This window comes from Psittacula echo, assembly GCF_963264785.1.
Source record: "Psittacula echo genome assembly, chromosome: 4".
Classification (NCBI taxonomy): Eukaryota; Metazoa; Chordata; class Aves; order Psittaciformes; family Psittacidae; genus Psittacula; species Psittacula echo.
Genome location: NC_137738.1, coordinates 107,611,688 through 107,683,604, shown reverse-complemented (window position 1 = coordinate 107,683,604; position 71,917 = coordinate 107,611,688). Strand labels below are relative to the sequence as shown.

Genomic DNA, 71,917 nt, shown 5'->3' with positions numbered 1-71,917 from the left:
TTCCCCATGGAACCTCTGTGTGCTAATGTCATATAATTAATTATGAAGCAGGTCTTCCCCATCATAACTGTTATTGAATAAGCCTTTGATTTTTGCTGCATGAGTGATCACAACAGGCTATTTGCAGCTAGAAAGTACATGAAATTTCTCTTTCCAGTTGTTGGCACTAAAAATTAAAGGTAACTTGTGCATCTACTTAAATGACACTAGCTACATTTTTCCTGATTTTGATGGTATATAATGCCAACTCTCGAAGAGCCAATTTGTTTCTGTTACACTTAACAGAAAGAATGAAATCCAGAATGGTTGAGAATGCACTAAAATCTCTCAGGGTCCTGTGTTAAGCAGATTGGTTTTGAAGCATTGAACTGACTGCTGCTCTTTTAAACAAAAATGTCTATGTGGAGTAAATCAGACATTTAACTGAATTTTCCTTTCCCTTTCGTGACACCAAGTAAGTGGACTTTGTTCAGACACAGTAATTTCTTCATAAATTCTTGTCCAAACACAGGAAAAGCTTTTTTTCCTTCATCTTCTATCCTGCAGCAATTCATTATACAATTCAGCAGATTATGTCATTGCTCACCTCAGGTATCCCATTTCTGGACTGGAGGCTTAAAATGCAGGAGCCTGATAACCAAGTCATTTCTTTACCACATTAAAAACTATCTCAGTTCCCTGCATGTAATTATTAGGCATTCTTTATGTAAACACTTCATATCACTTTAAAGCTTCATGGTGGCAAGGCGAATAATGGGACTTTTGGAAAAAAAAAGAAAAGGCAAATCCACTAAGTAACTCCAATATTGTGTTGCCCCAAGTACCTCAAAACCCACCGAGCAAAACTACCTTTCTAGCTCTGAGGCTCACAAGACACATCTTCATGAAAGCCCAGTCTCCCATTCTTTACTCAGAAAAAATTCCTGTCTCTATCAATGGAAGATTAATTTTCAAACCCCACTGCAGGATCTGTCTGGGGACATCACCTTTTTTATTAGGTTTTTTTGTCTTTCTTTCCTAAATTATTATGGACTCAAAGAAATATAAAGAAAAAAAATTGAAAAATCTGTTCAATCTTTCTCTCTGCCCGTGGTGCTGGAGTGTAGTCCACGGTTAGGAAATCAGTTCATTACAAGAGTCTGAGTTCTTTCTCTCTTCTTTTTTTTTATTTTTTAATAGAGATCTTTAAATAATTTATTGTCTGCACTCTACAATTTTAACTTCCCACAGAAGCCACTGAAAGCTAAAAAACTTACTAAGATTTTAAGGCCTTACATTGTGTAGTTGGCCCGTGTTAGAGGCTTCTTATGCAACTGAGTAGGTGGTTTTGGGATATGCATTACGATGGGATCACTTATTTGGTGTTGGTTTGTTTTTCAGAAGGGCCCCTGCCCTTTCAGTGCACAGAATTACAATATTACAAGCTAGAGAAACAGCTCCACTGCCAAAAAAACAGGTTCAGGCAACCATGTCCTGTTTTTCAGGGACAACCTTCTACATTAGTCACAAAACCATCAGTTGTCACTGCAGCACACTCCCAATGCTAGATTCATGTTCCAGTTTCGCTATGCAGATGTGCTTTCTTGGTGTTGGAGCAGCTGCGTTCCCAAAGCACTTCAGTGAATTCCAAAGAGACAGTCATGTCCCTGGACCTTCTTATGTGCCTTCTGTGCCAAAAATGTGGCTCAGAACACACCTGGCAGAAGTCATATTCGCAACTGTACATGCCATAGAACTGCTCAAATTGCACTTGATGTTTGAGCATGATGTGTAAACAGCATTTCAAAGGCAGGTACCATCAGGCAAAAAGGTGAGCATAGCCAAACATTTTAAGTTCATACATGATGAGCCAGCCGCGCATCCCTCCCTCGCTACCCCTTTGCCAGCACAGTAACACAAGCAGTGTCCTCTCTGCTCCTCATCTCCCCAGCTACACTCAAAATCGTGACAAGGGGAGGGAGGCAACCCCAAGTCCAACCTCAGAGGAATGTGTTTACAGGATGAATTCTTTGGTGAAATTAGGACCAGGTTGGACGGGGCGTGGAGCAACCTGGTCTATTGAGAGGTGTCCCTGCGCATGGCAGAGGAGCTGGGACTAGATGAGCCTTAAGATTCCTTCCAACCCCAACCATTCTGTGATTCTAAGCTGAAAACACTCAACCAGCAACAGATGTGAAATGAGGTTTACAAGAAATAGAACTTTAAATATATATAAGGAAAACATTGGTTCATTAACCAAAGGTGAAAAGCTATTGGCACATGATGCTAAGAAAAATATCTATTATCCTTTTTCTAGGAAAAATAAAAAGGCAGTGTAGGAACAGATGATAGGCATAGTAAATACCAGTGCAAGAGAGATTTTGGTGAAAATACCTAGTTTTGTGAGTATATACAACGTTTTCAAGCTGGTTGTGTTTGAGTAGGTCAAAGACCACTGGTCGCTTCAAAGGAGTTATCTTAAACAGTTTGCGGAGAGCAGGTGAGCCTGGCAGAGCTTAACTGTTAAAAAAGAGCAAAACTGCCTGGGTTACTACAGCCAGAGAGTACCTAGGATTGTTCACAGTTTGAAGGAAAGGGTATACTGATTGAGGATCCAAGAGATTTGTGCTTTTTGAGATGTATGATGAAGACATACAGAACTTCACAGGGCAGGAAACATGAATGGCATTGTCTAACAGTGAGATGATTTCAAGATTGAAATCCTGCTAAAGCCAATGGAAATACTTTCATTGATTTTCGTACAAGTTAGGTCAAGCCCTTGCTTTAAAAAAATGTGACTGCATTTAAGAAATATTAACAATACACAATGATCATATCATATTAACTAAAGGCATTGGAATAATTTCCTTCAGCTGGGTTAATCTCTGCTTAGCCCTCTGGAATGGCATTCCAAAGACTGGTGCAAACCATACTCAAACCAAGTCCTTCAGAAGCAAACCTGCTTTATTAATGTTTTTGACCACATCTCTATGGCAGTAAGCCTTTGTGGTTCAAAAGAGCCTGGTGCACTCAGAGGTTTAAGGATATATTTCGCAGAGAAAGAGCCTAATCACATTAATCCATGTGACAACCATGGCACAGTCAAGGAGTTCAGTTGTGAATAAACAGAATTTAACTTAATCTCAAGATCAGACAGGAATGTAGTTTTCGTTGTAAATTATTATATCAGCAATAAATGGTGTGATGATTGACGATATGGAAGAAATGCTTTAAACAGCAGTAACAGAAAAGCAAACTGAAGTGGAGGCCAAACTATAGGGCATTCAAAATGGAAAAACTCAAGTGGATAGCTCTGTGTGGAAAAGATAATGTGAAAGAAATCCTCATCTGTAGCAGAACATCTTATGAAAATGGCAATGGGAGAAGGGCATGAGGGAAAGTGCATATTTGCAGTGATTTACAACAAAGAGGCCAATACTGTGCTTCTCCTTTCCCTCTACCTAGCCTGTAACTGACAAGCTGCAAAGCACTAGTATCGCCCAGCCTTCCACATTTGTCACTGCACTTTGCATAGTAACACGCTGTCCTCCATTAATATGTCCTCTCCGGCTGCATGACATTGCCAGTATTCCACACTACCCCATCAATATTCTCATGGTTGTCCCCAGTCCCATGGAAGGCTCTGTGACCTTGACACAGATGTTTGTCCAGCTGGCTTGGAGGATCTCAGTGTCGCACACTGCAGTGTTTATACCTTCTTCAGTGAGTGCATCAGAGCCCTCCTTCCTCACAACATGGGCCATGCTTGATGCATGCTGGGGACTTCCATTTTCATAGAATCACAGAATTACAGGATGGTTTGTGTTGACCCAAAGACAATTTAAGACAATCTAGTTCCAACACCTTCCCATGGGCAGGAACACCTTCCACTAGACCAGGTTGCTCCAAGCCCCGTCCAACCTGGCCTTGAACACTGCCAGGGATGGGACAGCCACAGCTTCGCTGGGCAAACTGTGCCAGGGCCTCACAGGGAAGAACTTCTGCCTGAGATGTCCTCTAAATCTCCCCTCTGTCAGTTTAAAGCCATTCTCCCTTGTCCTGTCCCTACAGGCCTTTGTCAAAAGCCCCTCTCCAGATTTCTTGTTCCCCCTTTAGGCACTGGAAGCTGCTCTAAGGTCTCCCTGGAGCCTTCTCTTCTCCAGGCTGAACAAGCCCAGCTATCTCAGCCTGTCTCCATAGCAGAGGTGCTCCTGCACTCAGAGCATCTTTGTGGCCTCCACTCAACTCGCTCCAACAGTTCCATGTCCTTCCCTTATGTTGGGGCCCCAGAGCTGGACACAGGACTGCAGGGGAGGTCTCACCAGAGCAGAGCAGAGGGGGAGAATCCCCTCCCTCGACCTGCTGCTCACACTGCTGGTGATGCAGCCCAGGACACGGTTGGTTTCTGGGTTTCTGCTGGGTCATGGTGAGTTTCTTAGCAACCAACACCCTCAAGTCCTTCTGCTCAGGGCTGCTCTCAATCCAGTCTCACCCAGCCAGTATTTGTGCTTGGGATTGCTCCAGCCCAGGTGCAGGACCTTGCACTTGGTCTTGTTGAACTTCATGTACCTTATATTGCTGTAGAAGTATAAGGGACTGTCATGTTGAGTTTCTCATTGACCAACACCCCCAGGTCCTTCTCCTCAGGACTGCTCTCAATCCAGTCTCTCAATCATCCGATCAGACTCCCTTCCTGCATCCTATGGAATCTGATATCCCCTCCACGTACGCTATGGAGTTTGTCCTGTCTCTGTTTCTCTGTATCTCACTGTATTTGTGGGCTCCCCATGCCACTCAGCTTTTGTCCCTCCTATTGGCCCTCAGCACCTGTCTCCTCGGGCCCCACCTCAGCTGCAGCCCCTCCCCACACACCCCGTGTGCTCCGCTCTCTCCCAGGGGATCCGTCCACTGCCGTGACCCTCAGACCCTGGTCCCCATCGCGGCCGGGCCGGACCGCCCCTCACCTGCGTCCTCCCGCCCGCGGGCGGGCGGTACGGCCTACTCGTCCCGCCAGGCCGCTTCCCGTCGCTATAGAAACCGCTCCCCCACACACCCCGGGAGCACGCTAGCCAATCAGATCCCACCAGAGAGAAAGCGGGCGAAGCGGAGGTTCTGTTTTACCTAGCAACCAGCTCCGGCCGTTCGGATTGGCTCGTTTGTGCAGACAGGGAGAGGGGCGGGGCGGGGCGGTGCTGGGGGGCGTGGCGGAGGCGAGGGGCGGGGCGGTCGCTGCGGCGGGGTCGGGTGCGAGGAGGCGCGGTCGCTGCCGTCGCCACCTGAGGCGGAGGAGCGGGGTCGGAGCGGCGGGATCCTGCGCTGAGGTAACGGCGGGGATCTGGGCCCCGGGCGGCGCGGAGAGGAGCGGGGTGTGATGTGAAGGTGGTCAGGGGGTTTCCGTCGGGGGTGTCGGTCTTTCACCCCTACAGCGGCCGCCTCGCTCGCCACAGGCAGAGACACCCGCTCCCGGAGACGGCGCTGTGGGGGGCGGCCATGAAGCGCCCTCCGGGCAGGGTAGTGAGCGGAGGGTTTAGTCCCCGACTCGGCTGCGGCGGGCCAAGTCGGAAGGTGGTCGTCCTGTGCTCAGCCGCGCGACATGGAGATGCTGGATCCATTCCCTCTCCCTCGGCAGATGCTCGTCCCGGGCATTCGAGCTCCCCCGTCCCTACCAGGCGCTGGGAGCCAGCAGAAGGGAATGCTCGTCCCGTGCATTTTCCTTCCCTTTTCCTTAGGGACCCAAGGAGGGGGGGATGCGGATCCTCATTCCCCCCGCAGTGCGCTGGGGCCCCGAGGAGCAGAAGTGCCGTTCCTCCTCTTCGCTCCCGCAGCATTTTTTCTGCGGAGCGGTGGGGACCCATGGGGTTGCTAGATCCACGCTTCCCTCCTTTCATGTTGCAGTGCGGTAGCCGCAGGAAAGGGATGCTAGTCCTATGCACACCTCCCTCGTCCTTTCCGCTTTGCAGTGCAAGGAGAGTCCGGAGGGATGCTGTCTCTATCCACATGCTCTATCCTTTTGCAATGCAACGGGGGACCCAAGGAAAGGGTGCTTATGTAGCCTTATGTACATATATACCCTTCCTTTTCCTTTGCAGTGTGGCAGGAATCTGGAAGGATGATAGTCCCATGTGTGCACTTGTTCCTTTTGCCTCTAAAACAGTGAGGATTCAAGGGGGAAGGGGATGCTAGTTGAGTCTGTACCCTACCTCCTCTCCCAAACTAAGCTAGCTCCTCTCCAGTTCCTTTAGCTTGCCATGCAATAGGAACTCAAGTGGAGAGAGATGCTAGACCTGTACCTCCATATACATGAAGAATCTGACCATGAAAGGGCTCTGCCTTTCTGTCCTCCTTGCGGTAGAGCTGGGACAGTCATGGTGTCACTGTGAGGAGGGAGAGGGGAAGAGGAGATGTTGTGTGCCTCATCATTCTGCCCTATTACTACAGTGAGGAGTGGGAGAGTGTAGCATGTGCCCTCTTTCCTCACGATCTCTTAACTGAAATTGAGGATGTGGCGGATTACCATGAGGTTCTCCCTCAATACATCACAGAAATGCAACAGGGGAGTTCAGCATTGGAGTTTCTTTCCCACTGACTAATTAAAATGGAGTTGGGATAATAATGTATTCTCCTTTTGTGCCTTCATGTGGGTGGGAATGGGCTGGGGAAGCACTGCCGGTGCTTGTATGCAATGAATTAGTTCCTTTCCTTTCTCCACGATCAGAACTGGGTGTGGGGAATGACTAAGGTGACATTCTCCTCTTGTCTCCTCGCTTGTACAGGAGGAGTCAGATTCATTGTTTTCCCCCCATTTCTCTGGGACAGATAACTGTGAATTAATCCACCTACATACTTTCTTTCTGAAATCTGATGACTTTTTCTTATTCTCCCTTAGTAATTTGAAATTTATTTGGAAAAAAAAATCACTTGTGGGAGTCAACCCTTTCATGTCATGATTTTCACTCTTGATAATAGTTGTCTATGCATGTCTTAATTTATCGTTTACGTCAGGAATTGTATAGGCTTCCTATGATTATAAGTAATGTATAAATCCATAACCACACTAACAAACTAGTTGTTTCCTACCCCTTTTGCCTGCAGTATTTTTGCAGTGCCTTGGGGTAGATAAGTGGGAATCCACTCTTCCTCTTTTATCCCCAGTGTCATCGAAGGTGTTATGTTTTGTTTCTATGTACATATAAAAATAACCACAGAATTTCATATGTCGAGGCTTAACAAAGAGTATACAGAACTGGATCTGTGGTAAGAAACTATCTTGACACTAAAGATTGCTTATTACAGCATTCATCTGTCTACACCAATTAATAGGTCATCATTTGCAAAACCTTTGTCTTCTTTTGCAATGACACAGTTGTCTTTTCACTTAATTTTACCTAGAATTTATGTGGGTTTTTTTCTTCTGTGAAAGGGCACTAGGTGACTAGGCTATATAATTTGATGTTCTTTTCTGTCTCTAGTAAATACATTCTTCATTTACTTTCTGATACTATGTTGCAGTGAGATCTGGAGCATAAAATGAAAAAGACTTGAAAAGACATGACTTTTTTATTTTCTGCTTTTTGCACAGTTAAAACTTTTTGTGGGTTACTGAGTCTGGGGTTTTGCATGTTTTTTCTCAGTGTGAGGTTGAGGGAAGTTGGAGGATGGGTGATTGTTCGGAGTCTCTGCTTTGCGTGTCATGAATATGATGATTTGTGCAAAGTGTTCTTGGAGTTTTTCCCAAGACTCTAGATCCTGACTTGTATTTGCCCAATGTTTGGGCTTCAGAATTTAACATAGTAATTGGTGTGAGTGCAGTTCATCTGCCACTGCTTCTGAACCTCTCTGGTGCCATTCCTGAAGTGGTCAGTAGAATTACAGGGAGCATGTGAGGAAGTCAACTGCTAATCCGCACTGCAAGTTGACTTCACTGAAGTTGTCGAATGAATTCTTTTGGAGCTGGCAGCTAAAGTTTTGTGCAAAAAGGAAAAAAAAAACCAACTTGAAACCAGTGTTCTGGAAATGACAACAAACTGAAAAGGCTTCTTTTCTTGAGTTTGGGGAACTATTATTAAAATGTTGAAGTCAAAAGGACTACAGTGGTGGTCAATGGCTCAATGTCTAGCTGGAGACCAGTAACGACTAGTGTCCCTCAGGGATCAGTGTTGAGACCAATCTTGTTCAACATGTCTGTCAGTGACATGGACAGTGGGATTGAGTGCGCTCTCAGCAAGTTTGCTGATGAAACCAAGCTGTGTGGCTCAGTTGATACGCTGGAGGGAAGGAATGCCATACAGAGGGACCTTGACACACTTGTGAGGTGGGCTGATGCCAACCTTATGAAGTTTAACCATGCCAAGTGCAAGGTTCTACACCTGGGTCAGAGCAATCCCAGGCACAGCTACAGGTTGGGCAGAGAAGAGATTCAGAGCAGCCCTGCGGAGAAGGATTTGGGGGTGTTGATCGATGAGAAAATGAACGTGAGCCGGCTTCAGTGTGCGCTCGCAGCCCAGAAAGCCAACTGTATCCTGGGCTGTATCAAGAGGAGCATGACCAGCAGGTCGAAGGAGGTGATCCTGCCTCTCTACTCTGCTCTTGTGAGACCTCGCTTGGAGTACTGTGTGCAGTTCTGGTGTCCTCAACATAAAAAAGACATGGAACTGTTGGAACAAGCCCAGAGGAGGGCCACGAGGATGATCAGGGGACTGGAGCACCTCCCGGATGAAGATAGGCTGAGAAATTTGGGGCTGTTCAGCCTGGAGAAGAGAAGGCTGCGTGGAGACCTCATAGCAGCCTTCCAGTATCTGAAGGGGGGCTATAGAGATGGACTCTTCATTAGGGACTGTAGTGACAGGACAAGGGGTAACGGGTTCAAACTTAAACAGGGGAAGTTTAGATTGGATATAAGGAAGAAATTCTTTACTGTTAAGGTGGTGAGGCACTGGAATGGGTTGCCCAGGGAAGTTGTGATTGCTCCATCCCTGGCAGTGTTCAAGGCCAGGTTGGACAAAGCCTTGGGTGACATGGTTTAGTGTTAGGTGTCCCTGCCCATGGCAGGGGGGGCTGGAACTAGATGATCTTAAGGTCCTTTCCAACCGTAACTATTCTATGATTCTATGACAAGGGGGAATGGCTTTAAACTCATATGGGGGAGATTTAGATGAGCTGTTAGGAAGTTGTTCCCTATGAGGGTGGTGAGGCCCTAACATAGGTTGCCCAGAGAAGCTGTGGCTGCCCTATCCCTGGCAGTGTTCAAGGCTAGGTTGAACAGGGCTTGGAACAACCTGGTCTAGTGGAAGGTGTTCCTGCCCGTGGCAGGGGGTTGGGACTGGATGATTAAGGTCTCCTCAAACTCAAACTGTTCTGTGAGTCTATAATCTTATTCTATAAAATTGGACTAAAATCAGGTGTGGTTATATGTAGCATGTCTTAAACATTGTGGCTAATTTTGATCTTTTAAATTCAGAGTGTTGACTGGCCAGAATATAAGCGAGACGCTGTGATTTGAGCTGTGTTGGTTCTGCCAGCTGACTTCAGGTGTGGATGGTTCTGGTCACGATCTTTTTTGGTCATGTTCTATTTTTCTTAGGTTTGGAACAATTTTACTGTTAATATTCTTTATGTACTTCAGGGCTGCCTCAAAGATGGATTCCCCATCAATAGATGTGAGAGAGTAAGGAGCCTATGAAAGCAAGTTGTCAGTTACCCTAATTTATTACGGTTATGTTTAGCATCTTGGTCTTTTTCCTATTTGCATGTTTGTTTTTCCCAGCCTGTCTTGCACAGCTACAGCAAAACCATTGCCTCACACTATTTTAAAGAGAAGCACAGAAGTGTTTAGGTTAGAAGAAACCTATCAAGATTATCTAGTCCAAATCTCAAAGGGTATGAGAGTTTCAAGAGCTATATGCTATTTTAATTTTTCTGACCATAAGATGGGCCTGTGTAAACAACAGTGTGCATACATAACTTTTCTGCTGTGCTGATACTAGCATGAGTCTGGTTATTAACTCTTTTGTACCTCTCACAAAGTTTGCAGTAGGGAGAAAGGAAAAACTTTCTCCTCCACTAATGTGTAGGATTTATTTCCTTTCCTGAATATCTAAGGAAAAAATTTACTCTCTCAAGATGGGAATTCTGCTCAAGTTTGTGATTGCCTACTCTTGGGAATATTGATAGAGTGCTTGGGGTTCTCCCATTCAAACAGAATTTCTAAATTACTGTTACCTTTTTTTACCATATTTTTTTAAAAAGCAGTTGGTTGGATACTGGAGTTTGCAAATTTCATTGCTGTAAGACAAAATTATTCTAAGGAAAGAACCTGTTTATATTTTTACGGGTCTGTCTCAGCATTATATGCTGAAGTCCCCATTCTGCTTGTTCCACTCCGGCCCTTTAGCGTTGAGAAAATGCAGCTCCAGCCTTGGGGAACAATTGTTGTTTTAATTGGCTCTATAGGTAGAGTGGAACTGGCAGAGCAACCCTCCAAAATACCTTTGCAATTTCCATCTTCAAGAGTCTGTGGAGAAAGGGGTGCTCAAAGAATGCTGTCTTCTGGCTTACCCCTGGCTGTTATGATGGCTTCTGGAAAGGAAGAGCTGAGATGTGTGCCATTAAAATGGGTTAGAGACAACAAATAATTTGTTTACAACCAAACTAAAGTTATCTATTTGAACACAGGGAGCCAAACCACGACTGTAGCTTGCTGGGCAGAGCTGTAGTCTCCAGTCCTGCAAGCTGGGACTTGTGTATTGGTGGTAGTGACTGTTTTGTTTTTGTTTTATAATTATTCAGCAGAAGCTACGAGGCCATGCAACTAGAGAGATGCTATCTATGTGAATGTACCAGTGGAGATGCTGAGTCATAAATAGCCAGGTTTCAGTGTGGTCAATGATTGTAATGCTCACACAGTTAAATTTAGTCCTTCATAGTAAATACATTTCCCATTTTCTCCATCCTTTTTGGGTAGAGTTTTATAGCATACCAGCTTCTTTTTTGTCAGAAATAGCCTGAAAACAGGATTAAAACTTGTCAAGGGACCCTCTGGTCTTGCACATGAGAACTTGAAGCAATTTGTCTGCCAGGCTATTTAGAGCTGAAGTATTTTACACAATTACAAGGCTTTTTACTATGTTCTCTTTGTTGTGTTCTTTATTCTAGGTTATCTAGCAAAAGAAGAAAGTAACTTGACTGTTCTTCTGTCACAATGGGGTCGATTGTTTGGGAATGTGGTTAAGCATTTTAATACTTTAACCTACCACTTGCTATATAATACTGCAAAAAGAAAAGGCAAGATTTCCATCATGTCTGCCTCTAATACGTCGTCTCCTGGACTGAGCTAAGAATGTTGTGTGCAAAGAGGCTTCCGATTTTGAAGAACCTTAAACAAGGACTGAAAACATTGCTGTTGAAGTGAAATCTGGGAGTACATGAGGAGTTGGAGCTTTCTGACTGGGCTCAACAAACAGCCCCATTCCCAGTGTGGAAGGATGGCTATTAGCTGGATGTTCTGTTACCTTTGGCTTTGGGATGTTTTGATGGGGCACACAAGAGGGCACAGTTTATTTTCTTGTGAGCCCATCATCTTGCGGATGTGCCAGGACCTGCCTTATAATACCACCTTTATGCCTAATCTTCTGAACCATTATGACCAACAAACAGCAGCATTAGCAATGGAGGTAAGCCTTTTCTTTTCAGCAATATGTTTTTGGCTGCTAGTTGACAAATAGTTGGTAGCAGAATCCAGGAAGATGTTTATATTAGAAATAATGGAAAAATAAAAAAAATCAAGATAATTAGTTTTTTAAATGTAAAACCAAATAGCATTTGCATAAGATGTATTATATTTACTAAAATATTCTATGACTACAGCGTTTGCCTAATTTAATATAACTGAGTGTGAAATACTCTGTATTTGTTTGTGTGTTAGTCTGTTACTTTAAATAGCTAGATCAAGAATGCATATTTTGAATGGTCTGTCACTTAACTAAATGCCAGGAAAGCAGCGTACTGAACAATGACTAGATCTTCAGTTCTGAAGACTACATCCTTTGGTGGTTTTGCAATATTTGGTCTTTTCTTACTTGCCTGAAACTCAGTGTGAAGAAAATGAGAATAATAAGACATACTAAAAAAATAACAGAAATTGCTCATGTATTAGCACTGCTTTTCTCGGCTGCAAGAATGTCTGGTTTATGGAAAATTTAGTTAACTTCTTCCTATTCCATGTGCAGGAAGACAAGCTTTGAGACTTGCACTTAATTTGGAATAATAGTACCTTATTACTGTTACTTTTATCCCTCAAACTCTTCTTTGGATTGATGCGTAATAATTTTCTCCTTTTCAAAAAACCCAACACATTTACACTTCTATCTGTCTAATCTTTCTTTGGAGAACTTTCCTGATGGGTCTTTAGTCACACACTTAGTCTCTTTTTATCTCTACACTAGTTTATGCAAGACTTTTAAGTTCACTTCAGTCTAGTCTCTATCCTGCCACCCTACCTAAGGAGTTTGCTTACTTGGTATAGTGTGATATGACTGAAATTGATGGAAATTCAGAATATTAGGCAGGTCTCACTGTCAGCCTTTTCAAATTTTCATGAGAGATTTGTGCAGATTAGGTTTGTTTGTATTTCTGAAGTGCTTGGGAATCCTCATGGGTACTGTGCTGTATGCTGAGGACAGAAGAAATAATCATATTTTCATCTTTGAATGCTCTTCCTGATAATATAGAAACTTAATTGTTCTTATTAAATAATAAAAAAACAAGGCTTTATGGAAGTCTTCCTATGGAAGAAATCTGGTTGTGAACCAGATTTGTCAGCCTTTTTAATGTAAGAAGAAAATAGAGGTTCTGTCATGGTTTAAGCCCAGCCAGTAACTCAGAATTTGCTTTGTTTTAAAGAACTATGGGCTTGCATTGCAATGGCTCATTTGGATGTGACTAGGGATTTCAGTTACATTAAATACATAGCAACAGCAATGAATTTTGTTTTAGAATTGGTTCTGGTAAGTTCTGAGGACCTTCGAAGATCTAACTGTAAGGATAAATGAAGCCTAAGCAAGTAAGCAAGTTTAATATGATAACAGCATGAATAGCTGGGTGTGTACAGGCTGTTTAATATGCTTTGAAAGGTGGAATTTAGGATATTAAAAGAATCGATGAAACCAACTGGACTGAACAAATCTGGGACTTGGCTTGAAAAGGGGTGGAGATAGTGGGGTTTAGTTTTGTTGCATGGTGGGAGAATCCTAGAATTCCATTTTGGACCAGATGATCCTTGAGGTTCCTTCCAACCTTTCTTGGCAAAGCATGACCTAGACCAGATGGCCCAGCACCCTGTCCAGCCGGATCTTAAGTGTCCAATGTTAGCGAGTCACCACTTCCCTGGAGAGGTTATTCCAATGTCTGATTGTTCTCAGGGTGAAAAATTTTCCTCTTGTGTCCAGTTGGAATCTCCTCAGGAGAAACTTGTGCCCATCACCCCTCATCTTTTCCGTGTGACTGCTTGTAAAAAGGGAGTCTCTGTCTTCTTTGTAGTCATCCTTTAAGAACTGGAACATGGGGATAAGGTCTCCCCTGAGCCTTCTTTTTTCCAGGCTGAACAACTGTGAAGATCTTGAGATTACATTTGAGATGCATTAAGCTGTAAGACTGTTGAGAAAACTGAAAGTGATAAATATGTATGTGTTAGGGGAAATAATATTCCTCATATCAGTTGTAGTGGTCAGCTTATTTCATTGGACTTAAGAATGGTTTGTTCTGTTGAAATGTCAGCTGAAAGCTTGACAGAGCAGTAGGAAAGCCAAAAGGAAAATCAGACGTGTGGAATAATTAGGAAAGGAATAAAGACCAGACATTACAGTGATGTTATAGAACCCTGTGGTTCACAAATAGCTGGAGTGTTGTGTGAAGTTCTAACCTATCTCAGAAAATGAGTTTGAACTGAAATAGATCCAGAGAAGAACAGGAAGAATGACCACAGGCTTTTGGAACATGTGGAACATGTCCCATATGAGGGGTGTTAGGCTGTGGCAGGGCACTTTAGCCTACTTTTAAAATAGAACAAAACCCCCACAACAACAGCAACAATTTCCATCATAAGTGGCATGCAGAGGGTTACAGGAATTGACTGTATACTGTCTCTTCCAGCACAGGAACTAGGCTGCTAGAAGAGAAGTCAGAATGAAGAGGAAGAGGTGGTTCTTCAAATAAATGGCAGTACAGAGCTGTGGAACTCTTAGATAATACTGTGGATGCAAAATGTTTGAGGAGACTGGAACACAACTTGGAAGATAGTGCCAATGAGGGTGACTAGGTAGAAAAAAACACTTCAGGCTCAGCAGAATGAGTGAGTTGGAGCAAGTCCAGAGAAAGACACGAAGATGCTCTGAGGACTGGAGCACCTCTCCTATAGAGACAGGCTGGAGAAGAGAAGGCTCCACAGAGACCTTAGAGCAGCTTCCATTGCCTAAAGGGGCTGTCAAGAACGCTGGAGAGGGGCTTTTGACGAGATCCTGTAGAGACAGGACAAGGGAGAATGGCTTTAACCTGACAAGAGGGGAGAATTAGATGAGTTATAAGGAAGAAGTTTTTTCCTCTGAGGGTCATGCGGCCCTGGCACAGGTTGCCTGGAGAAGCTGTGGCTGCCTCATCCCTGGCAGTGTTCAAGGCCAGATTGGATGGGGCTTTGAGCAACCTGGTCTAGTGGAAGGTGTCCCTGCCCGTGGCAGGGAGTTGGAAGTAGATGAGCTTTAAAGTCTTCTCCAATCCGAACCAATCTGTGTTTCTATGAAGTGTCACGGGTTGGGAGAGCATTTAGGGAATGTAAGAAATGTCCTTCTAATGGTCCATTTTGCCATGCATTTGAAATCTGCTCCTGCAAGAGGAAGTGCTATTTAGGGAAGGGTTGCAACTCTCTTGCTTGTGGACTGTTGCTCTGATGCATCCCCAGTACCCACAGCCCCTGAATCCTGGATATTAGAAGGTCTCTACCTGTTCCCTTTGGTATCATTTGATGGATCTTTTATCAATGAATTTCTCAAAATTATTATATGACCCAAATACTGTCAAGCAGTTCACTACCCACCAGGTAGAAGAAGCACTTATTCTCTAACCTGTTTTAAATCACTTTCCTGCTAGTTCCATTAATACCCTTTTGTTCCAATATTGTGCAATTTTGTGCTGCAGTTAAATCTTCTGTTACACTTTTGTGATTTTTGGAAACCTCATTTTACCTCCAGGCTTCTCTTCTCAAACTGAAGTGTTCCAGCTGTTCAGGCTTTCTTCTTGCAATTCAGCTGTTTAATTCCTGTAATAATTCTAGTTACCTTTCTTTGTCCCTTTGTGTAGCCTTGTCCTTGCTGGGGTGCAGAGATGGAAATGTCACACAACTCCAGCTGTGAGCACACAGGGAATTTATTCACAAATAAAATCACCCTTTTTACTGCTAATAGCTTCCTAGAAATGACCAGCATTATGTTCATTTTTTCTGGCTTTTGTTGCATGTTATACCAATGGTTTCAGAGAGCTGTCAAAAATATCACTTTCACTAACAGTCTGTTTGTGGCCACTGTTGGAAGCAGAGCAGTAATCATACAGACCCACAGCCTGAGCCAGAGTAACCACTGTAATTGGTCTTATCTCCATAAAACAGCTTTCTGCTACAGAGAGAGAAACAGTTGAGGAACCAATGTTACTCCTCTGCATTCTGTGGTATAAAGCTCAGCTTAATAGCATGAATTAGCTGGAGTGGAACACTGTGGTGCTGGAATTCATATGCTAGCTTGATGCCAAAGCCACTCTTAAATTTAGCAAGGGTGTGTTGGTGTTTTGGGTATATATATGGGTCCCTTCTGCCAATATATTTAGTATATACGCCAGTGATTTCAGTCTGAGGATAGACTATGGGCTACTTCTGAATGCTTTTTGAAAAGTGGTGAAGGATGTGCAAGGAAACAAGGCTGTTCTCAAGCTTAAATTCACTGTGCAGGGGCCTGTGCTTCCGTTGCAGCTTCTTAGGGGGTTGAGCAAGAAGAAAGGAATGAAAAGCCACAGGTTTTCCTGAGTATATTTCCACTCCTTGTATTAGCCTAGATTGCACCTTAAACCTGTGCTTACCACAGAGGAAGTGTTTATTATCTGGCTTTTTGGGCATTCTTTAATGCAGTTAAATGGAAGGAGCACTTCAATTTTGAACTGAATGAAGTCTAATAAAGCTTGCAGTGGGATATTTTTCTGGTAAACATCCCTCATCTTCAAGCCTTCCATTATTGCTTCAAGAGGAAAATAATGTAGCAGCAGAATCAGTGTGATTCGTTTGGCGTACTGGGGGAGAAGGCCTTGTACTTCTCACAGTTTTGTAGTACCACCTTTTCATCACAGTTCCTAATAAAACCCTTTAGAAAAATTAAGTCTGAAGAAGAGAAATACTACAGCTATTGTCTTACCAGCAACAAATTCAGGGTCCTTCTCATACCATTGATTGCTTCATTGAAGGAACTGTTTATAAAGTTTTTTTTTGTTACTTTTTGAAAACTAAGGAAAAAAATTTAGTCAGTTGTGGTTTTGAGGCTCAATACGATTCCTTCATCATAATAATAAGGGCTAAGGAGTCATGTTACCAGTTTGTGTTATGTTGCAGCGCTATTAGTATTAACCATAATTAAACAAGGAAAATAGAATTTTACATGAGGAGTCCATCTTAGTGTATACTGCTTCATACTGTAATCGGTTCCTATCCCTTTATTTCCCCCTAGGAAAGATAATGCCTTCAGCTTTCTGCTGTACTGCATCAGCAAGGAGTGCTTTAATCCAGGAGGACTGAAGTGAGGGCTTTGTGTGTTCAAGGACCTGGAGCGTTATTTTGCCCCCTAATGTTTCTGAAAGGACTTTACACACTGTAAAAGATGACAAACACCAGTTGCACTAGTCCAGCCTCTGGTAACATCTGCTTGGCTATAGCAGAGACTAACACAGGAGTTGTTTTACGTCTGTTTCTTTCTAAAAAGAATGATGCCAGCTAATATAGGCTAGTCAGGACGGAGTATGTTGATCTGACCTGGGAAGGAAGCATTGAGAACCTCCTGCCCAGGCCCGGTGGCCTGGCTGAGCTGTCCAGGAACAGTTGGGAGCAGGGCTGGGAGCTGTCCTGGGCTGCAGTACTGCACAGCACAGACCCTGTGCACGCACGTGGCTTCCCAACTCTGCAGGGTCATTCCTTTCATCTGCTTTGTGCCATAGCGTGAAACACATTATAAGGTAGTTTTCTACATTTTCTACAATTAGTTAATGGGTTATTTCATTACAAAAACCATCTAGCATGGATTGTGTGCCCAATGAAGCAGTGATAACAGGGAAGTTGAATTACCCTTATTTCCCTGAGGGATCTGACCTTGTTTACCTACTTTTGGTTTATTATTACTACAAAAGAGTTATCTTCTATCTCTTTTTCGCTTAATATTCCTTTAGCTTGAAGGATTTGTTTACATGACAGCCTAGCAAGCAGGGGTTTTTTTATCTGCCTTAGTGGAATTTTTGTAGACAAGTATTTTTATTAGATAACACGTAACTTGGTAGCCTGTTGGAGCCTGGGAGTATTCTATTACAGCATACAACATTTTGTCACTGATGAAGAGAAGTGGTTTCATATAATGATTGCCACCCTTTTTGCAGAGAAATATACTGCCAGCACTTCCTCCTTCATACCCTGATTTTCATTGGACCTCACAAACAACTCAAAGGATCAAAGAGGCTTTAAAGGATAGGAACCAGACATAGTCTGATTCAGTTTTTTGCAGTGTGAGGGAGGTAGCTGGAAGGGGAGAGGAGTATTGTTGACTGCTAGTCTGTTCTTACTCCATCAGTGTGGCAAGATTCACCAGCTGGGAATCATTGTATTAATATAAATAAACCATCCAGTCATGGAGGTTTGAGTGTTTAGAAGCAGAGCTAGTGAATATTTAATGGACTTTGTCACATAATGTGCAATTACAGATGTGAAGACACCTGGTTTTTCACACCTTATTTCAAATGTAGTGGCTTCTTGCTTGTACTGATTGCAGAGGATAATGGTGTTGACCAGCCAGAGAGCACAGTGCATGCTGCAAGATTTGCATATCCTCCTAAGTATATTTCTGTGTGTATGGCACAGTTGTGTTTTTTTTGGTGGCAATGTATTTTTTTCCCCTCCTCCCAGTAGTGATCTTTGAAGTCTTAGTTCTCTTTTTTTTTGTGTGTGTGTCTTTTTTTAAGTGGAAAAGAACCAAAGTGTGCTTAAAAATGGCATCAACAGATAACATAGCTATATTTATTCCCAGCCTGGTCTTAGCATCTGGGTAAGAGTTAGGCTTTTTTCCTATATAGGTAAGTCAGGTATTCAGTGGCTCATTTTAGTGCTGTTCCTCATACAGCTTGTCTATCAGGCATATGTTACTACTGATTTCTGATAATTGGGACCCAAGGTGGAATATTTTCTCTCAATTCTTGGTTCCCATAAGGGCCAGGGAGAAGTATGCAACATTCACTGATCTTGGTTTATGTGGTGGTGATTTCTCCCTTCCCTGGAGCTGGGAGGTAGTGCTGCTCCATTCTTCCTCCTGTTTCTAAGGGATTTTTTTTTTCAGGGGGAGATACAAGTGGAAAGCTTCTTTCTTTCCTACTGATCAGCAAGGATGGGGAGAATGTAGGGTGGAAAAGCCAGAACTTCTTTCACATTAATTCCATCCTTATTCCTTTCTAACCCCATCTATTTTTGCCTTGTCCATGCACTGTACCCTCCTAAATCTCAGCCATATGCCTTGCCTTTCTATGTTCTTCAGTTCTGCACTGAAAACTCTTAGAAGTATAAGAATATAAAGGCAATGAAAAAGTAGGTTTTAATCAGCTATATTTTGTAAGCACCCTAATCTTAGACACTGATTTGCAGTAAGGATTAATTTTCTTTAGTGTGTAAGATTATGATGCCTACAGAACAATGGAACTGTGCATGATCGTAAGAATGCAAGCAGCGCAGCAGCTAATTAAACCCTACTCTTTCATTAACTTATTTTCTCTTATTCCCACTCTGAATTTTCCCCTTAGAAATAGCCATGTAAAGATTTTAGATTGTTTTATTGTTAAATCAGGATGTCTCAAAGCGGGAATTGCAAAGATGATTCTGCAGATTACAGCCTCAGCAAAGGAGTGCTTAATAAGGTACTGCTTAGAAATTCTTGCTTTAGGAGCACCCGAGGGTTGTCTTTTTGAAACACATCAGCTTGTGGTTTCAGTCTTGATGTGTAAAGTGAGTGTTGTGCAGAGGTGAACTCCTGAGTGGGTAAGAACAATTAGGGAAGAACTAGAGCTGTTAAATTCCTAAGTAGATCCACACAAAAAATAGTATGATCTGACAGTTTTGTAAAACGAGGCTTTTGAGGAAGCTGTCTCTTCAGCATAGCCTCAGATGGTCTCATATTAGGACCATCAGTTTGATCCTTTTCACATTAAGGACCAGTGAACTTCAAGATATTCTGAATAAATATTGCATATCCAGTTAATACTGAAGCGTTTAGGCTCTTTGGACTGGAAGTGCAGCCATGTGAGATAATAGTTTGCAGATAAAGCAGAGCTAAACATTTGCACCTGCTTTAAAGTTGGTAGAGGTTTAAATAAGGAAGAAAGGGAAAAAGCCTTGTCTTTGCCTAGAAATCTCTTGAAGCTTCCTCCTGCCATCTAACATTTCTACCTATTATCCCTCAAAATGATGTATTCAACTTTTCTCAGTCTTCAAGGAACTTCTGGTTTCACTTAGGCATATTTGCATCTTTTATCCAACCTCAGAATCTCTATCTCACAAAAAAATGCTAAAACTCTGGCATTATTTTTTTGACATCTTTATATTCCACTTCTCTATACTCATCTACTAAAAAAAAAAAAAAGGGAAAAAAAAAATTCCTCACCAAAGACAAGATTTTTGAACCCAAACAGAGTAATGTCCAGAAATAGATGCACAGAAGATGCACCTTTAGGTTGCTGTTGCATGTGGTGGTTGGGAAAGCATTGTAATTCTGACTATCAAGACTGTCAGATACTTACTCGGGAACGTATTTGCCAAGGTGAAGGTACCTACAATGGCAAACTGAATGGATTTGCAGACCTAGATGCTCTGAGGTCTGGAACACCTCTGCTATGGAGAGAAGCTGAGAGAGTTGGGCTTGTTCAGCCTGGAGAAGAGAAGGCTCAGGGGGGACCTTAGAGAAGCTTCCAATACCTAAAGGGGCTGGCAAAAAAGCTGGAGAGGGACTTTTGGCAAGGGCCTATAAGGACAGGGCAAGGGGGAATGGCTTTAAACTGAGAGAGGAGATTTAGGTGAGATCTTAGGCAGAAACTCTTCCCTGTGAAGGTGGTGAGGTCCTGGAACAGGTTGCCCAGACAAGCTGTGGCTGCCCTATCACTGGCAGTGTATAAGGCCAGGTTGGACAGGGCTTGGAGCAACATGGTCTAGTGGAAGGTTGACTATGTCAACCTAGTCAACTTGTCCGTGGCAGGGGTTTGGAGCTAGATGAGCTTTAGTGTCCCTTCCAACCCAGACCATCCTGTGATTCTACAATTCTGTGATCATGCCTAAGCATATGGTCATCCTAGTTTGACAATCAAAGGGAATATAAACTGTAACTGGCATTTCAGGTGGAATGGATGCTTGCTTAATGTGAGCAATCACTATGGTTAGTCTCTGTTTTTTTACCTCTAGAGGCAATATCTGGCACTTCAAGAAGCCAGATGAAGGTATTACAGAGCTGTGCAGTACAGAGTTGCATGAAAGAATAAAGTACTAAAAAAATGCTATTTTTCTAAAAGAGATGCAGAGAACGCAAGGGTTAAAACTTCTGCATATAGATCCTCAGTGCTCAAACAGCAGAACTAGATAGCAACTGTTAGAAACCCTTCCTTTCTTTTTTCTGGCTATCGTATGTGCTCCAGAGAACAAATTCAGAGATACTCTTTTCTAGTCTTTCATGTTTATCAAGAAGAACAAGATGCCACATGAATATTTTCAAAATGAAGACCAGTAGAGAGAGAGGAGATGAAGAGAGGGAGCGTTTGGGGTTTTTTGTTAAATCCATAAACGACTGTGCATAGAAGGTGACCTCTGCCACAGTGTTCATATTTTATTGAATAAAAGATTCATTCCAAATGATGTTCAACCAGAAATATGGAAATGAAGTTTAGTCTAATAATTTAGTGAAAGCATATGAAAAAAACATTAGTTTTATGTAATGATTCATTTTAAAGGAAAAGTCCTACATCTTAATCAACATCTATTCACAGCGGGCTTGTTTTCAGGGTCATAAAGGCAAATGGCTTTGCACTGTGTCTAATTCTGCAGCATCTGTTGGAGGCTTAGAGGAATTAACAGCAAAGGTGGAACACGCATGAATTTCTTTTGAAGAGTTAAATGACAATGTGCTGTATAGTCAGCTGTAGCTTTATAACTGCAAATGTAAACTCAAGAGGCAGAAGAATGTTGTGCCAAAGCCTTAAGGGGATGTTGGTCTTGCCATGTGCCATTACCCTTACAAGCGTACAGACATTCATTCCTGTCTTTGTATTCTTTTTTCTACCTTAATCAAAATCAGCCAGTTGATTCTCTCAGATGATGCTGCTGTGGGACAAGAAACATGTTTATATTGTATATGTATATAAATGCTGTAGTAATACAAGTTAGTATTTGTACAGTGAGTAAACTTAGCTTTATATCTAGTAGCATGTGTAACTTAGAGGGTATAGTTCTGCTGTATTGGTACGGAAATAGGTACCTTGTATTTTGCGTTTATATTCATGAGATTCTGTCTCTTGTAAGGCAGAGATCGAACATGTCTATTATAAAATCAAGTCAACACTTCTGTTTTGTCCACTTTTTCCCCTTTACGCTCTTCTGATACAAAGATTCTTTAGGTATCTCAGTTATAACTTGTGAGCTGATGTAACAGGTTGGAAGCTTTTTAGTTTTCTGTCCTTTCAGCTTGCCAATCTTTTGCCAGTGTTTTTTGTGCAAAGCCTGGGCAGGGACTGCCTGGGCAGTAGGCAGTAAATAACTGTCTACTACTTAAAAGTGGTGTGGCTTGGCTAGGATGTATTTTTCATTTTGCTGGTCATTTGAAGTGGTGGGGTTTTTCTTGCTTTCTCTAGTGTGTGATAATGGTTCCAATTATAGGATAGTTGAATTCAAAAAGAAAGCCACAACAGACTGAGAATAAGTATAAAGTAATAAGCACCAAGGAGCAGTTACCATAAATTTTACCATTTGTCTTGCTGCTATGGCTGCGGCTTTCTTCTTTGTTTCAGGAGACATTTGCGGTGATTTTAGAAAAGTTAAGCTGGGGTTTATGGATTTGCATTATTTTTGTATCAGTGGGATGTTCTTGTGTGGCTGTGAAACTCCTGTGTTCTGTGGTATGAGAAGAATAATTCAACAAAGCATATTTTTAATGTTCAAAGGACAAATCTTAAATTCAGATGTGTGTCATTTGTGCACTCCGACTTTACTCCCCATTTTGTTTCCTGATCATTAAGAGATGGAAACACATGAGGGTTTTGTGACTTTTTGAAGGAAATGGAGCCAGTGTAGGTTCCCCTACATCTACCACCAAACTGGTACTGAAAGTAAGCAGTCTGTGGGCTGCAAAATGGTTGAGGAACCCAGTACTCTTGAACTGAGTTCATTATTCAAACTTGCAATGCTTTGGATGTGCAAGGCAATAAAATAATCTTTAAAAGAATGTGTTTGGTGTGACAAACAGGCTAGTAGAAATTAATCTGGGGAGGAGATGCATAAATGTGAGAACCTAAGAACAGTGATACGAAGTCAGACCAGAGATCTGTTTAGCTCAGTATTCTGTCAACCGGTGGTGGCCCACAGCGGGTGCTGTATGGAGCAGGTCAGGTGTGTCATGGAAATTTACCCAGTCTGCTCTTCCATCTTCAGCAATCTGTGACTTGGAAATGATGTCTGGCATTAGTAACCTTTGATGCATTGTTCTAAAATATTACAAGCTCAATAAGAGTGAACAGTGTGCAGCTGCAGCAAAGAAAGCCAGCAGGGTGCTGGGGAACATCAGCAAGGGCATCACCAGCAGAGACAACAATGTTATCAACCCCTGGCCAACAGGGTGCTGGGACATCTAGTCTACGTCTCATTTTTGCCAAGATAGATTGAACCAGATGATCCTTGAGGTCCCTTGCAATCTGGAATTCTGTGATTCTATGAAAATTCATCAGTTTTCTTCCTGTACTCAAACATTACTTTAGCATTCAAACGAAACAGTGGCAAATAGTTGCCTAAATTAAAGGTGTCATATGAAGAATTTGCTGTTGTGGTTTTTTCCTCTTCAAATGCTCCACCTGCTATTTTTATGTTCGGTACTTTTTGTGCTGAAGATACAGTGAACAACTGGACCATATTATTTCTTTATGTATCACTTGTGATTTTATAGACCTGTTTCGTGCCTCATCCTCCTGCTGTCTCTTTTACAAGCCACAAGAATAAAATTATGCCATATTTATATCTTTATGAAGATACAAGTGCAGTGGCATGTTAATATTCTGTATGTAAATCTGCTCTCTCAGATTGCTTTTACAGCAACAATAATGACAAGACTATCTGCAGAACTATTAGTGTAAACTGGCACTGCATGTTTGAAGCTATAGCTCAGTAGCAATCCTGAAGCTGTGTGGTTTCCAGGTATTGTGAGGCATTCAGAAAACATCTTCAGAGGCCATCAAAGGCAAAAGCAGTATTAAGCATCTCTTCAGGATCACATTAAATGTGTAAGACTTGTGAATCAGATCTGTCCAGTTTCTCTCTGCTTGCATATAAATTCATACGGTGCAATTATGTGGTCTTAAAACCAGTGTGAAGTTGGATATTTGGTCCTTAAAAGTTTTGGTGTTGTTTTTTTTTTTTCTCCTCATTTGTAAGACTTCTTTCTTTTTCCCCACCCTAGGTCCAAGCATTGTGTTTTGTTTCTCATCTAGTGAATTTGGCCATGCTGCTCCCTCCTCCTCTCCACCCCTGCCCTGTGGAGTGAGTTCCTATGGTTACCCCCCCTCTTTGTGGGGTGACAAAGGTTGGCATCTTGATTCTCCCGAGCCAAATTCTGCCCTTTGACTCTCTCCCCTTTTCACACCCCTTGCTCGGCTTGGCCTCTTGCTCTGCTCGGAGGCTTGTCAGCCAGGGGGTTCCCATGGAGACGAGGAAGGAAATTTGAAAAGAGAAGCACAAAGGGCTGCTTCATTTGAATTTGAACGAGGAAGGGAGGAAGGCTCCTTGGAGTTCATCTTTGTATGTTGTAGAAACCTGAAATTTATCTTTTAAAAGTTGCTTTCAATTTGTAAACTTGTTTATACTCCCTGTTTCTTGATTTATAGAACAAAAGTTGTCATGTTTGTGGCGCTGAGCGAGGAGAAACATTTTTCTTTTTAAGTTCAATGAGAGATTGCTGCTCACCCATTCATTTAGCTTTCTTCCCCTCACAGGTCAAACTTATCATTCATGTTTGTAATGTTTTTCTCTGAAAACTTCCATACAATACATTTTTTCCCTTCATAATGATTCAATCATGCTGTCAGTTATCTAACAGCTGTGCAGCCTTTTCTGTGGGGGTGCAGATGCATCTATGCTGCATTAGCTGAATCCCTGCTCTTGAGTATTCTTTCTAGTTTCTTATTGTACCTTTGCAGTGTCAAGGTCTGATCTGGGCAGGTGCAATATGGAAACACAACTGCAGAGAAGAACGCAGTAACAAAGTTTGACCTTGGATTTCAGTTTTGATGATTACTGTCAATAATAAAGAAAAAACATCTTAGAAAACAAAATTGTGTCATGTGGTAGTAAATGCCTTTTGGGACATTTTATCTGCATGTTTTACAGATGTTTTAAGTATTAAAGTTGGATACAAATTGGTTAAAGAGCAGTGAAGTCACGTTGTCTTCAGATTTTCCTCTGTAGTTTCTTGAATGATAAATTGTCTTGTTCTCACAGAAGAATAGTCTTTGCCTAATGTAGATGAAACACCATTTAAATGGTCTGATTTGAAGATCTGCCCTCTTACACTTTACAAGATCTTGTGGCTAAACCACTGAAACATCTCAGACACTGAAGACTACACTGACATTTCCTTAGTCCTACTTTCTCTACAGGCAAATTATGCCATTATTAAGAATAACCTTAATTAAGTGGTATCACAAAAAGGCGACATAATTCTTCAGATCGATCAGTTACTTTTTTTCTGACACAATGGGAGGTGGGTGCTTTTGTCTGAAAATTGTAAGCTTCAAGGCTTTTAAAATCTAGGCTTTGGTTCCCCTCCCGCCTTGTACTAGTTGCTGTTAGTAGGCAGGGTCATGGAGGGGACTCAAGAGAGGGGTGCTGAATTGAAGCCAGGCCTGTAAAAGATCTGTGGCTCATGGTTCTTCTGCAGTGGTAGCTGATTCCTCCAACATAACTTGTTTTACCCATCAGAGAGGAGCCAGTGGGACAGCTTAAATAATGTGGTTTTGATCTCTAGGTGTTAGTCCTCATCTGTTAGGTGGTAGCCAAGTATGAGTGAAATCAGCAAAGACCTATTGAGCAGAACTTACCATGATATATTAACAAGTGCACGTACGTACACTCCTGTCTGTTACCCCATCCTGCTGCTTTTCAGGTTTAAGAGACAAAGAGAGCTGAAAGACCAGCTCTGCTGTGTGACCTTCTGATGGCTCTTCAGAGCAGAAATGCCCTGGGGCTGATCTCCAGTGGCCTGACAGTTGAGCCCTTCTGTGGGTAACCAAATGAGGCTTATCGCAGCAGGCTTCCAGCACTGTCTGCCTTCCCTACCTTATAGCTCCACACCTGGTCTTTGCTCAAATGCATTCTCCATATCTCTTTTAGACACTCGCATATATATATATCCCTATATATATATAAAAGCGATTTTGCAGCATCAGGCAATTGCTCAGAGGCAATCAGTGGGAAAACGCACCCTTCTGGTCTCTTGTATCCCCTTCATTTCCAAGCAGTTTCATGCAGTTTTCCTAGTTATCTGACCTGCTCTTTTATAGTTTGATCCCACTGATTCCGTTCTGTGTCAGTCCCCCATTGCAAACCCTCTGGCAGTGTATTCCATACAGAAGCTGATGCACAGGGTACATTTACAATGCTCGTGTCATGTACTGTTTGAGATGTGTTTTGAAGAGGTACTTTTTCCACAGTACCTGTAGATATTTGCTGCTCTTCATTCTGTTTAACTAGAAAAGAATTTGTGTCTGTCATCCTGTATAGGGGCCTCACAGAGTAGTTGCGTAATCTTTTTGTCTTCCCTTCTTTCCTTCCATCCATGTCCCCTCTCTCCTCCCACTGTCTTGTTAATCCTGTTATTGTGTGAGGTCTTGTCCTAGTTGTCTGGAGCGTTTCAAAGACATGCAGGATGCACTGCGGGAGCAATTTTTTCCCCAAACTATGTTAGTGATATGGAAGAGAGCTGGGTAAAAGCTTCTGCCCTCACTGGGAGAAAATTCTCAACCTTTAAGGGCAAACTATTGTTTAATCTATTTTGAGAGAAGCAAGCATGCTTTCAGGGTGCCGCAGAAACAAAGAAGCAGAGGCACTGTGGGAATTCCCATCAAATATTTATCTGGTAAATTATTAACTGTAGGGAAGAAAAATCAACTTTGAGAGCTTGGGTTTATTCTTAATTTGATCACTTTTGTGAGACTTTCAGAACTGGTCATTCAGATGCTTGTGAGGCGAGTGGCAGCCTTCTGTTACATGGAAAGGTGCTGTACAATTGCAGTTATTTTTTATTCTTTTTCCCTATCCTCCCCTGCAGTGTTCATCTGTGACCTCATTAACTTGGCACTAAAGGGGAGGGACAGTATCCCCTGATGAATCTTCAATTTTAATTTATGGTTGCTGTGTTCAGACATGTTTTTTAAGAGTGGTTAAAGATTGAAGTCATCAGCTAATTACCTTAAAGCTTCTATTAAGAGCAGAAATGAATTTTCATTTAATATGTTAGAGTAAATTGAGATTTTCTCAGTCTTCTCTTTTTCGCTCTGTTACTGTCTGATGAAGTAGTGAGGCCTGTTCAGTGAGTGGCCCTCTTGTAATTCTGTAATAGGGTAGAAGAAATCAATATTGGGATGGACAATCTCTTTTGAAAGTGAAAAAAGCCATCCCACTAAATGGAGTCAGGTTTATTCAGTACGTACAGACTCACTGTAGAATTAAAGTAATGGAAGAAAAATCTCCCAAAATTTCCAAGACTGAAAACTTCCCCCAAAGCCTCATTTTCTCATTGTTTGTCTGCAGCACACAGGAAGAATTTCATACATAATACAAAAATATAGAAAACTGATCCCAAGATTCAACTAACCCCAGGTCACCTTTGATTTTGGTAATAGAATCATAGAATAGTTAGGGTTGGAAAGGATCTCAAGATCATCTAGTTCCAACCCCCTGCCATGGGCAGGGACACCTCACACTAAACCATGCCACCCAAGGCCTCATCCAACCTGGCCTTGAACACCGCCAGGGATGGAGCACTCACAACCTCCCTGGGCAACCCATTCCAGTGCCTCACCACCCTCTCAGTAAAGAATTTCTTCCTTATATCCAATCTAAACTTCCCCTGTTTAAGTTTGAACCCATTACCCCTTGTCCTGTCACTACAGTCCCTGGTGAATAGTCCCTCCCCAACATCCTTGTAGGCCCCCTTCAGATACTGGAAGGCTGCTATGAGGTCTCCATGCAGCCTTCTCTTCTCCAGGCTGAACAGCCCCAACTTTCTCAGCGTAGCTTTATTATACTTTCTTGCAGTAAGAACAACAGTACAGGATGATTCTGCATGGAGCCCCTGGTAACACTGAGATGCAATCTGTTATTTTTTCACTTAAGCTTCAGGTAAATCTACACATTTTCCTAAATAAAACCTAGATTATAGCATCATCTGCCCACATCTACCCAATTAATGCATTTAAGGAGTACTAAGTACTTCAGTTTTACTTTTCTTGTGTTAGAAATTGCTTAAAATAATCGCAAACCCATATATAATCCCGTGAGAATCTTTACAATCAAAGTAGTCTGAAAACTGTAATTGGTAAATGAGAGAGAAGAGACATGGTAACAGCTGTAGCAGAGTAACTGTAAAGTGAGGCAGAAAATGCTGTTGAATTGAGATAGTGCAACTTAGTTTGGGATAGTTTCTGCTCTAGTGAATGCACATAGGGGACAGCAGGGCTGCCAAGCTTGTAGAGTGGAGGCCACACATTCAGGAAAACTGTCTTGTATTCGTTATGCATGTAAAACAACCTGTTAATTTCTAGAATTAACTATACCGAAAGACAAGTCATTATAGTAAACTGATAGTGTGGCCTTTCTGGCAATTAAGCATGAGGGAAATAAAATAAATAGCTGTCAAGCCAGTAGATAACATGTTTTAAATATTGCCCTGTGAGATATCATAGAATCACAGAATGGTTTGAATTGGAAGGGACCTTAAAGCTCATCCACTTCCAACCCCCTGCTACGGGCAGGAACACCTTCCCCTAGAGCAGGTTGCTCCAAGCCCCATCCAACCTGGCCTTGAACACTGTCAGGGATGGGGCAGCCACAACTTCTCTGGGCAACCTGTGCCAGAGCCTCAGCACTCTCACAAGGAAGAACTTCTTCCTAAGATCTCATCTAAATCTCCCCTCTGCCAGTTTAAAGCCATTCCCCCTTGTCCTGTCCCTACAGGCCCTACTCCCTTGCCCTGCTGGTCACGCTGTTGGTGATGCAGCCCAGGGCACAGTTGGCTTTCTAAGCTGAAAGCTCACACTGCCTGGTCATATATGCATATATATGTATATGCTGGGTCATATGCTTAATTTTGAGGTCTGAAGATGCAGATCTTCTATCCAACTGCTGACATGTGTGTGTGTATGTCTCTGTGTATGGTTTTGCTGGTATGTAGATGTAACAGATGGTTTGTAATGTTAGTTAATACACAGCTGTTGAAATATTAGCATTCGTTTTACAGATAGATCTTAGTTGCTCTTCAGCATAATTTTCATAGCGTTGATCCAACAGATTATGTTCTTACCTCAATTTGCATCATATCATTTATGTTCATAATTTTATTTGATCAGTGTCATGCTCTGCTTCTTTCCAAGCCATATCTACCAAACCCCCCAGTTTTCCCATTGTTAGAGATGCATTATTGTATTAGCTGAGTATTCCTTTGATTTTCAATTTGGACAATAAATATTGGGCAGATTCCAGAAAATTTTCAAACGTGTCTATAAAACCATTTGGCACAATCAGTTTTGCTTTTTTTTTTTTTTTGGTGTATAATAGTACATTACAACACAGTAGTCTTAGTGGATATTGCAAGATCATTCCCTGAAGTATTTAGGTTAGATTCATTATGGGCTTTCATAGGAGCAAAATTAAGTCATTTAGCCTATGCCCAAGGAGATGTTCGTCCTAATGTAGCAGGTAAGACATGAGAGTTCTTGAATGGTAATTCCTTTTTTGAGAACACTGATATTCATAGCTCAAGCAGAAAGCTTATTACAACATCTGACTCTGCCATTGTATTCTCATACATGAAACCAAGTGTTTTGGCTAGTATGAGAATTTTGTGAGAGAATTTTGACAGCAGACTGGCTGCCAACAGAGTAGCAAATAGTTTCCTGAATTCATTTAGTGAGCTTTTTCTCTTGCAGCTTTCTGTCTGCAAAAGGTTATGCTCCTGGGTTTTAACAGCATCAACACCTCTTCTCTGCCATAGCAAGAGGTCTTTGTCTTCTGTGTTGTGGAGATAAGGCTATAAACTCAAGAGTTTACCTTAAACAAATCCTTATAATGTTTTCTGGGTCTGGCTGGGTCCAGGGCAGCTGAACTCTGTTTTAGATGGTTATGAACACACTGGATATCCTGAAGGCTCAATGGTAGCTAACTGTAAAGTCAGCTTAGCTGTGCCCTGTTCTTTGTCCTCCAGTAAAATGTCCCTTTTGCACCTCTTGCCCTGGCACCAGACTTTACCCAACTCTATTCTAAGGTCATTAAGGAGATAAACCAGAAAAAAAAAAAAAAAATTTAGAAAAAAGTAATTTGATCAACCTTGGTGAATTACACAGGAAAGATTATTTAGATGCTCACACTTGAAATTCTCAGTATTCGGGACCTTACCCTGACTTTTTTCACTACTAATGGTCCAAATACAGCACATGTGGCTTTCAGGTTAGTTTCATGGACAATTTAAATTGATCTTAAACCCAAGTCAGTGCAAGGGAGGCTGGTAGCAGGGAGAGGGCAGGGGTCGATAAACTTATGCCCATTGTGAAACTGCGCCCTGAAGTGCATGAGGTGACAACTGTGATTTGTCCTCAATTTCAAAGCCACAGAGGAGGATGATAATGCTACAGCTCACATTTACTTTTCAGGGAGTCAGCATACTCAGGATTCTCTTGGTTAGTCTGTCAAGAAGCACTTTGGCTTGAATGTCAGAATCCAGAAAACAGAAACCTTCTTCCATCCTCATCCCAGTGGAAAACATGGAGCTTCACACAGTCCGCACTGGTGTGCAATATTAAGCTCTCTTAGATATTCTGCTAAGTCAGCTGTGTAAAAAACCACAGTCGGTGAAGTCACAAGTGAAATAGCAGAAGTCATCAAGCCTTTGAAAAATAAAAGTAAATTCTCTTCAGTAGGAATGTCCAGTGTTGCTTTCATTGTATTTTAGAAACCCAACTTGTGTAATTTTGGTCTGCAGGGTATTAATGTAGGTTATTATGGGGCAGACACTGTCATTCTGTATGTTAATGGCAGTAAAATAAGAAAAGGCGAAGCAAATCTGGTTGAATCTTGGCTGTGATCTTGTTTGTGATTTTCCTTATGTTTCTGATTTTCAGAAATTCCCTTTTTTATGAGCAATGAAGAGCTTGATCTGGCTACTGGCTCCATTGTGTGCTTTCAAGTTAGAGTCAAGTCTTCCAACAAATCTTCATAGCAAATGCTTTTCCTCCCTTGCTCAGCAAGATAAATTTTTGAGCACTGCTCCAACAGTGAATTGTTTATGCTCTTCACTCATGTTATTTTTCAGGGAGACAGACCTCTCTCAAGTTGGCAGAAATAGTCCCCGAGTCCCTGACATGCAGATCAGTCTACAGTGCCAGAGGTGAGGGAAAGAAAAGGTTGTTATCACTGATGCTCCACTTCTCGTAATGGGTATCTTTCTCCTTCCCGCAGTGACAACTGGAGCATTTTTTTTGGCAGGCATCAAAGCAGTGATCAAGCTCAGTTTGTGTTTGAAAGGTTTTCTCTGTAACTGCAGGAGATATAAATGTGTTGTTTAAATGAAAAATATTATATTATCAAGACTTGGAGCTCCTGCGCCATAGTCTTCTGCTTGCTCAGGCAAGTGTGCTTCATAACATCTTAACTTCATAGTATCTAAAATACGGTCTGGAGGACTATATATTTCTCTGTGATACTTTGGAATTCTCCCAAGCCCATCACAGCAGGCATATGGAGAGGAAGGAGGAAGTCCAAGCAGTCTCAGCTGTCTTATAAAAACTAACATTTCTTGCAAATAAAAATTGTTACCAAGACCACCCATCTGCATTTATCAGTTCCTGAAACAGAAAGATCACATTTAGGCAAAGTTCAAATTGACAGATGGATGCCATCTTTTCAGTGTCTTCGGAAAGAACTTCAGAATTTAAAATGAAGCAGGAGACCTCTTCAAAGAACAGGAGCAGATGGCTTTGCTTTTTAGTCATACAGAGAGAGATTAATGTCTTTTGCTGTCTTTTAAATACTTTCATCTTTATCTTACATTTTTTTCCTGCAGTTGAGAAGTTAACCTTGGCTGTCTGTTTACAGACCAGAAAGCTTAGGATGGTTTGCATGATTGCTGCCCTTTCATAAGTAAGACAGGGAAAATAATTGTTTGTAGTTTTTAAAGAGAATAATAGGGTGATTGTCTGTAGCATGAGAAAAAACTATTTAAAACCATACTAATTACTTGACACTTTTATTGTTGGAATGACTTAATAGCTATTTAAATGCAGACATAGACTTTCAGTACCAAGGTAAAACAATACAAAATTTTTTGCTCCCCAGTTCATAAAGTAGTATAGTCTCAATAGTAGTATAGTCTCAGCTAACATCAAATGCTGAGACATGGAATGTCAGAAGCCAATGGGTGATGTGGTTCATAAGGGTCCATACAGATAACATGAGAATAGCTTTTTTCCATGCTGGTGAGTAAAGCTTAACAGGCAGCCAGAACTGTGACCCCATTTGGCTTTTCGCACATGCCTCACTGTACAAAGCTAGAAATAATTACCAAAAAAAGTATACCTCAGTTTCTCCAGACAAGGAAGTTAATGGTGAGGTAAGCTTTGAATGTACATTATGCTAAGTATTCCAAGCTAAATTTGTTTTGGCACTGTGCATTAAAAGCAGGCTTGGGCAAATTAGCCTATTGCCTTTTGAAAGCAGAATCAAGTGTCTGTGCAATAAAACTGCAGTTCCACAGTCACATTAAGTTGAGCAACCGTGGATTGATTCCAGAAGAAACGGACTTCTTACACACCTGACTGTGTGTTTCTGGCCCGTTCTTCAACCATTCCTTATGTGCCACTGTCTAACTCAAGGCCAGAGTGAGTGGAAAAAGAAGTAGATTTCTGTTAGATCCAGCTCTGGAGTTTTCTGAAGAAGTTAGTGCCCAGAACACTGGGGCACTCTTTGCAGATTACTCTGCTCTGTGTGTGTGAGCACTCATCTTCTTTAGGAAACACCAGCTAGGTTTAAGGCAGGACTCTCAAATATGTCCTCATCTGAAGTTAGCCTTAGCAGTGTAAGTACTACAGCAGTTGTTCAGCTCAGGATGTGAACTTACAACAAATATTTTCAGGTTGAGTTTGTGTACCAGCATGACTGTTGGCTATGGGCTCCAGCAAACACTTGGAGGAGCGTGCGGGTCAGAGCCCTTAGAGAACGAATTTCCACTGTCTCAAGGAAACCAATTCTGCTCGTATCGATCTCTAGAGAGCATTCACATGAACTGTCAGAGCTGTGAGAGCCATCCAGTCAGAGCAGATGTGTCATCAAAAGCAGGAGGCAGCTGCATGTTCAGTTTCACTAGCAATTGTCTGAAGGATTAAATCTAGCAACAGCTTCTACAGTTCTCCTCAGAAGAAGCCTAAAAAGCGTTATTGCCCATGCACTTTGAGATACAATTCAAGTTTTTTTCCTAATGAATAGCAAGCTAAATTCAAACATTTGAGCAGTAAAGGGCAGGAAGCGCAGATCCTGTGGCTGGCCTGAGACAGGATGCGCCTGGAGGCAGTTGCTTCCACCAGTGAATTGCAACAGTAACTGATAGTCATAGCATCACTCTTTTCCCATGAGCCTGAGGGAAGAAAATTTCTCTCCTTCCACCTATGAGTTGATGAGAATGCTTCCTCTTGAGTTCTCTGTTAAAAGAAAGGACTACCTAAACAAAGAGAATAGTGAAAGATCAAAATAATTCCTTTTAAATCTTGCAGTAATGTCACTTCCCAGATAACAGCCAGCTCAATGGCTATTGCTGTGTAAAATAAAAGGTAGAATTTGGTTTCTCATCTCTCAGCAATAAGAGAAGTCTGAAGCTGTAATGTGATTCCACAGTGTATTTATTGGCTTTGTGACCCAGAGAGAGAATTTGTTTAAAAAATTATTTGGGAAGAAAAATCTACAAATATCATTCCAGCTCTCTTTTGTCTTTCACCCCCTTCCTGGAAAAAAAAAAAAATAACCCAAAAGAAAACCAAAGGCAGGAAGAAAATTTCTACTCTCCATTAGACCATAGCCGTTAAGGTATTTTCAACAGATAGGAATTTTAGGGAGGGAAGGAGCTAGAGCCATGCTGCTGGGAATCAGGAAATTTCTGAAAGCAACTTTGCTACCAGAGAAGAAAATCCTAGGGAAGAGGGAACAAAGAGATTGGTAATGCTCTGTTATCACTGGCTGTGAAGGAATTTACATTGTCATAATGACTGTTCTTACAGGTGGAAGGACCCATGAGCATACAAGTGTGGATAAATTATGCAGTTATTATCTGGCATATTTTAAATACTGAAGTACCTTCAGGAGTGGAGAAGAGTTTATCTCTTATGCCCCATCCTTGAAAGTGTTCAAGACCAGATTGGATAGGGCTCTGAGCAACTTGGTTAGTTGGAAGGTGTCCCTGCCCGTGGCATGGCGTTGGAACTGAATGAGCTTTAAGGTTCCTTCCAACCCAAACCATTGTGTGATTCTTGTTAAACATCTCTTCCCTTTCTCAGATTAACCAGGGCTTGACTGGAATTATTGAAATCAGTTTGGCTGTCTTGTCTTTCTTGTCCTTGTCCTCTTCCTTTCTCCTCCATACGTTGCGTTGTTCAATAGGCGTTCTTCAAAAGCATGTTCCATTTTAACAGAGAGCCTTTTGTTAGGTACCAGTGGTGTAGGGCTAAATGTTATAACTTGTATTGCATCCTTGGGCAAGATCATAAAAAAAGTCTTTTAATCTCCCTGGCTTTATTTTTAATAGCAAACAACATCATCAGTAGGTGGAAGTGACTTTTCATCTTAGAGCTGCAGTGGGGTAAGATAATTTTAGAGATAGGGTGCTTAGAGACTGAGCTGCTTACTGGCACGAATACTGCTGTTACTGGTTGAAAGCAAGGACATCTCTTTTTCTGCATTACAAGGAGCAGCTGTAGGGAGTTTTAATTCTTCTGTTGTCTAGCTTAGCTTCTTCAGGATTTTAAAATACCCTGATTTGATAGAATTCATAAGAGAGTTTTTGTCTGCCTGCTGTTGCTATTTTGAGAGACAAAACGGCGGGAAAGAGGCCTGGAGTTGCCAAGAAACAGAACAGCCAGCATTAGGAGAACAGTCTTATTAAATTACCCTTACTTAAGTGTATTTCTTCCATGTTGGTGGGGCTGAGTACATCTGTACTGTGTTTTGAGGAGTATTCTGAGCAGTGCTCAAAACCAGATTGTTTTCTGCAGCTCTCAAGAACCCCAAGTGCAGCTAATGTGCCCTCCGGGGGACTTTGTCAGTGAGGATTCACACTAGTGTTACTTAGGGTGTTTCAGCATCTTCAACCCAGGCTCCAGCTGCTACGACAGAAGGAAGTGGAGCTCTGCGTAGACTCGGTGTGACATCTGTCAGGCTCAAGAGAGGACGGATCTTGTGCCTGATCATCCAGGCCCATGTGGATGTCTTGGAAAACAGTTGGCATCTTAGTAGTAGAAGCTGGTGCTTCCTGAGTGTTTGAGCGCCCTGTAACTCAGCCTGCTGAGGGGGGCAGCCCAGGAATGCACTGCTCTTACTGAGAGTGCTCTTTCAGACCCTGAAGCTGTTGCCAAAGAGCACCATCTGCATCCCCATTTTTGGATATGTCCTGTCTCTGTTCCAATATTCCCTCGGACACGTTGCCCAGTGTCCTTTGGAGTTGGCTGAATGCCATTACAAATGCCACCTGCCCATAATAGGATCAACAGGATACAAGGAAATACTGGTGCCTCTCTGTTCCCTTGAACTTGCTTTGCTGCTTTTCAGCCATATCTGGAGCTCTCTTTGCTGTTTTCTTATTTGCCCACCTCGAGATAATGTGGGATCTTTCTAAATGGTACAACTTTCTGCTAACCAACCAAAACCAAATGGATCTTTTAATGAAGGTGCAGTAGCAGGAAAAGAGAAATTTTGGAAACATCTTTTCCTAATGGAAGGTGTATCACAAAAGAGTATTAGAGGGTTTGTCAGGACAACGTGAAATTTCAGTACGGGTACACGCAAAACTGCAGTGGCAGGAGGCAAGACTTTCAGAGGGAAAAGCATTAAGCCGGTAGCTCTTTTTCATAAGAATATAACTTCATTTTCTTCCTCTAATGGTTCTATGAAAAGAAGGAAAGTTAAACCCTTCCTGAGATAAAAGTGGAGTTTTCCTTTTATTTTCCTTTTCCAGCAAATAAAAGACTATTATTTTAAGCTTTTACAGTCATGTCAGTGTCACAATGACCTAAAATCAATTTATTGGATTGTTGTCAAACAATAGCTTTAACTGCGTTAGAGGCGGTAGCTATTTAAAAACAATGACATGTATGTATCTGAAATAAAGTTGCAGACAAATAGGTGTTCCCTGAGTAACAATAAGCTTGTAAATGTAAAAGCTTTCCAGTTGTTGCTCAATTTTTTCTTGTCAGTAGCTCTGAAGGCTTCATACAAGCTATTGCCAAATTTCATGGTTCTCTTGTCATGTGCCAGCGTTTTCAAAAATGCGCAGCACTGAAGAGAATTTAATCAGGTTGGTAAATAATAATGATGTTTTAAAAAAAAATCAGTAAAATCACAGTATGGTTGTGTATTGTATTCAGAAAATTAACTTTTTGCAGAGCTAAGGAAGCGTATAGGAAGAATTGGATGAGGAATGAGGTGAAGATGCTCCGAGGGCTGAAGCACCTCTGCTATGGAGACAGACTGAGAGAGCTGGGCTTGTTCAGGCTGGAGAAGAGAAGGCTCAGGAGAGACATTAGAGAAGCTTTCAGTACCTAAAAGGGTCAACAAGAAAGCTGGAGAGGGCCTTTTGACAAGGGCCTGTAGGGACAGGACAAGGGGAAATGGCTTTAAACTGACAGAGGGGAGATTGAGATGAGATCTTAGGAAGAAGTTGTTCCTGTGAGGGTGGTGAGGCCCTGGCACAGGCTGCCCAGAGAAGCTGTGGCTGCCCCATTCCTGGCAGTGTTCAAGGCCAGGCTGGACGGGGCTTTGAGCAACCTGGTCTAGTGGAAGGTGTCCCTTCCCTGGGCAGGGGGTTGCAACTGGATGAGCTTTAAGGTCCCTTCCAACTTGTGATTCTATGATAAAGAAGAACTGAAATGTGAAGCTTTTCCTCATCAGTTTTAGTAGTTGTCATTTATATTGCTACAGAAGATGACCTATTTTTTGTTGGTGTTGGGTCTGTCCTGTTCTATAGTTTGGAAAAAAAAAAAAGTTTAGTTGGTTTAAAATACATCTCAGGAAATTGCTTTTTGAAATGTAATCTTTCTGCAGCCTATCTTTCAGCTTCAGTTATAATAAGATTTAGGTTTTATGTATATATATAGCGGATTCATTTGTGCTTCTGCTATTGCACCACAGATTCTGAAGTTTAGCTTTCTTGCTCTGTAATTCTGCCTGACTGTGGAGAAGAGGAAACTCTGGTATCAAGAAAATGGACTTCTAACAAAGATCTCTCCGGAACAGATCTTATATTAGCATTGCCACTGATCAAACAACTGACACCTTTTCCCTTCAAGCTATGACTTGAAATATAAGTTAAAGAAAACAAAAGGCTTTCTCAAATGTCACTGCTGTTTCTCCAGTATGGAGGTAACAGAGTAACTGAGCATTCATACGCTGTTCTGTTTTATTCTGTAGTTCCCCATATGTTTAAATATCCCATAGTTTCACTCTTAATAGAATTGACTTTATAGTAATATCCAAAGATATGGAGGGGCTTTATATAGTGGTAAGTGCCACACAAACTTGGAATTAGATATCGATTGACTCCTGGAGAGTTTTAAAGACAAGCCATAAGAAGCATGAACAAAATGAACCCACACAGGATAGCAAGAAGATCACATGGATTATCAGTGTGCACCAGTTTTTATTAAGACGTAAATCCGTGTCCTACTTTTTTCCCTTCTTTTTCATCTTCAGAAACACTGAAGAACAGCTGTATGTTGGCCAATTGGCAGTGATTTTCTCTCAGGGCTTCCAAGGAGTTACTATCACCATTACTTACACCTGCTATAAAGGAACCCAGTAGCATAAGACAGCAGTTATTTTGTTCTGCCTAATTTTTGTCAGGCTTTGATTTCACAGTGCTTTCTGATGGTTAGTGAGGAAATTACATCCTTAATGTGACTTCACTGTGATTGCAGCCCTGTTCTGGGAGCTAGGAAGTTTTGTCTCTGTATGAGAATTTATGTAACAATGGTAGTATTTGTGTTGGGACTGGTTTCCTTCTACAGATATATTCTGATGATAGAACTGAGATTTTCACAGATGGGTTCTCTTCAGCTGGATGAGATGCTGTGGGAAGAAAACAATGGAAACTGTCCTGTGTTTGCATTTTGTAGAAAGATATAAACAACACTGCCCTGCTGAAGAAATTCAAGAGAGATTATTTACAGTTATTATGTTGTGATCTGAAAACAGTATTTGAAAGATCACAGTAGGCTACAGGCTGTATTTCAAGGAATCTTGCATTATCTAACATTCCTCAAATTTCAATGTCATTGACTAATTGCCAGTTTTTCATACTATCCTACTCAATCAGCAGCTAGCAATTTATGATGTGTGTCGGTTACACAAACACTAAATGGAATCAAGTTTATATGACTGTTGTCGGAGAGTGTGAAGCTAAGCCTAAATCCTCAGAGGTGTTCAGCTGTCTAATTCCCTTTGATTTTAATGCAAATCAAGTCCCTAAATGTCCCTTGTGAATCTTTGTCATTGTCCCCAAGCCTCTTGTTTGCCTGTCTTCCTAAAATATGTAAGTGCTGTGTTATGATGATCACTTCTTCCAGCAGACAGGGTTCAGAAAAAGATGGTCATTGTTATGATTGTGAAAGCCCCAACACTTTATGATACAATTCATAGCTTCACGCTGAAGTGTTCTACAAGACTGCTGTTGGTAGCTGTTAAATTCTCCTTTTTCTTTTCTAGCCATTTCATCCGATGGTGAACTTGGAATGCTCCAGAGATTTTCGACCATTTCTGTGTGCCCTCTACGCTCCTGTGTGCATGGAGTATGGCCGTGTCACTCTCCCATGTCGCAGACTTTGTCAAAGAGCATACAGTGAGTGCTCCAAACTCATGGAGATGTTTGGGGTCTCTTGGCCTGAGGATATGGAGTGCACCAGGTGAGCAGATTTGGGGTTGGTTTTTTTCAGAATCCCAGGCTAAAATTTTAATATGATCCAGGATGTTTTATGATCTGAAACAGACAGTTTTAAATATGTTCCATTACGTGTGCTCTTATTTTCCCTTCCACATGTGTAACAGCCTGTTTCTGGGGCTGGAAACTGAGTTCATATTTCTATCATCTGCCCAAGAGATAAGTTGAAAATTTTGGTGAGCAATTACAGTAAACTTCACATGCATATTCTTAAATGAATGAATATACCCATCTAGAATGAATTAATATACCCATCCAGTTTTCTTCTTTGTCATTTATGCTGACCTGTTTTATACAGTTTAATAGGTGATACTGCAATAAATTTCTCTTGAGAGTTAGGCAAAATTCCATATGCTAGAGATGAATAGTGTCTTTTTCTGAAGAGGGAGCTGGCTGGTTTTGGTGAGTGTATAGAATTTCAAAGCTCTGTTTTCAGAGCATCTACCTCTTGTTGAGCTTGTGTATAAAGAGATGTTTTCAGCTTTACATTACACGAACAACTTTATAGAAAAGTATTCAATGATGTTCCAATCTATCTGAAACAGGATATACATGAAATTGAAAACAATATCTTTAGGCTTTATTTTTTTATAAGTGACTCCAACAGCTAATAAAATGCAGGAGCACGGACAGGAAGAAATAGTTTCTCTTATGGTTGGATTGAAGAGAATTAAAAACAAAACTTCTTTTAGCAAAAAAATGTGTTGGGATGCTTCTTGGCCTTGATAATCTGGATCAAAGATGGCTTTAACTCCATCCTCTCAACAGATGCCTGTGCCCTGTAGGTCCACCCATCTCCTCAATAAGGCCCACACAGTGAAATTTCAAAACCAGAGCTAAAACTACTGAAACTTTGCTGGTGCTGCATCAGTGCTATTGTGCCAGAACATGAATGGTGGCAGAGTAATAGGTGTGCTTAGCTTGTGCTGCTCTTGCTAAGGCTTAGATAACATCCAACAGAGGAAAGAACTGGACAGCTATGTGTAGAATCCCTCCTTCAAGACTTCAGACCGCACCTCCAGCAGTCCTTAGCCTCCAGTCAGAGATTTACTTAATTACAGAAATATCTTCCTAATGATTTCTATTTATGAATGCCAGTAGCAGTTCTAGGTTGGAATTTTGGTCTAACTAGCCCACCTCCTGTCTGATAGCAGCTAGTACAGTTGCTTAGGGAAAGGTTTTTAAATGTTCTACAGAACTGTGCGTCCTTGGGCACACAGTCTCAGTTTTACAGTAAGCCTAATTTTATAGACTTCCTGAGATGGATTTTATATTCTTACCTTTATGCTTAAAGCCCAAATTGGTCCATTTATTTCTCCATTTCATTTTTAAACCTATTTTATTGTTTCAACATCCACTACATTCTGGGACAATGAGTTCTAGAGTTTGTTTACGCACAGTGCAGTACTTCATGGATTACCTTCATGTTATTTGGGGTGTATTTGTTTTCACTCCAGTTAGTGTGTCTAAAGTCAGGTATATAAATAAGGATACTAGTCTTTACAAAGTATGTGTATATTTCTTGTAAATCATTATCTTCTTACTTTTTAGATTCCCAGATTGTGATGAGCCATATCCTCGTCTTGTTGACCTCAATTTAGCTGGGGAGCCCACAGAAGACACTCCAATGGCAGTACAGAGGGATTATGGTTTTTGGTGTCCTCGGGAGTTGAAAATAGACCCTGATCTGGGTTACTCTTTCCTGAGGGTACGGGACTGTTCTCCTCCTTGCCCAAATATGTACTTTCGGCGTGAAGAGCTCTCCTTTGCTCGCTACTTCATCGGAGTGATCTCCATCGTCTGCCTTTCTGCTACCTTGTTTACTTTTTTAACTTTCCTGATCGATGTCACAAGATTTCGCTATCCAGAAAGACCGATAATATTTTATGCTGTCTGTTACATGATGGTGTCGTTAATTTTCTTCATTGGCTTTCTGCTTGAAGACCGGGTAGCATGTAACGCATCTAGCCCTGCCCAGTACAAGGCTTCCACAGTGACACAGGGCTCTCACAACAAAGCCTGCACCATGCTTTTCATGGTGCTCTATTTCTTTACCATGGCTGGCAGCGTGTGGTGGGTCATCCTGACCATCACATGGTTCTTGGCAGCTGTGCCAAAATGGGGCAGTGAAGCAATCGAGAAGAAAGCATTGCTCTTCCATGCCAGCGCCTGGGGTATTCCAGGAACTCTGACCATCATCCTCTTAGCAATGAATAAAATTGAAGGTGACAATATTAGCGGCGTATGTTTTGTTGGCCTCTATGATGTGGATGCATTAAGATACTTTGTACTTGCACCTCTCTGCCTGTATGTTGTTGTTGGAGTTTCCCTTCTGCTAGCTGGCATTATCTCCCTCAATCGGGTTCGCATTGAAATCCCGTTAGAAAAAGAGAACCAGGACAAACTAGTGAAGTTCATGATCCGGATTGGCGTGTTCAGTGTTCTGTACCTCGTGCCGCTGTTGGTTGTAATCGGCTGCTATTTCTATGAGCAGGCTTATCGAGGTGTGTGGGAGACGACGTGGATTCAAGAACGCTGCAGAGAATATCACATCCCATGTCCCTATCAGGTGAGGAAACCAATAATGACATATTCAGGAGTGCAGAAAATGGGTCATGAGGGGATATGTTAAGTCTTACTTGTCATCCTTAACTGAAAGTGTGGCTTTTCCTACAATGGAATGTTCTTACCATACTCAAAATATTTGGATCATGCATTAGGCCTTCTGGAAGAGTAGGTATTATTGGAAAATTGGAGGCTTGCATCAGCTGCTTGGTGTTTTTTGCAGAGTTTCTGGGCTGTGTGGGACCCATACAGGATATAAAGATGTTATTTTAAACTGACTTCAAGAACAGGACTTAACAAGTTTATTTTTGGTCTTAGAGGTGTGTTAGAAGTTTTGCTCTGAAGGAATTTTGGCATTTCAACTGAGTTGTCATCAGCCTGATTACTGCTTTTCTATTTTTTCTTGTTCATCTGTAACAGTTTTATTGCTTTGATTAGCCTAGAGGTTCTGTGCTCATTTTAAAGCTGTCTATGCATGTGTCAGAAACATCTATATAAAATCTTGCTTGAAGTGTCTTCTGAAGAAAACCAGAGCATTCAGCTCATCAGCTTTGTTGTTTTCTTTCTTCAAGAAAAAAACTACACTTACCTGCTCAATTTAATTGGGTTGTCACAGGAACAGAAGCCTCTAAGAGCACTAGATAGCAAACTGTCCACTGTTTACTCCAGTATTATGCTGATGCAGTTGCAAAGAAAATATTGTAGGTATTAATTACTTGAAGCCTACTTTTCTTTTTTGAGCCAGAAGTGGCACATGGGTTTTAGTCTGATATTGCTCAGCTAATTTCTGCTATTTATTTGAAAGCAACTTTATTTCAAGAAGGTTGTACAGCAAGCATAGATTCTGTAGCTGCACACAGGGGTATAAAAAAAATATTTTGGCTCTAAAGCAGTTAAAAGACCAGCTGGATCATTAGACCTCACATTTTAATGCAATGAAATATCACTTAAAGGTTTGGCTTAGCCTGTATAGCTTGATAATAATCCTTTTATTACCTTTTAACCCTTTCTAATGTTTTGTCTCTTAGATTTTATTAGTGTGTGACCCTTCCCTCCCATCCAATGTGTGAGCGTTTTTATGGCAGGAAATATCTGTCAGTGGGTGTGTTCAGTTTCATTTGCTTGATTAAGTCTTCACTGCTGCAGGTTTTAATATGTTAAACTGACTGATGCTTAAAAAGACAGATGAAGAGGCAGATGAGGTTTTCTCTCAATTAATTTCAAATACCCACTGTGTGGCAATCCAAAATTTGTATAAGAATCTATAAAATTAAAAAGTTAAAATTAAAAGTTGCATTCTGAGAATGTTGAACAAAAACTATTTTAAACCTTGAAACATCTGATATCTAAAATCCTGGCTAGTGGAATAACGCAGCTATGTAGTAAATGCTGCTCAAGTCTCTAGAAAACCGTTGCCATAATGGCTCAGCGGGAGTCAAAAGAACAATAATGGTTTCATTCATATCAAATTGGGTTGAAGGACCTGTAGACCCTAGAAAGTATTAGAAGGGGGTTTTGTCTAGCCCATCTTTTTTTTTTTTCTTAAACTAAACATGCTTTCCTAATTAAACTATCCTGACTTACAATTGAAAGAGATTTCCAAAGCTGTGAGGAAAAATAATTTTATCCTTAGATCATACTGGTGAAATATATTATCAAATTACTTGGAAATGTAAAACTTTGTGGAAAGCATCACTCACTTGCAAAATAAAACTGTATTTTTTTAAGCCTTGATGTTATTTAACTTCAAATATTTGAATATCAGTTTCTGAGATTAGACTATCCTAAATGAGAGCTGTTGTTGATTCCACAGTGGACAAAGGGGTTTATGTGCCAAACTTACACGGTATTGGTAGCTGGTATTTGCTGCTTGCATAGGCACCGTTTTGCCAACACCAGCAAATATGAGGTTAAGAATTCATTAGTCCATTCAACCGTTGCATCATCTTTGCCATCAGAGGATGATGCCACAGTAACTCATTCTTGAAAGTGGCTAATGGGGGGTTTGGGTACACAGCTGCTTGAGGCATGTGTTCCTGCCTCCCTCCTGGGTGGCTGCTGCTCACAGGAGGTACTGCGGGGTTAAGCATTTGCTGCAGATTCTCCTGGCTACTGCTAAGCCAAAGACAGCCTCAGCAGCTGGTGATAAAATGAAAAATAGACATCATGTGTCTTTGACTACCTAAAGGGCTGAATACTCCCAAAATGGAGGAAGCAACATGAACTTTTATGCTTCAGTATTGATTTCTGGCTACCCAGATATTTCCTGGGTAGACCTGGCTGTGTATTATTATGGTTATTTGTCCGACCTGGGACAGCATGTTTTCTGGAACACTTCTGGAAAGCATGTGTTGCTTTCCTTGTGAAATAAAAATTTTTGCCACAAAGACAGGAAATCACTATCCCAGTATTCCATCTCTTTGAGGAATAAATACAGGGCAAATAGGAGCTCCTGTTACCTTACCTTGCCTTCAGTGTCCTCAGTGCTCCAGGTTTCTGGGAGAGACTAAGGAGGGGAAGAGAGGCTGGAGAGAGTAAGAACTCTGGGAGTTGCATTTTATATCAACCTGGATAAATCTCTTAGTTTAAAAAATCAAGGTTGTTATATTAGAGCATCCTAATTTCAATATGGATGGTGGCAAATTGGCTAAGGTGTTGCCACAAATAATTATTTGTATTGTTTCTGATGCCAGGACTGTTTGCAGTAATTGCAATGGTGTCATCTTTCCAGCCATTATTACTTCTCTGTGAAATATCTGCTCACAGTGGCCTAAAAATGTCTTAACCTGTCCATCTCCATTCTCACTGAGGTCAGAACATTCTTCTTTTTCTGGTGTGGGAACAGTGCCTTTGTGATCAATTTCCAGCCAGTAGTATTCAAATGAAGAGCTGAGTTTTATGTTAGTATCCCACTTTTCACTCATTGTGTTAAAAAATAAATTCATGCTTGGCCTCAAAAATGGATTAATTTTTTTGTGCAAGATAGGTTCATGCAGTGGAAAATGAAATTAATTTAGAATCTGGTACCTCCATCAGAAATGCAGCATTTTAACTGGGGTGTGTGCATGACATGTTTTTCAGGTCAGACTTTTATCTAGTATATAATCATTTTTATGAGAGTATAGCACAATTTTACATCAAGGTAAAATGCAGAAATGAAGGGAGAAAGCAGGGAAGCGTGACACAATGCAATCATAAAATAATCACATCTAGTCATCTCTTTTGCTATGGTTGAAAATACATGCTTTGCTGCTCCTCCTTCTGCTCCCCTTTGTAATGGTGATGGTTCTACCAATATCATGTTGTCATTCAGAGGGCAGAGCCTTAGAAAAGAGAGTTGGATTCTTGTTATATTGGGCTCAAGGAGGGACATCTGAGGAATAAGATTCTGCATCCTCCTGTTGCTGTTTAGGGTGGTTATCATCATCGCACTAATAATTCTACCATTCTTAACAAGTTCTTGGTACTCATAGAATCACAGAATTCCAGGTTGGAAGGGACCTCAAGGATCATCTGGCCCAATCTTTCTTGGCAAAGCATGACCTAGACTAGATGGCTCAGAACCCTGTCTAGCCAAACCTTAACAGTGTCCAGCACTGGGGAGTCCATCATTTCCCTGCGGGGATTATTCCAGTGGCTGGTTGTTCTCATTGTGAAAAATTTTCCTCTAATGTCCAACTGGAATCTCCCCAGGAATAACTTGTGCCCGTTACTCCTCATCTTTTCCATGTGACTTCTTGTAGACAGGGAGCCTCCATCTTCTTTGTAGCCACCCCTTAAATACTGGAAATATGGTAATAAGGTCTCCCCTTGAGCCTTCTTTTCTCCAGGCTAAACAAGCCCAGCTCTCTCAGCCTTTCCTCACACGGCTGCCCAGTGCTTGGATCATCTTTGTGGCCCTTATCTGGACCTTCTCCAGCCCATCTACATCTTTCTTGTAGAAAGGGGACCAAAACTGAACACAGTATTCCCAATGTGGCCTGGCTGCTTCATCTGCAGTCCTGACCCAATGCTTTCAAAGTTCATCTCTTTCCTCTTACTTTGCAATTTCTACCTTTTCTGTTGATGGAGGTTGTCATGCTGTGGCAACTAATTCAGATGACATGATGGACAGGGATAAAAGTTTGGGCACTCACTTTACAGAAGCACAGAATCACTCAGGTTGCACGGACCTCTAGAAATCATCTAGTCCAACCCTTCTGCTCAAGCAGGGTCAGCCAAAGACCGTGTCTAGTCAGGTTTTTGAATTCTTGTTGCCATAAAAGCTGTAAGTTGCTTTCTGTCAGACATCTAGTGTCAGATGTAGCTGGTGTAAGGTAAAAAGTAGGGTAAAAGGGAAAAAAAAACAACCCATATTCTTGTCCTCCAGGCACCACGGTGTTTTACAAGGAGAGTGGCGTAGATTCGTTCCTCTTGGGAATTACAAAGGCAAACTGGGACACAGTGACCTGCCCCAATCTGTGAAAATATGTCACAAAACTGGGATGAATTTGGCTAAAAAGTGAAATAGATACTCAGCAGTCTGTCTTTGAAGCTGTTTCTGTTACAAAAAGTAGGAGTTCAAATGGTCAGTGCAGCTTTTCTCACACAGAGAAAAGGGAAGGGATGCAGCAAGCCAGAAACATTCAAAGGTGGAAGAAAGTGGTAACTGTCATCTTCCCAAGATGAGGAAATGTGTCTGCTTTCTTGGGATGACAGTGTGGTGTTAAAAGCTTTTACCTCTTTTTGTAGTCCCAAAATTATACTATGTAAGTAGCTTAGGCCTGGGAAGGTTTCTTGGGCTGAACCACAAAATCAGATTTTCTGTAATGTAAAGAAGATCCTGGGTAAGATTCATTCCTCTGAAATCCAAACATAAATAGACTGCACAGTTTTCACAAATGCTTTAGGGCTATGCTAGGTGCTGTGCTGATGGGAGAGATATCTAATTCGGCATTAAAGAGAAAACAGAGTGGAAAAAATAAACTATTTCAAAGACATCCACTGTGTTAGTGGAGTCCATGAGAAATGAACCTAAGTGGTATGAATTACCTTTGCTTGTGATCTGATATTCATAATTTCCCTACTCATGTAGCCTCACATGATTAAAAGACCTTGGTGCTCACTTGCTAAGAGTGAAGATGGTGCTTCCTGCTTATCTTTTCGATATTAGTTGAAGAAACGGAAGCAGATGGGGATAACACATTTGATTTACTGTTGATGGGGAAGACCTGATAGCAGTTGAGAGTTAGGGAGAGATAGGGAATTGAGAACAAATTGCAAACTCTGATTTTGCATTGGAAACTCTCTTTTATTTTTCATTAGGATCTCAGTTTTGTGCTGGATGCTGAATATCCCTCCAGGCTTGCTCAGGCATTGCTGCAGTGTACTCCAGGTGATTCCTAAGTCCAGAACCAGCAGTAAATGTAGTGATCAGTACATTTAGAAATTAACCAATGTGTGGCACTCTGCCTGTTCAGTGTCGACTTCACTATCTCATCTATTTGCTGGCTTTGGGCTTGAACTCATATGAACCGGTAGACCAGTAGAGATAAAATAATGGACTTAAATTAGAATGAAAACAATGTGAAAATCAAGAGCAGCTACTGAAAGCAGCACTCATTTATCTAATTTCAGATGTTTCCATCCTAGCCTCCTTTTCCAGCTGAAGCAGAGAAATGGGGATTTCTGTAGCGATTCAATGGACATTCAGATGAATTGTGTCCTAACTTAATTCGTTATCTGTTTGAAGAGGTCACATTTGTTCTTATTGGATATTTTTGTTAGGATTTCTACTACAAAATTCTGATGAATTTTTTTGGGAGGGAAGGGGTAGGAGAGGTTATGGGGCTTCTGCAATCTCTCCCCTTCAAAACTCAGAATATACCTCAACACCATTGAAACAGTCTTTCTAGGTCCTGACAAGTCTTGGCTTGAATAGCAGCTATTCCAGAAATAAAACTTTGTAACCTGGTTTTTGCTCATTTTTGAAGAAAGATAAGCAAGCACCTAAAGCACAGTACCGGGAATGACATAGGCTTGAGGTCAGGAATCCCACAGACAGATAATATTGCTTTGCTACGTGTCACATAAACATGCTTCAGCTACTGATAGAGAAGACTTTTTCTGCAAGAACAATGAGCATAACACAATTAGTTTTGTAAATGTAATTTTAACTGAGTTCTTAAAGCAGTTTAGAGAAGCTTATCGCTAAATCTTTATTTTCATTCTAATCTTTGCTTTAAAAAAATACAACTGCCTTGGTATTTTTAAGGACTTAATTCTGACGAGCGATGCTGTAAGATGATGTAATACCGAATATCGTTTCTGTCGGCAACAAAAACAGTCAATGCAGCCAATTTTTTATTCCTTTCTGCTCTATTTCATTCTAAGATGAGGCCCCAGTCGTGCTGTGTAATGATGTCAAATGGGTTTTTACTGCAGGTGGGAGTTCTCACCCACTCACTTCTCTTCGTTGAGGGTGTCGGATAGAGAAGAGAGGATTAATTGTGGTTGCCTAAGATACCAGAAGTGTAAATGAAGAGAATGTTTCATTGGTGGTACCTCTTGTCTGTCAGGGACGGTTACATGTATCTAGGACAGGCACAAAGGAAAGCAAAGTACAAGCTTGCTGATATATTTCTGTTAATATTGAAACTATATGGCATTGCAGATTATTTTAATGCATAATTTGACAACTAACATTGGAGACATGGATTTTAATATTAGGGTAAATCTCTGTCACCTGCTGATAATTTTGCCTCAAGAATTTGTCAGTTTTCTTGTTTCCCTTTTTCACAAATGTGCTTTTTGATCTAACCACAGTTGATTTCTTTTTTTACTCTATGTTTTCAAGATCATTTTAGATGTCTCAAAATTCACAGTGTTGTGATAAAAATCTCTTCATTTCAGGCTGGTTTGGATCAGTAACAACTATAAATTGCTTTGTTTGTTTTGCCTCCTTTTCAAAAGTTGCCCACACAACAGGGGTAGGGGCAACATTTCCAAATGTGTTTTCACTCCCTCTTGGTCTGGCTTTGTCCTTCCTTTACTTTACACCCAGTGCCCTGAGCAAACACCACAGGAAGGTTACTGAAAGCAGAGGCTACGCGTAGCCCTCTCGCAGAGCCTATTCAACACAGGGAAGCTTTCTTATGAGCAGGTGCCAACTGAAAAGCGACTATGGTGGTAAAGTAATGGTGGGCTGAGAGCCAAGAGAATGGGGGTGTTTAGTCATCTGCTTTGCTGTTACTTCAGTTTAAATATCATATTGCAGAGTGCCTACTTTTAAATAAAATGGGCGGAAGCAAAAGAGACACAGAGGCAAGCTGCTGTAAGTTCCTGCTTGGGTTTTGCAGCTCCATCTCTTAATTTCTTCCCCATCCCCCAAAAAAGAGCGGAAAAACAAAGAAAAAAGCCTTTATAAATTGTATGTGTGTTCAGTTTTTAGAGTATATCTCCTAAACCCTCCAATTCTTAACAGACACTAATTTACTGTAGAGTTTTTAAATGTTGTAATGGGAACTCGCATGCTTTTCAGAAATGCTCTTGTAGCAGCCTGTCTTTCCCATGGCTGCATTGCGGATGAAGTGTAGCCCCTGTTGACACTGGCTTTATTTTCATGCACAAGTGCTTTAGAACAATTGCACGCACAGACCAAAGAGAAGAAAAGACGGGGCTTGCAAACATCTTGCTGAAAACAGTTGTAAGGAGTAACTGTTGAGATGGAGAGTCTACATTTTTGGTGTGCTGATAAAAGTTGGGATAGAGTTTCCCTGGTTTTATTGGCTACAATATATGGCATTTTCCAGGTTTTGCCATTTTCTCTATTAATCAGGGGTGTTGCCACTATCTTTTAAAATACAAAACGTCTCAGATGTTTTACCATCTGTGTTACAGGGGGTGTTCAGAAACGTGCGGGGGAGTGTGCGAAGCTGGATTCAGAAAAGAGGCTTTGTTAAGAAACATCTTACTACTGTTTGCGTGTGGCACAGGCATAAAGAGAATATATTTAGAGATGTCTATAAATCTAGATTTTTCCTCTCCCTCCCCCTTTTCCATTAGTTATTGTTGAGAATTCCTCTCAGAAGAGGTAATGGATTTGCTTAAATCTGCCCTAAGGAATTGCTTCTTGTTGAATGTAATTATTTTGTCCTAAAAGGAAAAAGGAGAGGTTGAGATAAAAACATATTTTCCATATTTCTGTTTACTCAGAAGAGACTGAGCAAATCTGAATTATGAGGTAGGCTTCTTTCAAAAACAAAAGTAATGTCAGCTCAGAACAGCATTAATCACAGTATCACAGTTTCTTAGCTGTGATTCAGTTTCTCCTGGTTTAGCTGCTTAAGAACATATTCAAGGGAAAGCATATACTCCAGTTAGTTAATGTCTCAGAATTCTCCTTTTTGGCATTAATAATAGCAATATTGTCTCCTCCTTGCACATCCAGGACTTCGATAAATCCTACATAGGATGCAGCGTATTATCTTATCTCTGCTTGGCATGTATGCAATTTCCAGTCAATTAGCATATTGACTGAAAGCAATCATTTCATTCACATGACTCATTTCTGGCTGTTTTTTTAATTGGGTTGCCTGAGCCAGAGCCAAAGGGAAATGCTGATTTCTCAACCATTATCTTCAGACAGGTTGGTTTGTACTTGTACCCGAGTCTGACTCCTCAAGGTCACCTTTTTCTTTTTTCCCTCTTTCTTTTTATTCAGTATTTTGCTGCGGGTAACTTGCAAAGGAGGTCAGATCTTGCTATTTTTGCCTTCTCAGTTTCATTCTATTCTCTTTTTAATACGCATGCTTTATATCTAGAACAGCCTTTAATTCTGATTATTAAGGGAGCCCTCTTTTCCCACTGACTCTTTTAATTGCTATTAAAATGACAACAAAACCCTTAAGTCAGGAGGTCTGATTTCTCTGATTTTGAACCACCAGTCACTCTTAACTGTCAGAATTGAGTGATGCAGTACATGTGCTAGGAAATCATTTACCTAAAAGAGGTTAATTTTTCCCTTTAATAAATTAAAGGAAATTGCCTATAATTTGCATTTGAAAATGCAATGAAGAGAGGTGCATTCATTAACTCTTACGAGTCTTTCAGAGTTGGTTTGAGATGTTGGACAGTCATGTTACAATAGCTGTAGAACAGCTTTTGAAGAGAAAAATCTTTAATGGGGTGTTAACTGTAGATCTCTGCCAAAATCTCCTCAAATGCTGAACCTGGATGATTTTAAGTCTGTATATTCCACATCTGAGTGGATTTCAGTATGATGGCTTTTGTTGCTCTCTGTAGTGTTCTTGACGATTGAACGTTTTGTCCTGTCAGCACAGAACACAACATACTATAAATTCTGGAGATACTGCACATCTGTGCATTTATTCCTAGTGATTCCAGAGTATCTTTCTTATTGTCAACACATTTTTTAAACTCCAGTCCAGAAAGCTACTTCCATTTGAATATCCTCTGTCTTGGGACTAAGCAGTTCTGACAGTTACACTGCTGACAACAGATTTCCTTCTAAAGCTTTGGATTTTCAGGAAATTGTGATTGCAGTCACCATATCTATAATGCCACCGGGCGTAACATGAGCAACCAACTCCAGCTGTGAGTATTTAGAGGGATTTGCCTCATGGTGTAACGTAAAGCAGTTCAGAATACAGTCATAAAAACAGAAAGACGTTTATTGTCTCCATTAGAACAATTTGTTTCTAGACCCAAATTCATTATTATTAAGTAAAGACTATACTTAATAGTAATATGTCCTGGGTTCAGCAGTAGCTGTCATTTTTTCTCCTTAGTAGCTGGTTCAGTGCTGTGTTTTTGACTTTCGGCCTGGGAAAAGCGCTGATAACATCAATGTTTTTAGTTGCTGCTCAGTGACGTTTAGTCTGACCAAGGACTTTCTGAGTCTCATGCTCTGCCAGGGAGGAGGGGAAGCCAGGAGGAAGCAGAGACAGGACACCTGACCCAAACTAGCCAAAGAGGTATTCCATACCACAGCACATCATGCTCACTATATAAACTGGGGGCAGTTACTTGGAAGGGCTAGATCACTGCTTGGTCGGGCTGGGTATCGGTCGGCAGGTGGTGAGCAGTTGTATTCTCTCTTCCCTTGTTATTTCCCTTATCATTATTATTGGTGGTGGTAGCAGTAGTGGTTTGTGTTATACCTTAGTTACTGGACTGTTCTTCTCTCAGTCTGTAGGAGTTACATTCTTTCGATTCTCCTCCCCATCCCCCCGGGAGCAGGGGGGGAGGAAGAGGGGGGTGTGAGAGAGCAGCTGCGTGGCTGACTGAGTTTAAACCACAACATAATAGATCTATATCCTAGTGATGGAACATAATGAGATATATGAATCAAGTTCACTTGTAAGACTAGTCCAGATCTCTTGGACATGCTCTTTGTGTTCCTTGGTCTTGGTAAACATCCACTGAGCCTAGGCATGGCTGGGCTATATAGCATGAAAATGTAACAAATACTTGCACGTTTCAAGTTAGATTATTCTTTTACTTTACTTGTATGAACAAACAATGCTCCCATGCATCATCCCTCTGTTAGTTCCTTTTTTTTAACAGAGAATTATTCCGTTTGCCACAAAAGTAAAGGCAGGTGAAGAGTACAGTGTCTATTCCGAACATGTATGAAGGTTTGCTTTGCACATGAGCTGAGCCCACCTGAGAATCAGGTGCAGCTTCAAAATTCAAATGAGGAACATAAGACTACTTTTTAAAAATTACTTTGAAAATAAATAAGACTCTTCTAATACAAAAAAATACTATCTTTAAGTATATGTAAAAGTTGGGTTATTCACATTTTCCATTAACAGTTTATGTTCTTAGTAATACAGATAGATTTTTACTTGTGTTTTGTTTATGTATTTTTTCTTTCTAATTGAGTTTCTGAAGTCATTATATACAATGCTTATGACTGATTTACGTTAAAATATCTGTTATGCTCAAAAACCCTAAGACCAGTACTATTTCTCCCTATTACCGTGAAAGTGTCGAAGTATAAACACAAAACTGATAAGAGGTGTCATAAACTGATGAACGTCAAAACTGATAAGCAATATCAAAACTGTTGAGCTGTGTTGTCTTCTAGGATGTAGCATATTTGACCAGGCTACGTTACCCCTTGTGTTTGATGACTGGGACTCATCTTTCTAAAAATGCATTGTTGTGTAGGTTTAACAACTCAGCTTTAATATATGAAAACACTTTTGTCTGTAGTCTGAGACAGTTCTTTCAGAGAGAACTCAGAGGAATTTTAAGTAGAAATCGGGCATTAATAATTGTTGTTATTATATTTGAGTATATTATACTCTTTTATTGTTTTGAGAGTAGCTGAGGGCAGAAAGGGCATGTGGAGATTATTAGTCAAGCCCCCTCTCAAAGTGGGGTCAAGTAGAGCAGGGGGCTTATAGCCATGTCCTGCCGAATTTTGAATATCCCTGTGGACAGAGACTCCACAAGCTCTTCTGGCAACCCATTCCAGTCACCCTTACAGCAGTACCGTATTTATCATAACATTGTAAAATTTTCTCAATTGATGTAGTAACCCTGACACCAAATTACTTTTCAAAGACTCAGTTGAACTGATTTTGTAAAAGCAAGTCATGTAAATGACATTCACACTCTAATTGGAAGAAGGCGGCCTTAAGGCTAATGAACATGATATTTCTGAGGAGTCTGAGGAGAGTAAGAAATATTTTATATATCCCATGTCTGCTAAAACAGCTTTTGGTTTCTTCTCTCCTAAGTTCTGTACTTTTGCTTTTGCTTTTGGCTATTATTTGCATCTTTACGAAATTACACTAATCTGTTTCTTACGACTTCATCTCCAGCAATTTCATGGTGTAGTAATTACTCATTCACAACCGTTTAGGAACAAATATAAATTAATGTGCAACTGGGTTTTTTGCTGTATGGAATTATGTGGCTGACTGCATTGTGCTGGATCAAAAAAGACTGTAAGAAGAAAGCAAAAATAGATGAAAAGTAGTGAAACGGTGCCAGGATTAAGGTTCTGTTGGAACTTGTCTTTGGAGAAGGAGGGTGTATAAGTGTATGTAGCCCTGCAAAGGAAGAGTAGCAAGGGATGCAGTTGCAGTTTTAGACATTTAGAATAGCCCTGCAAAGGAAGAGTAGCAAGGGATGCAGTTGCAGTTTTAGACATTTAGAATAGGTATTAGGGAAAAAATTCTTCACTGTGAGGGTGGTGAGGCCCTGGCACAGTTTGCCCTAAGAAGCTGTGGCTGCCCCATCCCTGGCAGTGCTCAAGGCCAGTTTTTGATCAACCTGGTCTAGTGGAAGGTGTCCCTGCCTCTGTAGCAGGGGATTGGAACTGGATGAGCTTTAAGGTCCCTTTTTCCAACCCAAACTATTCTGTGATTCTAGGATCCATAAAGGACATTTAAAAGAGTTGTTAAAGTCAAGTGGCAGCACTGGCAGAATGATCACATGGTCATGAATAAACTTAATTGGAAATCAGAGAATTCTGTGAGGAATTGAGGGAGGAGCTCATGATTTCAGGATGAGGCTGGCTACTGAATGGGCTTGTGTGCCATGGCTGGCTGTAGCAATGAAAGACATTGGAAACAAAGATGTTTCTTCTGTTCTGTGTTCTTAATGCCAAGTGTCTTCATTCAAGCAGTGGGAGTTTATTTATGGGAAAATAGGAATATGTTCCAAGCCTGAGTCATATCAGCTTGCTAAATTCTGTCTTGTAAGAATTTAATGAATTCAAGGAAGAATATCACTGCCAAAATAGATATTAAAGCTGTAGAGGTTTTAAGCCAGGTATGTTTTCATCAGCAGCATTGACTGAAATCAGATTTTCCGATTCATTAAGGTTTTTTGCCTGACTTGTTTGATTCCCAATGAAGTGCTAGTATCTGAAGAAGACAAAAAATGCTGGTTTTTTCTCAATGGCAATATGGAGCTTTCAACCTCTCTGGCCATGGGACAGATCTGTCGAATTCATCCTGCTGCAGCCACCCCTCAGTATCTCTGATTTGACAGGTTTGCCAGTTGTTCAGGTGGGCCTCTCTTTAATCTTGTCTTACTCTCTGTGGAAGATAGGTAATAAGCAATGTGCTGTGCGTGCCAGCAAAGAAGCATTTGCTGATAAAACATTTTTGCAGCTCTTAAGTTTCTTGATCTATTTTAGCCCATTACAATCACAATCCCTTTTTGCACAGAGAGAATACTACAGTAATGCCATCTGGTTCCACAGCAGGGGTAAGGACAACTGCCTGAATCATAGAATCAGAATCTTAGAATCCCAGGTTGGAGGGGACCTCAAGGATCATCTGGTCCAACCTCTCCTGGCAAAGCATGACCTAGACCAGAATTCTCAGCTCCCTGTCCAGCCGAATCTTAATGGTGTCCAATGCTGGGGAGTCCAACACGTCCCTGGGGAGATTATTCCAGTGGATGGTTGTTCTCATGGTGAAAAATTTTCCTCTTATGTTCAACCAGAATCTTCTCAGGTGTAACTTGTGCCCATTACTCCTCCTCCATTCCATGTGACTCCTTGTGAAAAGGGAGTCTCCATCTTCTTTGTAGCTACCCTTAAATACTGGAAATATGGTGATAAGGTCTCTTATCTTAAGGGCACTTATAAACCCTGAACCTTTTCTCCAGGCTGAACAATCCCAGCTCTCAGTCTTTTCTCATACAGCTGCCTAGCCCTTGGATTGTCTTTGTGGCACTTTCTGGGACATCTCCAGCCCATCCACATCTTTCTTGTACTGTGGGAACTAAAACTGAGTACAGCAGGACAGTGACATCTTTATCTTTGCTGGTGATGCCCTTGTTGATTTTTCCCAGCATCCTGTTGGCTTTCTTTGCCATAGCTGCACACTGTTCACTCACATTGAGCTTGTGTTCCCCAGGACCTGCAGGTCCCTTTCCACAGAGCTGTGTGAGTTTTGTTTTTGTTTTTTTTTTTTGATGAGCATTGGGATTTAAATAAGAGAAATTGTAGTAGATGGGGTCTGTTTCATCCTTTGTGTTAGACACCTTTGGGTGAGTCATGCCTTGACTTCAAGCGATACTTTGTCATTTTAGTCACAGGCATTAGTCACAGGTCTGTAACAGAAAAAAGAGTTTATGGGTCCTTGGACCTGTTGCGTCAGACAACTCCAGCTCATACCAAAGTGTGAGAGGAGCTGAAATGGTCCAAAATGAGCAATATTGTCAAGAATTGTGATGTGATTCTTCTATTCCAGTGACAAGAGGAAAGATAAGCTGTGCTGGGGTAAACAACCGCGTGGTGGGTGGGGACTTCTTTGCTTTTTTGTCTCTACAGAGGACACCCACCTTCAGCTTGTACATGTCCGCAGGAAAAGGAAAGAGAGGAACAAGTCTGTCATGGGTAGTACACTCAAGTAGAATTGCTTTTCACATGGTTCGTGCCTGGCATTAGTGCTGAGAGACTGGCGGTACAAGTTCCTCATAATGGTAAAACAGAAGGCAGGTGCTTGGGCAATCTCTGTAATGACAAATCATGGCTAGCACTTAAAAAATTAGTTGCAGTGATTGAATGCTGTCTTCTGTTTCAAGATAAAGCCACAAATTACCAGACATCCTGATAGGTTCATTGAGATTCAGCTTTCTCTTGATAAGCAGGGCGTTCTCCCAGAACTAGTCTCCTGAAGCTGCGGAATCTCCCTGTCCCAAGATTGCTACAAGATACGTGCAAGGCGATGGCTGAAGCTGTAGTCTGCTGCATTTTTGCATTCCCATTGCATGAGCGCAAGAGCAGTTAACATCAGACTTCTTGGGGATTGCTGTTTCCTGACACAGTGACTAACTGCAGGGCCTGAAGGGCAAGAGCGTTGGAGGCACATTATTAGAATCTAGTCATGAGTCAAGACCTTTTTAGATGTCCTCTGGGATCCCTTTTCAAGAAGGAGATAGATGAGGAAAACCTTGCAGCATTACCTTGTAGAGGCCACTGTCTGCTGTGCTATTCTTTATTCAAGATGTTTTTCCAGGAGATGATAGACTCCAGTGTGTTCTCCTGGCCCAACACAGACAAGGGGTGACTTCTGGTGCAAACCAGGGCACTCTTCTTCTATGAACTGAATTATTTCTTTCCCATAACATGCCAGAGGAACTCAAGAGAAATTCTTCTAAAATATAATTCATGGCAGTTTAAATGTTCTGTAGAGGCAGGTTTTGTAAGGATATATTTTTTTGGCACTTGCATAGATTTAATCTTTAAAAAAAAATGTGTTGCAGATGAGTTCAGCATGGTGAGATGGATCTGCAGTGCCTGGGCACTAAATAAACTTCTGTGGTGACTAATTTTCCTCCAGAATAGCCTGCGTCCCATTAAGATGGTAATTTTATAAGCTTTTATTACAGTGTCTTATTTATTTATTTTCAGCTTGGGTTAGGTTTCCAAGCTATCTGTTACTGGCCGAGTCTTGTACAGGCTGATCTCTTTGCTTTAATTTCCACTTGGGTTTATAGCAACTCAGTAGTTATTAAGTAAGTCTGGAGAATAGTTAGCAATGCTTTTTCATAACTGTGCTAACAATTTAATTGTTTTAATATGAGCCAGTAGGCAAAGTTAATGCACAGTGCTAAGAGCAAGAAACACAGAGCATCCATGTTCTCTCATGACAGCGCAGAGAAGCGCTTTCAGAAGTCCCACAGTTTGAATTATTGTATTTATTCTGCTTGGAATAGTCTGAATATCTCATGAGCCATGTGGCTTTTGGTAGTTAGAGCCAGAAAAGTTTCCTTTTGTTTCTTTTGGATGCAGGGAAGTCTCCTGATCCTGTAGAGACTGTTTCATGCAGATTTAAGCTATTCTGAGGCTCCTGAAGTGTATATTGGCTTTATCATTAGCTCTTAAATGAAGGCTAAATCAGGTGAGCCACTACCTTTTTTTCAGGTGCTTTTAGTTTCTCAATTCTTCAGCTTGTGCAGCCTAGTAGCCAGAATGGTGGCGTAGGTTTGCTTGTTGAATAAAACAGGCAACTTGCAAGGTTTTAATAACCTGGGAAAATAATTGTATTATTTAGTGACAAATGCTACTACATTTTGCTGGGAAACAAGCAGTGTGAGTATAATATTCTAAGTCTCAAAGCAATGACAGTGATGGAAATGGTTATGAGATTGTTAGATCAGATTCCCTTTGGTCTTTCAACCCCTTTGGTCTTTCTCCCATTTTCCACAAAAGGATGGGTTAATTTGAATTTCATTGCTTTTTATCCTTAGGGAAATATCAAATGTTCAGTGTTATTGTGGAACTGTGCCCCAGAGGAGGGAGACAGGTGTTACGTTTGTGCTTTCGCTTCACATACACAGCAAGCTCATTAATTTGTGATTTCATTCATTTGAGGGGGAAGAGGCCACTGGTCCCCGTCACTAAAAAGCAGCCGTGATTGATCGTTTGGGGGCAGAAGGGGAAAATATTCAGAAATTAGTTATATGAGCATCTTAAATTAACTGTGTGCCTACAAAGAAGCATTATTTTTTCCCTGGAGGAATGCTGAAATTGATGTTTTTAACCTCCTTTCTGAACACCTGCCACTGTTTTAGTGGGGAAACAATGCATTCAAACTGATGTCTTTTTGTATTCACGAAGAAAAGTACATTTCTGTGTGACAATCTGTACCAACCCAGCTGCCGCACCACCCAGCAGATGAGAGATGGGAAAAAAGGGGTTACAGAAATCTCACTATCACATATGCAATCTTTGTGTCTGACAGAACTTGTTTGTTGGTCTTCACTAGGTGAAACGTAAGTACCTGTGCTGCTCGTGAGACGTGTCTGAACAGAATAGAGTGTAGAGTACACGACTGAAACCCCTGCATCTACATCTTGTAGCCTACTTTTTCATGTTAACTGAATGCCCCTGAAGGCCTGGAGCTTCACAGCAAGACAAATTCAGTTCAGGGACTTAGATCCATGCACTCTAGTGTTCACATGGGTGTCTACATGGAGCCTGTCAAGTCTTTCCAATCACATCTTCATGCTGAGCTGCCGCAGCACGTCCAACCAAATGCGCAATGAGCTAGCTCAAGAACAGTGCAAAGTGATTTGTGACAGCTTCACTAAATTGCCAAGTTCTCATGTTGCTGGAGTGCACGAGCCCATCGTGCATCTCTGGGAAAGCGAGTGGGTGCGAAGGAAAATGAAGAATCACCACCAGTATTATCTTTCCTCTAATAGAGGTTCTCATCTTGAAGGACATTGCCACTGGCGGCTGTTTGGTCTGTGTTTCTTTGACACTGCTCTCATGAAAAGGCAGCTCTTGATGTCCAGAGCCAGTGTGTTTGCAAGACAGGCTTTTATCTAGAAAGAAAGGTATTATCCAAGTTTTTTAAGGCCCAGGGGAGATCTGCCATGTCTTTAGATTTGAGTCAGTGGCTTGCCAATATAAGAGGTGTTTTGAAAGGCTTTGATACCTGATAACAAAGGGAGCACTGACATTAACAGACGTGAGGAAGAGTCTGGCAACGGTGCCAAGTGTGAAACAGATGAAACAACTGAATTAAATAACTTAGTAGATGTTCATATTTATGGTTTCAGCTGATAATGTGACCATTGCAGGCCTAAATGGTAGTATTAGTTTTAAGAGGTTTTCTTCTTCACTGGCTGCATCTGCACTGGAACTCAATCCGTAATATTGAAGGAATCATGTTTGTGATTCCTGCTTCTCTATGTGTGCCAAAGAAGTAATAGTATTTTAGAGCTGCTATTTTATAGCTGAAACAAGAGTTCACCCTCTATTTTCAGATGTGCATTGGGACTTTTTATTAGCATTTCACAACTTGGATTACTTGCAGGACAAAGCTGAAAGTTGAAGTTAATGCTCATGCAGAACTAATTTCAAGGGAAATCACTGAAATGCATAACCTGCAGTTAACACTGATGTCCCAGAATACACAACTAGGGTGAGCTGCATGGTGCTGCAGTTGCAAAAGGTATTTTGTGGTCAAGTATCCCTTTAGATCCCTGCTTTGAAAGTTGAGTATCTAAAACTCCTTCAGTGTTTAAACCACTGGGGGAGGAGGGCATGAGGATGTCCCGCATCTCTACAGGAAGTGTATGGGGATGTAGTGCGTTACTATGTGAAAAAAAATACTCTTTAAATCTTTAACTGTAGCTTCAGAAGCTACATTCCCTGCACTTACCAAAGCACAAACAGTAAGGGACTGTATTTCTCAACAACCTTTTTTCTTGTGCAACTTAGAGTATGAAATCTATCTCCTGAGTAAACTACAACATAATAACTATTAGCAGTGCTTTGCTATCTTTGTAGCTCTGTAAAAGAAGAGGAAATTCTGCACAGAGAGTTCATGTTAGTGGTTGTCAGCCCTTGTTATTACAGTACATGTTGTGTGTAGTTATGGGGAGCTCAGTGTAAGTCAGCAGCTCTCAAGGGTCTTGTAGAAAAATAAGACATGAAAATACATTTTAAATTCTTAGTAACTGCACTTCACTTTCTTTTCCTGCTTTCAGTTATGTCAGTAATTCAGATTTGGGGATGTTTGTTTAAGAAACTTTGATATTTGTAGCAAACTGTATCAATGGTGTAAGTTTACCCAAGAGTTGTGTCTCCTATTTTAGTCATAGAATCATAGACTGGTTTGGGTTGGAAGGGACCTTGAAGCTCATCTAAAGTCCCCATGAGGAGGAACACCTTCCACTATATCAGGTTGCTCAAAGCCCCATGGCCTTGAACACTGCCAGGGATGGGGCAGCCACAGCTTCTCTGGGCAACCTGTGCCAGGGCCTCACCACCCTCACAGGGAAGAACTTCTGCCTAAGATCTCATCTCAGTCTCCCCTCTCTCAGTTTAAAGCCATTCCCCATTGTCCTGTCCCTACAGGCCCTTGTCAGAAACCTCTCTCCAGATTTCTTGTCAGCCTCTTTAGGCGCTGGAAGCTGCTCTAAGGTCTTCACGGAACCCTCTGTTCTCCAGGCTGAACAAGCCCAGCTCTCTCAGCCTGTCTCCGTAGCAGAGGTGCTCCATCCCTCGGAGCATCTTCCTGGCCTCCTCTGGACTCACTCCAACAGCTCCACGCCCTTCTTAGGTTCACTCAAGAACAATAGCTGGGAAAAACAGCAAAAGTGAAAATCCCTTGGATTGAAGTTTTGAGTGAGCATTTGTGTTGTTTTACTGCTTTTAAAAACCGTGCAACCTGTTCTCTGTCCTAATGACAGAAAATAGCACCGTTTTGGGCTTGGAGTTCCGTGAGTGCTGTGCTGCTTGGAAATGGGCTTGGGGGCTTTAGACACCTGGTATCTTCAGTTCTATAAGCCTGGAATACTCATTTCATATTTTCATTTTGCTGTGTTAATTATTATACAAGTCTCATAAGCCCGTGGATGTATGTTGTTTAAAACAGGTGCAGTCACTTCAGTGTTAATGATCAGAGTCTAATGTGTGTTCCTACTGGAATTGCTTTGTGCAAAGAGGCTTATTTTCAAGAAATGTATGTAACGATGTTTAATAACTTGCTTTGCCAAAGGTAGGGTGTTCTTCCTTTCACATGGAAGTATTTGCTGTGTATATTTATTTTAATTTTTACTTGGAATTTGTTTTAATTTCTGCTTGGAATTATTTATAGCACCCAGCATGAATATGTTGAGCCACAAGTTTCAATATCAAGTGATTTACTATAATATCATTATGGAAGTAATATAATTTACTCAGAGCAATAGGGATTTGTAATATATTCAGTATGGGCAATAATACACATCACAGCACCTGATTTCTGTTGGCTCTAACATAAAGCAGTATGCCTGAGTCAATAAAATAATGGTGGCCTATAGTACATGAGCAAATGAGAGCTTTACTGCTAGAACTGTTGTTTCATTCTTCATGCAAGAATCAGTACCTTCAGGCTGGTAGTTATGCCAGGGGAGACTTGGCCCAGCAGACAAGCACTATATGTAAATATAAAACTTAACCTGAGTATTACCTTCATTAAGAAACAATAAATTTCACCATTTATTCCACTTAATGCCACATTTGCACATTATGAAATGAGATAATAAGGTTAATTTTTGAGAGCTTAATTTCGCTGGATAATTTTTTATTGGATAATTGTTAATAATTTTTCTTTTCTTGAGTGGAATCTCACTGGTTGACTACAAAACCGCCCAGAAAGCCTTCAGACTCATTGTGCATGGTTAATGGTGGCAAGCATAGGACAGTGCGGAGTGTTGTCAATGACCCTTCAACATCAGTAGTTTTCCTGGGACAAATGTTGGTGGACAGTGCTGAGGAAAGAATTGCCTCATCATCACGGGGAGAGCCTTGATCCCACCCCATATAAAACTGAACTGTAAGACACATAATAATGCTCATTATATTTCTACATTCAATTGAAAAATGGACATGTAGTTCATACAATCATGGAATGGTTTAGGTCAGAAGGGACCTTGAAGCTCATCTTTAAGGCAGGGACACCTTCCACTAGACCAGATTGCTCCAAGCCCCGTCCAGCCTGGCCTTGAACACTGCCAGGGATGGGGCAGCCACAGCTTCTCTGGGCACCCTGTGCCAGGGCCTCACCACCCTCACAGGGAAGAACTTCTGCCTCAGATCTCATCTCAATCTCCCCTCTGTCAGGCTAAAGCCATTCCCCCTTGTCCTGTCCCTACAGGCACATGTCAAAATCCCCTCCCCAGCTTTCTTATCAGCCCCTTTAGGCACTGGAAGCTGCTCTAAGGTCTCCCTGGAGCCTTCTCTTCTCCAAGCTGAACAAGCCCAGCTCTCTCAGCCTGTCTCCATAGCAAAGGTGCTCCAGCCCTCAGAGCATCTTCATCGCCTCTGGACTTATTCCAACAGCTCCACATCCCTGTTGTGTTGGGGCCAAGAAGTGGATGCAGGACTGCAGGGGAGAGGTCTCAGCAGAGCAGAGTAGAGGCGAATTATTGAATTCAGATTTTCAGTTTGGGGGAAAAAAATGGTTCTTGATGTTGATGTAGGAGATTATATATATATATGTTTCTACATTAATGTAAGCTCATAGGATCAGAGGGAAGCTCTGTCTGTCACTGCCAGCCTCTTTCATAAACTGTTAACACTCAGCCTTAAAAGGTGCCCACCCCCACAACTCTTGTTTGAAAATCCGTCTGTAAGGATAGCATTTTTCACGGCTCATGCAATCACATTTCTTTCCTGTTGCTTAGCTTAAATACTCCTAAGAGGTTTTTTTTTTTTACCACATTTCAGTGTTTAGATATTTCTTGTTATATAGCAATTATTTTTTTCACACCTTTGAGTCTTTGTCAGCCAGACAAGCTTCTTGCAAGACAGGCAATCCCTGCCATCCTCTCAGCCCTTCTCTGTATCCCTCTGCTTTCCAGGAAGATTAATTCAAACTGAATTCACGGAACTGCACAAAGTATTTCAGTCTCACTCGTAACTTACAGAGCAATGTTTCCCCGGCTTGAAACAGCTTGTTTGATATTTTCTTCTGTTTTAAACAGGCCAGTGGATGTTCAGATCACTTTCTTAAGTATAATGGGTTTTATCAGCTGCCTCACCAGCAGCCTCAGAGCTGTTGCTGCAGTTACTCCTTGTTGGAAAGAGTCTTCATTTCATGAGCATTTCCCCATGATTATACAGCCCCAAAACCTCCTGCCATAGTAATCCTTGAGCCATCTGTGGATCTTTTGTTATCCTATTACTTTATTTCTGTTGGGATCAGAAGAATTTAACAGAAGATCAATCAAACTTCCACTTGTTTAAACATTTTTTCCAGCCTTAGCTTTACACATCCTCAAGCCATTCTAGGGAGAAACCTATCCTGTCAACATGTCACGGTATGAAACTATCACTGATGTCTTCCCCTTGCCTGATGGGTTCCTTTTCTGCCTCACATCTGCTGCTCTCAGCCATGCTCCTTTCGGGCAGAAGACCCATCTGCTCTGGATCCGCTCTGGTTAAAGGCCTGTCAGTCCTTACCAAGGAGTCCGCAGCTCCAGGATCTCCTTCCCCCCTTTCTGGTCTGCCTTCTGCTTGTGCCATCATGCCTTCTGTCCTTTCACGTCATCTGCTTATCATTCACATTCTCTCTTTGTTTTCTTTCTCTGCTTACAAGACTACCTGCTTGTCTCCTTTCTTGTGCCATCTCTGTTCAGCCCTCATCCCCTGTTATAACACAATTCTTTAAGGTGTTTTGCAGACCCATTCCTTCAGACTCAGCCTTCCTGTGGTCAGTTTTATTGCCTTCTCCGGTCGCTGAATGTGTTGAGTCTTTTGACTGATCCTTCATTTAGGTTTTCTGACCAGCGCTCCCTCAGCTGTGATGAAAAGCAGAGAACTTCTTATACCCCAAGTCTAGAGCTCTAGAGTGCCTTCCACAGTTACAGTGTGACTGTGTCACAAAAATGCTTGCAGAGGAGTTAATGACTCCAGAGCAAGTTAGTTCCTGTACAGCTCTCTTATGAAAAGTTAGTGGTATCTTTCGGCTTGCGCTTGAAGTTCTCTGTCCTTGAAGTTCACTTTTTGAGCTGGGTTATCAATTCAAGAAAGTGTCTGGATGCCTGTTTATTTGAAAACTACCTTACAGACCTTCCTGGAAATAATATCTTTGTATCCTCTGTGCATCTTTTTCACACAAACCCTTTTTATATCAAAATGGTTGTGAAAATAGACCTCATGAGTGCTTTCAAATTCAGTTGCTCTCTCTGAAGAAATTGTGTGACGTGAGGGTCATTAAGAATCAGGCAGTCATACCTTGTTGATGCCTCAAATTCCTGAGGGAAGGAAGCTATGGGTATAACCCTCCACTGAAGAAATTCCACTAAGGAATAAAGGGTCAGTGTTGAACATCCCATGAAGCATTTCATTGGGATGTTTCCAAGCAGCACATGTGGCACCTGTTTTTATATGGGTTAATTCCATCAAAGAAACAAGTCTTTATGATTTATAGACTAGAAAATATTTCAATTATTCAGAGCACAGACAAAAGGCCAGAAATACAAATAAAGGCCAAGACCTCACAGCAGTTGAACCTTTTGTTTTACTCAACAGTGGGCTGTACAACACACTTGGTCGCGCTCCCAAGAACCACAGAACAAAGGAACCCTGTTGATGTTTACTTTGGCTCAAGGCAGAGACAGTTGTTTTAAATGAGTTAATAAATGGAGTAGGGAACTATGATGGCTTGTATAATCTTTTCTCTTTTTTCTTTTCTCTCTAGGTCACTCAGATGAGTCGTCCAGATTTGATTCTCTTTCTTATGAAGTATCTCATGGCTTTGGTTGTTGGGATACCCTCTGTCTTCTGGGTTGGAAGCAAAAAGACCTGTTTTGAGTGGGCTAGTTTCTTCCATGGACGCAGGAAAAAAGAGTGCGTATTGGTACAGAGCTGGTTGAGTACTGGCAAATAATCTCTTCCCTTGCAGTCCTGGAAGAGCATTTTGGTTAGTTTTTCACAGAGATGAAGACAGGAATAGATGGGGGCAGTTTTCTTAGAGTTCTCTCACTGTCCAAAATGGAGGTTGGAAGAACAAGACAAGCAACAGCTCAAAAAACCACCCTGAAGAATTGTCCCTTATTTTTCCATAATTACTGTTTGCTCCCAGAACCAAGTCTGCATTGCTCCATCTGGTTTCAAACTATTTTTTAATAAGAATGAGGTTTCAATTGAATAGTACAACTTCTCTGCCTGAAGAGAGATGGAATCGAAAGGTTTTATTTGTAAGCACGCTTATCTAATGTAGTCAACTGAATCAGACCTTTAAATTGAAATTAAACCTAGGTTCTTTCCACTATGAGCACAGTTAAAAGCAATTGTCTCTTCTTTTAATCTTCCCTTATGCATTAATGCCAAAGCAAAGTTGGATAAAAATCATAATAAAAATATCTTACAGCTTCTCTAAGGTTGAAATGAATTTAGACCAAGGTCTAAAATAAATTTAGAGACTATCTAAAAATAAATCATAAATTTAGAGACTGTCTATATGATATTGTAATAGCTATGAATAGCTGATTTCATAATTCTGAATATTGTCTTTTAAGTAGATGTTTCAAAATAGATCCACAAATACAATGAGCCTTTAAGTGACTACTCCATGACTTTGATGCGTCCATCCTTGGCAGGACTGGCCCTCTGCTGAGGTTAAATTAAACTAAAATTACCTTCTGCAAAATCAGAGTCAATTTTTTATTCAGAAGATCATCTTCTAAGATATGCAGGGGGTTAACGACAACTTAATGTGTTTTAATGCGTGTGCATATGTTTAGATAGGATTTTCAGAGTGGTGACATACTTGTTTGGTGGGTAGAGGACAGGAGTGGCGTTAGTGAAGGGCAAGGCAGCTGTTTTACAGGCCTGGCTATTATGGTGACTCCTAGCATGCCATCCTCTCTCCTGATGCTCCTAGGCAGCCCAGGAGCTCCCATACGCAGCAGTGTGGGGCTGGAGCCACATCCCCCTTTTTTTTCCCCTTTGAATAGTAAAAGACAGAGCCGCTACAAACCTCCCTCCTTAGGTAGCCTGTGATCCTCTGAGAGCAAGAAAATCAAGAGGAGGAGGTAGCCAGGTGGAGGAAATGGAACATGAAAGAATAATAGAGAGAATGGGAGGGGAGGAAAAGGCCTCCCTATGAAAAGAGATTAAAAAAAAGCAAAGGAATGTCAAGGATGTGATAACACCTCCTTTCATCATGCCTTGGTGGAGTGGCCAAGTGTATGCCCTGCTGCCAGCCCTTCCCAGCATGGGGATTTGGCTAACAGAGACTGTAACCACTGATCTAAGGGCTACAGCCAGCTGGTTAAGTGTGATTATATACATTGCATGTCACTTGGTGTTCTCCTCCTGCTGCTAGTTTTAATCCAGATTTTAAATGCTTATTTGAGCGAGGAAGTGGCTTCTTTCCATGTTCCCTGAGAGGCAGTTCCTAGGGAATCCAAGCAAGCTGAGCCACAGCACTAGCCCAAGGATTTCTCTTGCAACAATATTCACAAACTAAGGCCATAAGCAAATACACCACAATTGCTCCACATGTCTAGGCTAGAGGATCAGATGCAGGGAGTGGGGAGGATTCAAGAATATGAACTTTACTTAAATATCCGAATGCTGACGTGCTTCAGAATTAGGCAAATAGGGACATTATAATGTAAATAATGGTCTTATTTGCCAAGCTGGAATATAAAATAGTTACAGTGCCGTTACTGCAATCACTTTTCTATTGCAGTCATTAATGGTAACTGCTAAAATGGTGTGTCTTGTTCAGGGTTGTAAATGAGAGTCGTCAAGTGCTGCAGGAGCCAGACTTTGCTCAGTCTCTTCTGAGAGACCCAAACACCCCCATCATCCGGAAATCCAGAGGCACTTCTACCCAGGGCACCTCGACTCATGCCTCCTCAACCCAGCTGGCCATGATGGACGACCAGAGGAGCAAGGCAGGCAGCGTCCACAGCAAAGTCAGCAGCTACCACGGCAGCCTGCACCGCTCACGTGATGGCAGGTACGTTTCTTCCCTTTCAGATTGTGTGGAGAATTGGACAAGCCTCTGCGGCTGGATGTTTGGCCGTCACGTTGCTAAAACTGGAAGTTCTGCTACTATTTACTTTCTCTGATTGCATTTCCTCTCCCTGTTATGCCTGGGTTGGAAAGAGAAAAAACATCTTGATATTTTCAGAGGCAACCCTAATCTTGATGAATTACATGGTGGGAATGTGTTCAATGCTGGTTTTCCTGCACAGGCAGTGATCTGTGGTACATCATCAGAGTGTGGGAAAACAGATCCATCCTAAGGGATGATGCTGCAAGGGCTGGAGCACCTCTGCCATGGCGACAGGCTGAGAGAGCTGGGCTTGTTCAGCCTGGAGAAGAGAAGGCTCCAGGGAGACCTTAGAGCAGCTTCCAGTGCCTAAAGGAGCCAACAAGAAATCTGGAGAGGGGCTTTTGACAAGGGCCTGTAGGGACAGGACAAGGGGAATGGCTTTAACCTGACAGAGGGGAGATTGAGATGAGCTCTTAGGAAGAAGTTCTTCCCTGTGAGGGTGGTGAGGCCCTGACACAGGTTGCCCAGAGAAGCTGTGACTGCCCCATCCCTGGCAGTGTTCAAGGCCAGGTTGGACGGGGCTTGGAGCAGCCTGGTCTAGTGGAAGGTGTCCCTGCCTGTGGCATGGAGGGCTACAACTAGATGAGCTTTAAGGTCCCATCCAACCCAAGCCGTTCTATGATTCTATGATCAAGTCAGCTTGGTATTCTTGTGGCAGCTTTTCTATGTGGGTAAATTGATTTTGTTTCTGTAAATAGATTTAGCCCTGCTGAAGAAAACAGTAACAAAAGTTACGCACTGTAACTTGAGGTGTAGTTAAGGCTTAGAACATAATTTATCATCATGTGTTTTACTCACCTAATTATCAATACTATACATAGTGCTGTAGTAAGAACCAAGCTGCATGAGGAGTTGAAATAATTTGCCCCAGGGCTGTATTGGTGAAATGGCTGAGCTACTCAGAGCACGACTTTCTTCACTAAAGCAGAGGATTTGTGTGCGTGTTCTTGCACAGGCACCGAGATTTATTTACATTCTTTCATGGCTATGGCAGTAACAGTAGTAATAATTGTCCTCTCTTGTTCTAAACCAGGTACACTCCCTGCAGCTACAGAGGCGTAGAAGAAAGACTACCTCATGGCAGCATGTCACGACTGACTGATCATTCCAGGCACAGCAGTTCACATCGGCTTAACGAACAGTCACGTCACAGCAGCATCAGGGATCTCAGCGGCAACCCAATGACACACATCACGCACGGGACCAGCATGAACCGCGTTATTGAGGAGGACGGCACCAGCGCTTGAGCCGCTGGATGGGAACAGAGCTGCTGGGGTTGCGGTCCCCTACTCAGCGATGTCATGGCACTCAGTATTATCATGCCTCTCATAGGGTGCTGATTTTGTCCGTCAGGAAGCCAAAGCTTCTTCATGTAGAAGCCAGCATTCTTGTACTTGAGTCAGAGCTAGTGTTCAGCAATCTTGAGTTATTGAGTAAAAAGCCGGTTGCCTCCTTTGAACCTACCTGTAATTATTTATTCAATAACTGTTACTCATCAGACACCATTGCTGAATTTCTTAGTCTTTGTTGGAAAAAGCCTCCCCCGCTTCCGATGGCTCTGTCTGTCAGTAGGTGTTCCCTTGAAAACTGGCAGGGTCACGCTGAGATTTTTCCTTCCCAGGCGTAAGGGAACTCTTGAATATGGAAGGCATTCCTCCTGCACCTCCCGGATTAGATAACACCCGTCCTTGTCTCCGTCGGGGGGAGGGGGTGCATGTTAAATTCCCTGTAAAGGATGTCTGCATGGACCAGCAGGCGTTTCTAATGATCACACTGGAAATGCAACATGGGGATGAGCGTTTTGGAGAAGGAAAGGAAAGTAAAGGAATCTCAGCTGAGGATCGTACCAGAGCGGTTCAGGCTCGGTTGTTGGGATGGGGTGGGGAGGGTGGGAAGAACAAGGCAGGGAAGGGTGATTTTTTTATGACTTGGATTGTCCTTGCTTTTTTACAAAAGACTATTTAAATTTTCTACTTGTTTACAGTTTCCGTAGGAGGAGATCTGTTTTAAACCCAGTTCTCTAGATCATAGTTGGCCACTTATATTTTAGAGTAATGTACAAAAGCTGAGATTGCCTGTTCCTGATCTATTTAAAACAAATACTAGAAAAGCTGGATTTGTCGCCCAGACAGGAATGTACAAACAGAACAAAACCTGTTTACAGACCCCATAACCTGGGTGAGGAGGGCTGAGGCCAGAATGACCAGGAGGAGTTCAGTCAGGAGTGGCCCACTTCCCTTGCACCATCCAGGGCTATTTTTGGGGAGGATTCTCTTTGTGCTGAGCCAGAATTTATGAAAGAATTTAGAAATGGTAGGAGACATCAAGGCAGGAGCTGCCTGCAGGTGGGAAAGAGTGGGATGCAATACTCAGAAGTGTACTTGAGGAAGAGATGGGTATCCACCATCAGTTGTTGGCTCCTTCCCAGCCAAGGACCTTGTCATAACAACTGACCTCAGCTGTAGGTTGTTTTCTTTTCATTCCCTACTACAGCTTTGCAGTAGAGAAGTCTGAGTTTGGCTTTTTTGTGTGTAAATAATCTGTTGGGGTACAGCAAGTCTCTGCTGACACTGCAGGCAAAAGCTAAGGTGTGTCTCAGCGGGGGCAGTAGATCTTCTGAAGCATCTACTGCTAAGATTCATTCAGCATGAGGAAACCCCCACTGTGTCTAAACCTACCTCAGTAATTACCACACATCATTGCTGGGAAATGAATCCCTATTTTTTCATTGTCCTTACATGATTCCCTTTCTGACCTGTTGGAGGCACATTAGAAGCCTTCATACGCGCTTCAATGGCACAGGCTTAGGGCAGGACTGGGGCAGCAACCTGTGTGCTCCTTGCAGAGGCTTTCCCCAGCAGCAGAAGCGGAGCCACGCTGCAATTACACGTTTTAATTGTAGCTGATGACACAACAGCACAGCACGGAACCATGCACCCTGTGAAATCACAGGTTGCGCCAGGAGTCACCGTGTCTTAGAAATGCATTTCTAAGTTTCGTCTCTTTTGCTTCTACAAGGCTTTTGCTGCAAAGGAGAAGCACAAACCAAACCCAACGGGATAACGAAGCTTAACCACAGCTCCGTGCTCTCTTTATTGTGAATCCGGGGAGGGAGTGGCTGTACCAACCGCCCCGGAGCAGAGCAGGCTCTGCTTTGAGCAAACAACCCAGGGGACATCTGCGGGATAACTGTCTGGATACGCTGGATCACCTCTTTGAAAGCAGATGGGTATGAAAAGTCTTTTGAGTGACTTAAACTACCCAGAAGCCCCAGAGGTGGAATCCTTCTTTATTTTCGGATTCAGCTTTCTACTGAATAACCTGCTTCTTCGAACGGGTGAGAGCTGTAGGGACCTCTATCTGCAAAAGGAGCCGGTAGCTGAGTACCAGCTGAGTTCATGGTACTGAGTTCAGTACCATGACTGAACTAAATAAGCTCAAGGGTTTAGGTTGATCATCTCAGCTCAATTTCCAGTACTTCTGGGGTTTTTAAACTGTGGCAATGCTTTGAATTGTTTAGAGTCAGGGAGGGGAATGTTGGAGATTTGAAATATATCCTGCTGGAAAGTATGTTAATTTGTGAGGTTCGGTTCCCATGTTGTTTCCGGATCTCAGCTTGTGTATCCTGTAGCCTCCCGTCACCCTGGAGAGGTGGTTAAAATGTAGAACTCGAGTCCTGGCTGGGTTTTTTGTCCTCCCTACTCCTGTAATCCTGAGCCCTGCCTTTTATCTTCGACATGTGACCTTGCACGCCACGCTCTCTCTGTGCAAAGCAGTCCTTCGTGGGATTTCAGACCCATCCCCAAAGCCTGTTTCAGGTTTCCTGGGTAAGATCACACCAGTCCTAATGCAGTTCCCCAGCTGGGGCACTAGCAGGGATTCACCTCCCAAATCATCATGCCCAGAGGCTCTGAAGCACGTCTGCATTTGAATGCAGCCCAGCTGGGGTACCTCGATGTGAGTTTGGGGCGCTTTCCCACTAGGCACCCACTGCTAACTGGCCACAACTCCAGCAAGGCTGCCTGGTCTCTGGGAACGCCACAGATCTTTCATGTCCCCTGGAGCTTCAACCCCTGCCCAGGACAGCAGCACTGCAGTTACTGAAACACTCCGGATGCTTTGGACTTCAGCTGACCTGATGTACCTGTCGCTGAACAGATGCTCCTTGTGATCAACAGTAGCACTTTGTCCCGCTCCATCAGCCTCTTAAAGCCTGACCTTCTCCACTCCAAAGCCGTCTGAGAAGTTGTACATAGCCCAGATTCTCCAGCATGTCCCAACAGCAGGTTAATGTGTCTCCATCCTATGCACATGATGACCGAAGCCCCAAAATGCTGCTTTGCAAGACTGCAATATCAAAGTCTCCCATAAAATCCACAGCTTCTTATTCCCAGCATTCTCAGAGAACTGAATCTCCCAGTTCATCCCACTGCGAGCATGTTGCACCTTGTGCTTTGCTCCAAGAGCTTGGCTGTCCTCTCCAGGCAATGATGTCAGAGTCGGCTAGCGCTCAGCTGCTAGCCTGATCACACATCAAGCTGATTGCCACTGACAGCAGGTTCCCCCAAGTTCGTGCTGTTCCTTCTTTCTTCATCCCTTCTTGGTGCTCCAGTGAAATAACCCGAATCAGAGATGCAGCTGTGTTGCATGGAAGAAGCTCTCTCAGGCAGTCACCCTCACGCTGGATCAGTAGCGCTTCTGGTTTTAAAGTGTAAAAACTTCCAACAGCAGCAAAAAGCCACGTTTTGTTGTGCACTGATTTGTGCTCCCGAGCACTCTGCCTCTTCTTAGAGCTTAGACCTGAGTGCTGGTATGGAAGGTTTAGGTACAAGCTGCACCCGAAGTGGGTGGTGA

The 71,917-nt window shown here is 41.8% G+C and overlaps 1 protein-coding gene across 2 annotated transcripts; it reads left to right on the top strand.

The window, feature by feature from the left end:
• Window positions 1-11,459: 11,459 nt before the first annotated feature.
• Window positions 11,460-68,310, top strand: FZD3 (frizzled class receptor 3; the record flags this gene model as incomplete). Of its 2 annotated transcripts, none has more annotated exons than XM_080615990.1 (6): window positions 11,460-11,648; window positions 38,723-38,919; window positions 40,506-41,523; window positions 64,694-64,842; window positions 66,731-66,964; window positions 68,097-68,310. In XM_080615990.1, the coding sequence occupies 6 exons, from the start codon at window positions 11,460-11,462 to the stop codon at window positions 68,308-68,310; spliced, it is 2,001 nt and encodes a 666-aa protein (XP_080472116.1). The 2 variants fall into 2 exon arrangements, with proteins under 2 accessions (XP_080472116.1, XP_080472117.1); XM_080615991.1 differs by having other exon boundaries at window positions 11,522-11,648; window positions 38,723-38,855; window positions 41,273-41,523.
• Window positions 68,311-71,917: the final 3,607 nt, after the last annotated feature.